Source organism: Myodes glareolus, chromosome 7 (assembly GCF_982192425.1).
Source record: "Myodes glareolus chromosome 7, mMyoGla1.1, whole genome shotgun sequence".
In the NCBI taxonomy this organism is placed as follows: domain Eukaryota; kingdom Metazoa; phylum Chordata; class Mammalia; order Rodentia; family Cricetidae; genus Myodes; species Myodes glareolus.
In genome coordinates this window covers 111925580-111997160 of record NC_142032.1, presented here as the reverse complement: position 1 = coordinate 111997160, position 71581 = coordinate 111925580, and positions in this window count along the sequence as shown.

Sequence of the window (71581 nt, the reverse complement as noted above, 5' to 3'; positions counted from 1 at the left end):
AGTGTTGCCTCACTTTCTAAATGCTGTCATCTCAGAGAAAATCACTTTCCTTTGAAAGTGCCTTAAGCTACTTACAAGCATTCAACAGAAACTCACATGCGTTTCTCTGAAAGTGAAGCAGTCTGTTCCAACATTTCAATTCACTGTGCGAAGTCAATGGAGTGTTGCTTCACTTTCTAAATGCTGTCCTTTCAGAGAAAATCACTTTCCTTTGAAAGTGCCTTAAGCTACTTACAAGCATTTAACAGAAACTCACATGCGTTTCTCTGAAAGAGAAGCAGTCTGTTCCAACACTTCAATTCACTGTGCGAAGTGAATGGAGTGTTGCTTCACTTTTTAAATGCTGTCCTTTCAGAGAAAATCACTTTCCTTTGAAAGTGCCTTAAGCTACTTGCAAGCATTAGGAAGAAACTCACATGCGTTTCTCTGAAAGAGAAGCAGTCTGTTCCAACACTTCAATTCACTGTGCGAAGTGAATGGAGTGTTGCCTCACTTTCTAAATGCTGTCCTTTCAGAGAAAATCACTTTCCTTTGAAAGTGCCTTAAGCTACTTGCAAGCATTAGGAAGAAACTCACATGCGTTTCTCTGAAAGAGAAGCAGTCTGTTCCAACACTTCAATTCACTTTGTGAAGTGAATGGAGTGTTGCCTCACTTTCTAAATGCAGTCCTTTCAGAGAAAATCACTTTCCTTAGAAAGTGCCTTAAGCTACTTACAAGCATTCAACAGAAACTCACATGCGTTTCTCTGAAAGAGAAGCAGTCTGTTCCAACACTTCAATTCAGTGTGCGAAGTGAATATAGTGTTGCTTCACTTTCTAAATGCTGTCCTTTCAGAGAAAATCACTTTCCTTTGAAAGTGCCTTAAGCTACATACAAGCATTCACCAGAAACTCACATGCGTTTCTCTGAAAGAGAAGCAGTCTGTTCCAACATTTCAATTCACTGTGCGAAGTGAATGGAGTGTTGCTTCACTTTCTAAATGCTGTCCTTTCAGAGAAAATCACTTTCCTTTGAAAGTGCCTTAAGCTACTTGCAAGCATTCACCAGAAACTCACATGCGTTTCTCTGAAAGAGAAGCAGTCTGTTCCAACACTTCAATTCACTGTGCGAAGTGAATGGAGTGTTGCCTCACTTTCTTAATGCTGTCCTTTCAGAGAAAATCACTTTCCTTTGAAAGTGCCTTAAGCTACTTACAAGCATTCACCAGAAACTCACATGCATTTCTCTGAAAGAGAAGCAGTCTGTTCCAACACTTCAATTCACTGTTCGAAGTGAATGGAGTGTTGCTTCACTTTCTAAATGCTGTCCTTTCAGAGAAAATCACTTTCCTTTGAAAGTGCCTTAAGCTACTTACAAGCATTCAACAGAAACTCACATGCATTTCTCTGAAAGAGAAGCAGTCTGTTCCAACACTTCAATTCACTGTGCGAAGTGAATGGAGTGTTGCTTCACTTTCTAAATTATGTCCTTTCAGAGAAAATCACTTTCCTTTGAAAGTGCCTTAAGCAACTTGCAAGCATTCACAAGAAACACTACTGCGTTTCTATGAAAGAGAAGCACTCTGTTCCAACACTTCAATTCACTGCACGTAGTGAATGGAGTGTTGCTTCACTTTCTAAATGCTGTCCTTTCAGAGAAAATCACTTTCCTTTGAAAGTGCCTTAAGCTTCTTACAAGCATTCACCAGAAACTCACATGCGTTTCTCTGAAAGAGAAGCAGTCGGTTCCAACACTTCAATTCACTGTGCGAAGTGAAAGGAGTGTTGCTTCACTTTCTAAATGCTGTCCTTTCAGAGAAAATCACTTTCCTTTGAAAGTGCCTTAAGCTACTTGCAAGCATTCAACAGAAACTCACATGCGTTTCTCTGAAAGAGAAGCAGTCTGTTCCAACACTTCAATTCAGTGTGCGAAGTGAATATAGTGTTGCTTCACTTTCTAAATGCTGTCCTTTCAGAGAAAATCACTTTCCTTTGAAAGTGCCTTAAGCTACTTACAAGCATTCACCAGAAACTCACATGCGTTTCTCTGAAAGAGAAGCAGTCTGTTCCAACATTTCAATTCACTGTGCGAAGTGAATGGAGTGTTGCTTCACTTTCTAAATGCTGTCCTTTCAGTGAAAATCACTTTCCTTTGAAAGTGCCTTAAGCTACTTGCAAGCATTAGGAAGAAACTCACATGCGTTTCTCTGAAAGAGAAGCAGTCTGTTCCAACACTTCAATTCACTGTGTGAAGTAAATGGAGTGTTGCCTCACTTTCTAAATGCTGTCCTTTCAGAGAAAATAACTTTCCTTTGAAAGTGCCTTAAGCTACTTACAAGCATTCAACAGAAACTCACATGCATTTCTCTGAAAGAGAAGCAGTCTGTTCCAACACTTCAATTCACTGTGCGAAGTGAATGGAGTGTTGCTTCACTTTCTAAATGCTGTCCTTTCAGAGAAAATCACTTTCCTTTGAAAGTGCCTTAAGCTACTTACAAGCATTCAACAGAAACTCACATGCGTTTCTCTGAAAGAGAAGCAGTCTGTTCCAACACTTCAGTTCACTGTGCGAAGTGAATGGAGTGTTGCTTCACTTTCTAAATGCTGTCCTTTCAGAGAAAATCACTTTCCTTTGAAAGAGCCTTAAGCTACTTGCAAGCATTAGAAAGAAACTCACATGCGTTTCTCTGAAAGAGAAGCAGTCAGTTCCAACACTTCAATTCACTGTGCGAAGTGAATGGAGTGTTGCTTCACTTTCTAAATGCTGTCCTTTCTGAGAAAATCACTTTCCTTTGAAAGTGCCTTAAGCTACTTGCAAGCATTAGGAAGAAACTCACATGCGTTTCTCTGAAAGAGAAGCAGTCTGTTCCAACACTTCAATTCACTGTGTGAAGTGAGTGGAGTGTTGCCTCACTTTCTAAATGCTGTCCTCTCAGAGAAAATCACTTTCCTTTGAAAGTGCCTTAAGCTACTTACAAGCATTCAACAGAAACTCACATGCGTTTCTCTGAAAGTGAAGCAGTCTGTTCCAACACTTCAATGCACTGTGCGAAGTGAATGGAGTGTTTCTTCACTTTCTAAATGCTGTCCTTTCAGAGAAAATCACTTTCCTTTGAAAGTGCCTTAAGCTACTTACAAGCATTCAACAGAAACTCACATGCATTTCTCTGAAAGGGAAGCAGTCTGTTCCAACACTTCAATTCACTGTGCGAAGTGAATGGAGTGTTGCTTCACTTTCTATATTATGTCCTTTCAGAGAAAATCACTTTCCTTTGAAAGTGCCTTAAGCAACTTGCAAGCATTCACAAGAAACACTAATGCATTTCTATGAAAGAGAAGCACTCTGTTCCAACACTTCAATTCACTGCACGAAATGAATGGAGTGTTGCTTCACTTTCTAAATGCTGTCCTTTCAGAGAAAATCACTTTCCTTTGAAAGTACCTTAAGCTTCTTACAAGCATTCACCAGAAACTCACATGCGTTTCTCTGAAAGAGAAGCAGTCGGTTCCAACACTTCAATTCACTGTGCGAAGTGAATGGAGTGTTGCTTCACTTTCTAAATGCTGTCCTTTCAGAGAAAATCACTTTCCTTTGAAAGTGCCTTAAGCTACTTGCAAGCATTCACCAGAAACTCACATGCGTTTCTCTGAAAGAGAAGCAGTCTGTTCCAACACTTCAATTCACTGTGCGAAGTGAATGGAGTGTTGCCTCACTTTCTAAATGCTGTCCTTTCAGAGAAAATCACTTTCCTTTGAAAGTGCCTTAAGCTACTTGCAAGCATTAGGAAGAAACTCACATGCGTTTCTCTGAAAGAGAAGCAGTCTGTTCCAACACTTCAATTCACTGTTCGAAGTGAATGGAGTGTTGCTTCACTTTCTAAATGCTGTCCTTTCAGAGAAAATCACTTTCCTTTGAAAGTGCCTTAAGCTACTTACAAGCATTCACCAGAAACTCACATGCGTTTCTCTGAAAGAGAAGCAGTCTGTTCCAACACTTCAATTCACTGTGCGAAGTGAATGGAGTGTTGCTTCACTTTGTAAATGCTGTCCTTTCAGAGAAAATCACTTTCCTTTGAAAGTGCCTTAAGCTACTTGCAAGCATTAGGAAGAAACTCACATGCGTTTCTATGAAAGAGAAGCAGTCTGTTCCAACACTTCAATTCACTGTGCGAAGTGAATGGAGTGTTGCTTCACTTTCTAAATGCTGTCCTTTCTGAGAAAATCACTTTCCTTTGAAAGTGCCTTAAGCTACTTGCAAGCATTAGGAAGAAACTCACATGCGTTTCTCTGAAAGAGAGGCAGTCTGTTCCAACACTTCAATTCACTGTGTGAAGTGAATGGAGTGTTGCCTCACTTTCTAAATGCTGTCATCTCAGAGAAAATCACTTTCCTTTGAAAGTGCCTTAAGCTACTTACAAGCATTCAACAGAAACTCACATGCGTTTCTCTGAAAGTGAAGCAGTCTGTTCCAACACTTCAATTCACTGTGCGAAGTGAATGGAGTGTTGCTTCACTTTCTAAATGCTGTCCTTTCAGAGAAAATCACTTTCCTTTGAAAGTGCCTTAAGCTACTTGCAAGCATTAGGAAGAAACTCACATGCGTTTCTCTGAAAGAGAAGCAGTCTGTTCCAACACTTCAATTCACTGTGTGAAGTAAATGGAGTGTTGCCTCACTTTCTAAGTGCTGTCCTTTCAGAGAAAATAACTTTCCTTTGAAAGTGCCTTAAGCTACTTACAAGCATTCAACAGAAACTCACATGCATTTCTCTGAAAGAGAAGCAGTCTGTTCCAACACTTCAATTCACTGTGCGAAGTGAATGGAGTGTTGCTTCACTTTCTAAATGCTGTCCTTTCAGAGAAAATCACTTTCCTTTGAAAGTGCCTTAAGCTACTTACAAGCATTCAACAGAAACTCACATGCGTTTCTCTGAAAGAGAAGCAGTCTGTTCCAACACTTCAGTTCACTGTGCGAAGTGAATGGAGTGTTGCTTCACTTTATAAATGCTGTCCTTTCAGAGAAAATCACTTTCCTTTGATAGAGCCTTAAGCTACTTGCAAGCATTAGAAAGAAACTCACATGCGTTTCTCTGAAAGAGAAGCAGTCAGTTCCAACACTTCAATTCACTGTGCGAAGTGAATGGAGTGTTGCTTCACTTTCTAAATGCTGTCCTTTCTGAGAAAATCACTTTCCTTTGAAAGTGCCTTAAGCTACTTGCAAGCATTAGGAAAAAACTCACATGCGTTTCTGTGAAAGAGAAGCAGTCTGTTACAACACTTCAATTCACTGTGTGAAGTGAGTGGAGTGTTGCCTCACTTTCTAAATGCTGTCCTCTCAGAGAAAATCACTTTCCTTTGAAAGTGCCTTAAGCTACTTACAAGCATTCAACAGAAACTCACATGCGTTTCTCTGAAAGTGAAGCAGTCTGTTCCAACACTTCAATTCACTGTGCGAAGTGAATGGAGTGTTGCTTCACGTTCTAAATGCTGTCCTTTCAGAGAAAATCACTTTCCTTTGAAAGTGCCTTAAGCTACTTACAAGCATTTAACAGAAACTCACATGCGTTTCTCTGAAAGAGAAGCAGTCTGTTCCAACACTTTAATTCACTGTCCGAAGTGAATGGAGTGTTGCTTCACTTTCTAAATGCTGTCCTTTCAGAGAAAATCACTTTCCTTTGAAAGTGCCTTAAGCTACTTGCAAGCATTCACCAGAAACTCACATGCGTTTCTCTGAAAGAGAAGCAGTCTGTTCCAACACTTCAATTCACTGTGCGAAGTGAATGGAGTGTTGCCTCACTTTCTAAATGCTGTCCTTTCAGAGAAAATCACTTTCCTTTGAAAGTGCCTTAAGCTACTTGCAAGCATTAGGAAGAAACTCACATGCGTTTCTCTGAAAGAGAAGCAGTCTGTTCCAACACTTCAATTCACTGTTCGAAGTGAATGGAGTGTTGCTTCACTTTCTAAATGCTGTCCTTTCAGAGAAAATCACTTTCCTTTGAAAGTGCCTTAAGCTACTTACAAGCATTCACCAGAAACTCACATGCGTTTCTCTGAAAGAGAAGCAGTCTGTTCCAACACTTCAATTCACTGTGCGAATTGAATGGAGTGTTGCTTCACTTTGTAAATGCTGTCCTTTCAGAGAAAATCACTTTCCTTTGAAAGTGCCTTAAGCTACTTGCAAGCATTAGGAAGAAACTCACATGCGTTTCTATGAAAGAGAAGCAGTCTGTTCCAACACTTCAATTCACTGTGCGAAGTGAATGGAGTGTTGCTTCACTTTCTAAATGCTGTCCTTTCTGAGAAAATCACTTTCCTTTGAAAGTGCCTTAAGCTACTTGCAAGCATTAGGAAGAAACTCACATGCGTTTCTCTGAAAGAGAGGCAGTCTGTTCCAACACTTCAATTCACTGTGTGAAGTGAATGGAGTGTTGCCTCACTTTCTAAATGCTGTCATCTCAGAGAAAATCACTTTCCTTTGAAAGTGCCTTAAGCTACTTACAAGCATTCAACAGAAACTCACATGCGTTTCTCTGAAAGTGAAGCAGTCTGTTCCAACACTTCAATTCACTGTGCGAAGTGAATGGAGTGTTGCTTCACTTTCTAAATGCTGTCCTTTCAGAGAAAATCACTTTCCTTTGAAAGTGCCTTAAGCTACTTGCAAGCATTAGGAAGAAACTCACATGCGTTTCTCTGAAAGAGAAGCAGTCTGTTCCAACACTTCAATTCACTGTGTGAAGTAAATGGAGTGTTGCCTCACTTTCTAAGTGCTGTCCTTTCAGAGAAAATAACTTTCCTTTGAAAGTGCCTTAAGCTACTTACAAGCATTCAACAGAAACTCACATGCATTTCTCTGAAAGAGAAGCAGTCTGTTCCAACACTTCAATTCACTGTGCGAAGTGAATGGAGTGTTGCTTCACTTTCTAAATGCTGTCCTTTCAGAGAAAATCACTTTCCTTTGAAAGTGCCTTAAGCTACTTACAAGCATTCAACAGAAACTCACATGCGTTTCTCTGAAAGAGAAGCAGTCTGTTCCAACACTTCAGTTCACTGTGCGAAGTGAATGGAGTGTTGCTTCACTTTCTAAATGCTGTCCTTTCAGAGAAAATCACTTTCCTTTGAAAGAGCCTTAAGCTACTTGCAAGCATTAGAAAGAAACTCACATGCGTTTCTCTGAAAGAGAAGCAGTCAGTTCCAACACTTCAATTCACTGTGCGAAGTGAATGGAGTGTTGCTTCACTTTGTAAATGCTGTCCTTTCAGAGAAAATCACTTTCCTTTGAAAGTGCCTTAAGCTACTTGCAAGCATTAGGAAGAAACTCACATGCGTTTCTGTGAAAGAGAAGCAGTCTGTTCCAACACTTCAATTCACTGTGTGAAGTGAGTGGAATGTTGCCTCACTTTCTAAATGCTGTCCTCTCAGAGAAAATCACTTTCCTTTGAAAGTGCCTTAAGCTACTTACAAGCATTCAACAGAAACTCACATGCGTTTCTCTGAAAGTGAAGCAGTCTGTTCCAACACTTCAATTCACTGTGCGAAGTGAATGGAGTGTTGCTTCACGTTCTAAATGCTGTCCTTTCAGAGAAAATCACTTTCCTTTGAAAGTGCCTTAAGCTACTTACAAGCATTTAACAGAAACTCACATGCGTTTCTCTGAAAGAGAAGCAGTCTGTTCCAACACTTTAATTCACTGTGCGAAGTGAATGGAGTGTTGCTTCACTTTCTAAATGCTGTCCTTTCAGAGAAAATCACTTTCCTTGGAAAGTGCCTTATGCTACTTGCAAGCATTAGGAAGAAACTCACATGCGTTTCTCTGAAAGAGAAGCAGTCTGTTCCAACACTTCAATTCACTGTGCGAAGTGAATGGAGTGTTGCCTCACTTTCTAAATGCTGTCCTTTCAGAGAAAATCACTTTCCTTTGAAAGTGCCTTAAGCTACTTGCAAGCATTAGGAAGAAACTCACATGCGTTTCTCTGAAAGAGAAGCAGTCTGTTCCAACACTTCAATTCACTGTGTGAAGTGAATGGAGTGTTGCCTCACTTTCTAAATGCAGTCCTTTCAGAGAAAATCACTTTCCTTAGAAAGTGCCTTAAGCTACTTACAAGCATTCAACAGAAACTCACATGCGTTTCTCTGAAAGAGAAGCAGTCTGTTCCAACACTTCAATTCAGTGTGCGAAGTGAATATAGTGTTGCTTCACTTTCTAAATGCTGTCCTTTCAGAGAAAATCACTTTCCTTTGAAAGTGCCTTAAGCTACTTACAAGCATTCACCAGAAACTCACATGCATTTCTCTGAAAGAGAAGCAGTCTGTTCCAACATTTCAATTCACTGTGCGAAGTGAATGGAGTGTTGCTTCACTTTCTAAATGCTGTCCTTTCAGAGAAAATCACTTTCCTTTGAAAGTGCCTTAAGCTACTTGCAAGCATTAGGAAGAAACTCACATGCGTTTCTCTGAAAGTGAAGCAGTCTGTTCCAACACTTCAATTCACTGTGTGAAGTAAATGGAGTGTTGCCTCACTTTCTAAATGCTGTCCTTTCAGAGAAAATCACTTTCCTTTGAAAGTGCCTTAAGCTACTTACAAGCATTCAACAGAAACTCACATGCATTTCTCTGAAAGAGAAGCAGTCTGTTCCAACACTTCAATTCACTGTGCGAAGTGAATGGAGGGTTGCTTCACTTTCTAAATGCTGTCCTTTCAGAGAAAATCACTTTCCTTTGAAAGTGCCTTAAGCTGCTTACAAGCATTCACCAGAAACTCACATGCGTTTCTCTGAAAGAGAAGCAGTCTGTTCCAACACTTCAGTTCACTGTGCGAAGTGAATGGAGTGTTGCTTCACTTTCTAAATGCTGTCCTTTCAGAGAAAATCACTTTCCTTTCAAAGTGCCTTAAGCTACTTGCAAGCATTAGGAAGAAACTCACATGCGTTTCTCTGAAAGAGAAGCAGTCTGTTCCAACACTTCAATTCACTGTGCGAAGTGAATGGAGTGTTGCTTCACTTTCTAAATGCTGTCCTTTCAGAGAAAATCACTTTCCTTTGAAAGTGCCTTAAGCTACTTACAAGCATTCAACAGAAACTCACATGCATTTCTCTGAAAGAGAAGCAGTCTGTTCCAACACTTCAATTCACTGTGCGAAGTGAATGGAGTGTTGCTTCACTTTCTAAATTATGTCCTTTCAGAGAAAATCACTTTCCTTTGAAAGTGCCTTAAGCAACTTGCAAGCATTCACAAGAAACACTAATGCGTTTCTATGAAAGAGAAGCACTCTGTTCCAACACTTCAATTCACTGCACGAAGTGAATGGAGTGTTGCTTCACTTTCTAAATGCTGTACTTTCAGAGAAAATCACTTTCCTTTGAAAGTGCCTTAAGCTTCTTACAAGCATTCACCAGAAACTCACATGCGTTTCTCTGAAAGAGAAGCAGTCGGTTCCAACACTTCAATTCACTGTGCGAAATGAATGGAGTGTTGCTTCACTTTCTAAATGCTGTCCTTTCAGAGAAAATCACTTTCCTTTGAAAGTGCCTTAAGCTACTTGCAAGCATTCACCAGAAACTCACATGCGTTTCTCTGAAAGAGAAGCAGTCTGTTCCAACACTTCAATTCACTGTGCGAAGTGAATGGAGTGTTGCCTCACTTTCTAAATGCTGTCCTTTCAGAGAAAATCACTTTCCTTTGAAAGTGCCTTAAGCTACTTGCAAGCATTAGGAAGAAACTCACATGCGTTTCTCTGAAAGAGAGGCAGTCTGTTCCAACACTTCAATTCACTGTGTGAAGTGAATGAAGTGTTGCCTCACTTTCTAAATGCTGTCATCTCAGAGAAAATCACTTTCCTTTGAAAGTGCCTTAAGCTACTTACAAGCATTCAACAGAAACTCACATGCGTTTCTCTGAAAGTGAAGCAGTCTGTTCCAACACTTCAATTCACTGTCCGAAGTCAATGGAGTGTTGCTTCACTTTCTAAATGCTGTCCTTTCAGAGAAAATCACTTTCCTTTGAAAGTGCCTTAAGCTACTTACAAGCATTTAACAGAAACTCACATGCGTTTCTCTGAAAGAGAAGCAGTCTGTTCCAACACTTCAATTCACTGTGCGAAGTGAATGGAGTGTTGCTTCACTTTCTAAATGCTGTCCTTTCAGAGAAAATCACTTTCCTTTGAAAGTGCCTTAAGCTACTTGCAAGCATTAGGAAGAAACTCACATGCGTTTCTCTGAAAGAGAAGCAGTCTGTTCCAACACTTCAATTCACTGTGCGAAGTGAATGGAGTGTTGCCTCACTTTCTAAATGCTGTCCTTTCAGAGAAAATCACTTTCCTTTGAAAGTGCCTTAAGCTACTTGCAAGCATTAGGAAGAAACTCACATGCGTTTCTCTGAAAGAGAAGCAGTCTGTTCCAACACTTCAATTCACTGTGTGAAGTGAATGGAGTGTTGCCTCACTTTCTAAATGCAGTCCTTTCAGAGAAAATCACTTTCCTTAGAAAGTGCCTTAAGCTACTTACAAGCATTCAACAGAAACTCACATGCGTTTCTCTGAAAGAGAAGCAGTCTGTTCCAACACTTCAATTCAGTGTGCGAAGTGAATATAGTGTTGCTTCACTTTCTAAATGCTGTCCTTTCAGAGAAAATCACTTTCCTTTGAAAGTGCCTTAAGCTACATACAAGCATTCACCAGAAACTCACATGCGTTTCTCTGAAAGAGAAGCAGTCTGTTCCAACATTTCAATTCACTGTGCGAAGTGAATGGAGTGTTGCTTCACTTTCTAAATGCTGTCCTTTCAGAGAAAATCACTTTCCTTTGAAAGTGCCTTAAGCTACTTGCAAGCATTAGGAAGAAACTCACATGCGTTTCTCTGAAAGTGAAGCAGTCTGTTCCAACACTTCAATTCACTGTGTGAAGTAAATGGAGTGTTGCCTCACTTTCTAAATGCTGTCCTTTCAGAGAAAATCACTTTCCTTTGAAAGTGCCTTAAGCTACTTACAAGCATTCAACAGAAACTCACATGCATTTCTCTGAAAGAAGAGCAGTCTGTTCCAACACTTCAATTCACTGTGCGAAGTGAATGGAGGGTTGCTTCACTTTCTAAATGCTGTCCTTTCAGAGAAAATCACTTTCCTTTGAAAGTGCCTTAAGCTGCTTACAAGCATTCACCAGAAACTCACATGCGTTTCTCTGAAAGAGAAGCAGTCTGTTCCAACACTTCAGTTCACTGTGCGAAGTGAATGGAGTGTTGCTTCACTTTCTAAATGCTGTCCTTTCAGAGAAAATCACTTTCCTTTCAAAGTGCCTTAAGCTACTTGCAAGCATTAGGAAGAAACTCACATGCGTTTCTCTGAAAGAGAAGCAGTCTGTTCCAACACTTCAATTCACTGTGCGAAGTGAATGGAGTGTTGCTTCACTTTCTAAATGCTGTCCTTTCAGAGAAAATCACTTTCCTTTGAAAGTGCCTTAAGCTACTTACAAGCATTCAACAGAAACTCACATGCATTTCTCTGAAAGAGAAGCAGTCTGTTCCAACACTTCAATTCACTGTGCGAAGTGAATGGAGTGTTGCTTCACTTTCTAAATTATGTCCTTTCAGAGAAAATCACTTTCCTTTGAAAGTGCCTTAAGCAACTTGCAAGCATTCACAAGAAACACTAATGCGTTTCTATGAAAGAGAAGCACTCTGTTCCAACACTTCAATTCACTGCACGAAGTGAATGGAGTGTTGCTTCACTTTCTAAATGCTGTACTTTCAGAGAAAATCACTTTCCTTTGAAAGTGCCTTAAGCTTCTTACAAGCATTCACCAGAAACTCACATGCGTTTCTCTGAAAGAGAAGCAGTCGGTTCCAACACTTCAATTCACTGTGCGAAGTGAATGGAGTGTTGCTTCACTTTCTAAATGCTGTCCTTTCAGAGAAAATCACTTTCCTTTGAAAGTGCCTTAAGCTACTTGCAAGCATTCACCAGAAACTCACATGCGTTTCTCTGAAAGAGAAGCAGTCTGTTCCAACACTTCAATTCACTGTGCGAAGTGAATGGAGTGTTGCCTCACTTTCTAAATGCTGTCCTTTCAGAGAAAATCACTTTCCTTTGAAAGTGCCTTAAGCTACTTGCAAGCATTAGGAAGAAACTCACATGCGTTTCTCTGAAAGAGAAGCAGTCTGTTCCAACACTTCAATTCACTGTTCGAAGTGAATGGAGTGTTGCTTCACTTTCTAAATGCTGTCCTTTCAGAGAAAATCACTTTCCTTTGAAAGTGCCTTAAGCTACTTACAAGCATTCACCAGAAACTCACATGCGTTTCTCTGAAAGAGAAGCAGTCTGTTCCAACACTTCAATTCACTGTGCGAATTGAATGGAGTGTTGCTTCACTTTGTAAATGCTGTCCTTTCAGAGAAAATCACTTTCCTTTGAAAGTGCCTTAAGCTACTTGCAAGCATTAGGAAGAAACTCACATGCGTTTCTCTGAAAGAGAGGCAGTCTGTTCCAACACTTCAATTCACTGTGTGAAGTGAATGGAGTGTTGCCTCACTTTCTAAATGCTGTCATCTCAGAGAAAATCACTTTCCTTTGAAAGTGCCTTAAGGTACTTACAAGCATTCAACAGAAACTCACATGCGTTTCTCTGAAAGTGAAGCAGTCTGTTCCAACACTTCAATTCACTGTGCAAAGTCAATGGAGTGTTGCTTCACGTTCTAAATGCTGTCCTTTCAGAGAAAATCACTTTCCTTTGAAAGTGCCTTAAGCTACTTACAAGCATTTAACAGAAACTCACATGCGTTTCTCTGAAAGAGAAGCAGTCTGTTCCAACACTTTAATTCACTGTGCGAAGTGAATGGAGTGTTGCTTCACTTTCTAAATGCTGTCCTTTCAGAGAAAATCACTTTCCTTGGAAAGTGCCTTATGCTACTTGCAAGCATTAGGAAGAAACTCACATGCGTTTCTCTGAAAGAGAAGCAGTCTGTTCCAACACTTCAATTCACTGTGCGAAGTGAATGGAGTGTTGCCTCACTTTCTAAATGCTGTCCTTTCAGAGAAAATCACTTTCCTTTGAAAGTGCCTTAAGCTACTTGCAAGCATTAGGAAGAAACTCACATGCGTTTCTCTGAAAGAGAAGCAGTCTGTTCCAACACTTCAATTCACTGTGTGAAGTGAATGGAGTGTTGCCTCACTTTCTAAATGCAGTCCTTTCAGAGAAAATCACTTTCCTTAGAAAGTGCCTTAAGCTACTTACAAGCATTCAACAGAAACTCACATGCGTTTCTCTGAAAGAGAAGCAGTCTGTTCCAACACTTCAATTCAGTGTGCGAAGTGAATATAGTGTTGCTTCACTTTCTAAATGCTGTCCTTTCAGAGAAAATCACTTTCCTTTGAAAGTGCCTTAAGCTACTTACAAGCATTCAACAGAAACTCACATGCGTTTCTCTGAAAGAGAAGCAGTCGGTTCCAACACTTCAATTCACTGTGCGAAGTGAATGGAGTGTTGCTTCACTTTCTAAATGCTGTCCTTTCAGAGAAAATCACTTTCCTTTGAAAGTGCCTTAAGCTACTTGCAAGCATTCACCAGAAACTCACATGCGTTTCTCTGAAAGAGAAGCAGTCTGTTCCAACACTTCAATTCACTGTGCGAAGTGAATGGAGTGTTGCCTCACTTTCTAAATGCTGTCCTTTCAGAGAAAATCACTTTCCTTTGAAAGTGCCTTAAGCTACTTGCAAGCATTAGGAAGAAACTCACATGCATTTCTCTGAAAGAGAGGCAGTCTGTTCCAACACTTCAATTCACTGTGTGAAGTGAATGAAGTGTTGCCTCACTTTCTAAATGCTGTCATCTCAGAGAAAATCACTTTCCTTTGAAAGTGCCTTAAGCTACTTACAAGCATTCAACAGAAACTCACATGCGTTTCTCTGAAAGTGAAGCAGTCTGTTCCAACACTTCAATTCACTGTCCGAAGTCAATGGAGTGTTGCTTCACTTTCTAAATGCTGTCCTTTCAGAGAAAATCACTTTCCTTTGAAAGTGCCTTAAGCTACTTACAAGCATTTAACAGAAACTCACATGCGTTTCTCTGAAAGAGAAGCAGTCTGTTCCAACACTTCAATTCACTGTGCGAAGTGAATGGAGTGTTGCTTCACTTTCTAAATGCTGTCCTTTCAGAGAAAATCACTTTCCTTTGAAAGTGCCTTAAGCTACTTGCAAGCATTAGGAAGAAACTCACATGCGTTTCTCTGAAAGAGAAGCAGTCTGTTCCAACACTTCAATTCACTGTGCGAAGTGAATGGAGTGTTGCCTCACTTTCTAAATGCTGTCCTTTCAGAGAAAATCACTTTCCTTTGAAAGTGCCTTAAGCTACTTGCAAGCATTAGGAAGAAACTCACATGCGTTTCTCTGAAAGAGAAGCAGTCGGTTCCAACACTTCAATTCACTGTGTGAAGTGAATGGAGTGTTGCCTCACTTTCTAAATGCAGTCCTTTCAGAGAAAATCACTTTCCTTAGAAAGTGCCTTAAGCTACTTACAAGCATTCAACAGAAACTCACATGCGTTTCTCTGAAAGAGAAGCAGTCTGTTCCAACACTTCAATTCAGTGTGCGAAGTGAATATAGTGTTGCTTCACTTTCTAAATGCTGTCCTTTCAGAGAAAATCACTTTCCTTTGAAAGTGCCTTAAGCTACATACAAGCATTCACCAGAAACTCACATGCGTTTCTCTGAAAGAGAAGCAGTCTGTTCCAACATTTCAATTCACTGTGCGAAGTGAATGGAGTGTTGCTTCACTTTCTAAATGCTGTCCTTTCAGAGAAAATCACTTTCCTTTGAAAGTGCCTTAAGCTACTTGCAAGCATTAGGAAGAAACTCACATGCGTTTCTCTGAAAGTGAAGCAGTCTGTTCCAACACTTCAATTCACTGTGTGAAGTAAATGGAGTGTTGCCTCACTTTCTAAATGCTGTCCTTTCAGAGAAAATCACTTTCCTTTGAAAGTGCCTTAAGCTACTTACAAGCATTCAACAGAAACTCACATGCATTTCTCTGAAAGAAGAGCAGTCTGTTCCAACACTTCAATTCACTGTGCGAAGTGAATGGAGGGTTGCTTCACTTTCTAAATGCTGTCCTTTCAGAGAAAATCACTTTCCTTTCAAAGTGCCTTAAGCTACTTGCAAGCATTAGGAAGAAACTCACATGCGTTTCTCTGAAAGAGAAGCAGTCTGTTCCAACACTTCAATTCACTGTGCGAAGTGAATGGAGTGTTGCTTCACTTTCTAAATGCTGTCCTTTCAGAGAAAATCACTTTCCTTTGAAAGTGCCTTAAGCTACTTACAAGCATTCAACAGAAACTCACATGCATTTCTCTGAAAGAGAAGCAGTCTGTTCCAACACTTCAATTCACTGTGCGAAGTGAATGGAGTGTTGCTTCACTTTCTAAATTATGTCCTTTCAGAGAAAATCACTTTCCTTTGAAAGTGCCTTAAGCAACTTGCAAGCATTCACAAGAAACACTAATGCGTTTCTATGAAAGAGAAGCACTCTGTTCCAACACTTCAATTCACTGCACGAAGTGAATGGAGTGTTGCTTCACTTTCTAAATGCTGTACTTTCAGAGAAAATCACTTTCCTTTGAAAGTGCCTTAAGCTTCTTACAAGCATTCACCAGAAACTCACATGCGTTTCTCTGAAAGAGAAGCAGTCGGTTCCAACAGTTCAATTCACTGTGCGAAGTGAATGGAGTGTTGCTTCACTTTCTAAATGCTGTCCTTTCAGAGAAAATCACTTTCCTTTGAAAGTGCCTTAAGCTACTAGCAAGCATTCACCAGAAACTCACATGCGTTTCTCTGAAAGAGAAGCAGTCTGTTCCAACACTTCAATTCACTGTGCGAAGTGAATGGAGTGTTGCCTCACTTTCTAAATGCTGTCCTTTCAGAGAAAATCACTTTCCTTTGAAAGTGCCTTAAGCTACTTGCAAGCATTAGGAAGAAACTCACATGCGTTTCTCTGAAAGAGAAGCAGTCTGTTCCAACACTTCAATTCACTGTTCGAAGTGAATGGAGTGTTGCTTCACTTTCTAAATGCTGTCCTTTCAGAGAAAATCACTTTCCTTTGAAAGTGCCTTAAGCTACTTACAAGCATTCACCAGAAACTCACATGCGTTTCTCTGAAAGAGAAGCAGTCTGTTCCAACACTTCAATTCACTGTGCGAATTGAATGGAGTGTTGCTTCACTTTGTAAATGCTGTCCTTTCAGAGAAAATCACTTTCCTTTGAAAGTGCCTTAAGCTACTTGCAAGCATTAGGAAGAAACTCACATGCGTTTCTCTGAAAGAGAGGCAGTCTGTTCCAACACTTCAATTCACTGTGTGAAGTGAATGGAGTGTTGCCTCACTTTCTAAATGCTGTCATCTCAGAGAAAATCACTTTCCTTTGAAAGTGCCTTAAGGTACTTACAAGCATTCAACAGAAACTCACATGCGTTTCTCTGAAAGTGAAGCAGTCTGTTCCAACACTTCAATTCACTGTGCGAAGTCAATGGAGTGTTGCTTCACGTTCTAAATGCTGTCCTTTCAGAGAAAATCACTTTCCTTTGAAAGTGCCTTAAGCTACTTACAAGCATTTAACAGAAACTCACATGCGTTTCTCTGAAAGAGAAGCAGTCTGTTCCAACACTTTAATTCACTGTGCGAAGTGAATGGAGTGTTGCTTCACTTTCTAAATGCTGTCCTTTCAGAGAAAATCACTTTCCTTGGAAAGTGCCTTATGCTACTTGCAAGCATTAGGAAGAAACTCACATGCGTTTCTCTGAAAGAGAAGCAGTCTGTTCCAACACTTCAATTCACTGTGCGAAGTGAATGGAGTGTTGCCTCACTTTCTAAATGCTGTCCTTTCAGAGAAAATCACTTTCCTTTGAAAGTGCCTTAAGCTACTTGCAAGCATTAGGAAGAAACTCACATGCGTTTCTCTGAAAGAGAAGCAGTCTGTTCCAACACTTCAATTCACTGTGTGAAGTGAATGGAGTGTTGCCTCACTTTCTAAATGCAGTCCTTTCAGAGAAAATCACTTTCCTTAGAAAGTGCCTTAAGCTACTTACAAGCATTCAACAGAAACTCACATGCGTTTCTCTGAAAGAGAAGCAGTCTGTTCCAACACTTCAATTCAGTGTGCGAAGTGAATATAGTGTTGCTTCACTTTCTAAATGCTGTCCTTTCAGAGAAAATCACTTTCCTTTGAAAGTGCCTTAAGCTACTTACAAGCATTCACCAGAAACTCACATGCATTTCTCTGAAAGAGAAGCAGTCTGTTCCAACATTTCAATTCACTGTGCGAAGTGAATGAAGTGTTGCTTCACTTTCTAAATGCTGTCCTTTCAGAGAAAATCACTTTCCTTTGAAAGTGCCTTAAGCTACTTGCAAGCATTAGGAAGAAACTCACATGCGTTTCTCTGAAAGAGAAGCAGTCTGTTCCAACACTTCAATTCACTGTGTGAAGTAAATGGAGTGTTGCCTCACTTTCTAAATGCTGTCCTTTCAGAGAAAATCACTTTCCTTTGAAAGTGCCTTAAGCTACTTACAAGCATTCAACAGAAACTCACATGCATTTCTCTGAAAGAGAAGCAGTCTGTTCCAACACTTCAATTCAGTGTGCGAAGTGAATGGAGTGTTGCTTCACTTTCTTAATGCTGTCCTTTCAGAGAAAATCACTTTCCTTTGAAAGTGCCTTAAGCTTCTTACAAGCATTCACCAGAAACTCACATGCGTTTCTCTGAAAGAGAAGCAGTCGGTTCCAACACTTCAATTCACTGTGCGAAGTGAATGGAGTGTTGCTTCACTTTCTAAATGCTGTCCTTTCAGAGAAAATCACTTTCCTTTGAAAGTGCCTTAAGCTACTTGCAAGCATTCACCAGAAACTCACATGCGTTTCTCTGAAAGAGAAGCAGTCTGTTCCAACACTTCAATTCACTGTGCGAATTGAATGGAGTGTTGCTTCACTTTGTAAATGCTGTCCTTTCAGAGAAAATCACTTTCCTTTGAAAGTGCCTTAAGCTACTTGCAAGCATTAGGAAGAAACTCACATGCGTTTCTCTGAAAGAGAGGCAGTCTGTTCCAACACTTCAATTCACTGTGTGAAGTGAATGGAGTGTTGCCTCACTTTCTAAATGCTGTCATCTCAGAGAAAATCACTTTCCTTTGAAAGTGCCTTAAGCTACTTGCAAGCATTAGGAAGAAACTCACATGCGTTTCTCTGAAAGAGAAGCAGTCTGTTCCAACACTTCAATTCACTGTTCGAAGTGAATGGAGTGTTGCTTCACTTTCTAAATGCTGTCCTTTCAGAGAAAATCACTTTCCTTTGAAAGTGCTTTAAGCTACTTACGAGCATTCACCAGAAACTCACATGCGTTTCTCTGAAAGAGAAGCAGTCTGTTCCAACACTTCAATTCACTGTGCGAATTGAATGGAGTGTTGCTTCACTTTGTAAATGCTGTCCTTTCAGAGAAAATCACTTTCCTTTGAAAGTGCCTTAAGCTACTTGCAAGCATTAGGAAGAAACTCACATGCGTTTCTATGAAAGAGAAGCAGTCTGTTCCAACACTTCAATTCACTGTGCGAAGTGAATGGAGTGTTGCTTCACTTTCTAAATGCTGTCCTTTCTGAGAAAATCACTTTCCTTTGAAAGTGCCTTAAGCTACTTGCAAGCATTAGGAAGAAACTCACATGCGTTTCTCTGAAAGAGAAGCAGTCTGTTCCAACACTTCAATTCACTGTGTGAAGTGAATGGAGTGTTGCCTCACTTTCTAAATGCTGTCATCTCAGAGAAAATCACTTTCCTTTGAAAGTGCCTTAAGCTACTTACAAGCATTCAACAGAAACTCACATGCGTTTCTCTGAACGTGAAGCAGTCTGTTCCAACACTTCAATTCACTGTGCGAAGTCAATGGAGTGTTGCTTCACTTTCTAAATGCTGTCCTTTCAGAGAAAATCACTTTCCTTTGAAAGTGCCTTAAGCTACTTACAAGCATTTAACAGAAACTCACATGCGTTTCTCTGAAAGAGAAGCAGTCTGTTCCAACACTTCAATTCACTGTGCGAAGTGAATGGAGTGTTGCTTCACTTTCTAAATGCTGTCCTTTCAGAGAAAATCACTTTCCTTTGAAAGTGCCTTAAGCTACTTGCAAGCATTAGGAAGAAACTCACATGCGTTTCTCTGAAAGAGAAGCAGTCTGTTCCAACACTTCAATTCACTGTGCGAAGTGAATGGAGTGTTGCCTCACTTTCTAAATGCTGTCCTTTCAGAGAAAATCACTTTCCTTTGAAAGTGCCTTAAGCTACTTGCAAGCATTAGGAAGAAACTCACATGCGTTTCTCTGAAAGAGAAGCAGTCTGTTCCAACACTTCAATTCACTGTGTGAAGTGAATGGAGTGTTGCCTCACTTTCTAAATGCAGTCCTTTCAGAGAAAATCACTTTCCTTAGAAAGTGCCTTAAGCTACTTACAAGCATTCAACAGAAACTCACATGCGTTTCTCTGAAAGAGAAGCAGTCTGTTCCAACACTTCAATTCAGTGTGCGAAGTGAATATAGTGTTGCTTCACTTTCTAAATGCTGTCCTTTCAGAGAAAATCACTTTCCTTTGAAAGTGCCTTAAGCTACATACAAGCATTCACCAGAAACTCACATGCGTTTCTCTGAAAGAGAAGCAGTCTGTTCCAACATTTCAATTCACTGTGCGAAGTGAATGGAGTGTTGCTTCACTTTCTAAATGCTGTCCTTTCAGAGAAAATCACTTTCCTTTGAAAGTGCCTTAAGCTACTTGCAAGCATTAGGAAGAAACTCACATGCGTTTCTCTGAAAGAGAAGCAGTCTGTTCCAACACTTCATTTCACTGTGTGAAGTAAATGGAGTGTTGCCTCACTTTCTAAATGCTGTCCTTTCAGAGAAAATCACTTTCCTTTGAAAGTGCCTTAAGCTGCTTACAAGCATTCACCAGAAACTCACATGCGTTTCTCTGAAAGAGAAGCAGTCTGTTCCAACACTTCAGTTCACTGTGCGAAGTGAATGGAGTGTTGCTTCACTTTCTAAATGCTGTCCTTTCAGAGAAAATCACTTTCCTTTCAAAGTGCCTAAGCTACTTGCAAGCATTAGGAAGAAACTCACATGCGTTTCTCTGAAAGAGAAGCAGTCTGTTCCAACACTTCAATTCACTGTGCGAAGTGAATGGAGTGTTGCTTCACTTTCTAAATGCTGTCCTTTCAGAGAAAATCACTTTCCTTTGAAAGTGCCTTAAGCTACTTGCAAGCATTAGGAAGAAACTCACATGCGTTTCTATGAAAGAGAAGCAGTCTGTTCCAACACTTCAATTCACTGTGCGAAGTGAATGGAGTGTTGCTTCACTTTCTAAATGCTGTCCTTTCTGAGAAAATCACTTTCCTTTGAAAGTGCCTTAAGCTACTTGCAAGCATTAGGAAGAAACTCACATGCGTTTCTCTGAAAGAGAGGCAGTCTGTTCCAACACTTCAATTCACTGTGTGAAGTGAATGGAGTGTTGCCTCACTTTCTAAATGCTGTCATCTCAGAGAAAATCACTTTCCTTTGAAAGTGCCTTAAGCTACTTACAAGCATTCAACAGAAACTCACATGCGTTTCTCTGAAAGTGAAGCAGTCTGTTCCAACACTTCAATTCACTGTGCGAAGTGAATGGAGTGTTGCTTCACTTACTAAATGCTGTCCTTTCAGAGAAAATCACTTTCCTTTGAAAGTGCCTTAAGCTACTTACAAGCATTTAACAGAAACTCACATGCGTTTCTCTGAAAGAGAAGCAGTCTGTTCCAACACTTCAATTCACTGTGCGAAGTGAATGGAGTGTTGCTTCACTTTCTAAATGCTGTCCTTTCAGAGAAAATCACTTTCCTTTGAAAGTGCCTTAAGCTACTTGCAAGCATTAGGAAGAAACTCACATGCGTTTCTCTGAAAGAGAAGCAGTCTGTTCCAACACTTCAATTCACTGTGCGAAGTGAATGGAGTGTTGCCTCACTTTCTAAATGCTGTCCTTTCAGAGAAAATCACTTTCCTTTGAAAGTGCCTTAAGCTACTTGCAAGCATTAGGAAGAAACTCACATGCGTTTCTCTGAAAGAGAAGCAGTCTGTTCCAACACTTCAATTCACTGTGTGAAGTGAATGGAGTGTTGCCTCACTTTCTAAATGCAGTCCTTTCAGAGAAAATCACTTTCCTTAGAAAGTGCCTTAAGCTACTTACAAGCATTCAACAGAAACTCACATGCGTTTCTCTGAAAGAGAAGCAGTCTGTTCCAACACTTCAATTCAGTGTGCGAAGTGAATATAGTGTTGCTTCACTTTCTAAATGCTGTCCTTTCAGAGAAAATCACTTTCCTTTGAAAGTGCCTGAAGCTACATACAAGCATTCACCAGAAACTCACATGCGTTTCTCTGAAAGAGAAGCAGTCTGTTCCAACATTTCAATTCACTGTGCGAAGTGAATGGAGTGTTGCTTCACTTTCTAAATGCTGTCCTTTCAGAGAAAATCACTTTCCTTTGAAAGTGCCTTAAGCTACTTGCAAGCATTAGGAAGAAACTCACATGCGTTTCTCTGAAAGAGAAGCAGTCTGTTCCAACACTTCATTTCACTGTGTGAAGTAAATAGAGTGTTGCCTCACTTTCTAAATGCTGTCCTTTCAGAGAAAATCACTTTCCTTTGAAAGTGCCTTAAGCTACTTACAAGCATTCAACAGAAACTCACATGCATTTCTCTGAAAGAGAAGCAGTCTGTTCCAACACTTCAATTCACTGTGCGAAGTGAATGGAGGGTTGCTTCACTTTCTAAATGCTGTCCTTTCAGAGAAAATCACTTTCCTTTGAAAGTGCCTTAAGCTGCTTACAAGCATTCACCAGAAACTCACATGCGTTTCTCTGAAAGAGAAGCAGTCTGTTCCAACACTTCAGTTCACTGTGCGAAGTGAATGGAGTGTTGCTTCACTTTCTAAATGCTGTCCTTTCAGAGAAAATCACTTTCCTTTCAAAGTGCCTAAGCTACTTGCAAGCATTAGGAAGAAACTCACATGCGTTTCTCTGAAAGAGAAGCAGTCTGTTCCAACACTTCAATTCACTGTGCGAAGTGAATGGAGTGTTGCTTCACTTTCTAAATGCTGTCCTTTCAGAGAAAATCACTTTCCTTTGAAAGTGCCTTAAGCTACTTACAAGCATTCAACAGAAACTCACATGCATTTCTCTGAAAGAGAAGCAGTCTGTTCCAACACTTCAATTCACTGTGCGAAGTGAATGGAGTGTTGCTTCACTTTCTAAATTATGTCCTTTCAGAGAAAATCACTTTCCTTTGAAAGTGCCTTAAGCAACTTGCAAGCATTCACAAGAAACACTAATGCGTTTCTCTGAAAGAGAAGTAGTCTGTTCCAACATTTCAATTCACTGCACGAAGTGAATGGAGTGTTGCTTCACTTTCTAAATGCTGTACTTTCAGAGAAAATCACTTTCCTTTGAAAGTGCCTTAAGCTTCTTACAAGCATTCACCAGAAACTCACATGCGTTTCTCTGAAAGAGAAGCAGTCGGTTCCAACACTTCAATTCACTGTGCGAAGTGAATGGAGTGTTGCTTCACTTTCTAAATGCTGTCCTTTCAGAGAAAATCACTTTCCTTTGAAAGTGCCTTAAGCTACTTGCAAGCATTCACCAGAAACTCACATGCGTTTCTCTGAAAGAGAAGCAGTCTGTTCCAACACTTCAATTCACTGTGCGAAGTGAATGGAGTGTTGCCTCACTTTCTAAATGCTGTCCTTTCAGAGAAAATCACTTTCCTTTGAAAGTGCCTTAAGCTACTTGCAAGCATTAGGAAGAAACTCACATGCGTTTCTCTGAAAGAGAAGCAGTCTGTTCCAACACTTCAATTCACTGTTCGAAGTGAATGGAGTGTTGCTTCACTTTCTAAATGCTGTCCTTTCAGAGAAAATCACTTTCCTTTGAAAGTGCCTTAAGCTACTTACAAGCATTCACCAGAAACTCACATGCGTTTCTCTGAAAGAGAAGCAGTCTGTTCCAACACTTCAATTCACTGTGCGAATTGAATGGAGTGTTGCTTCACTTTCTAAATGCTGTCCTTTCAGAGAAAATCACTTTCCTTTGAAAGTGCCTTAAGCTACTTGCAAGCATTAGGAAGAAACTCACATGCGTTTCTCTGAAAGAGAGGCAGTCTGTTCCAACACTCCAATTCACTGTGTGAAGTGAATGGAGTGTTGCCTCACTTTCTAAATGCTGTCATCTCAGAGAAAATCACTTTCCTTTGAAAGTGCCTTAAGCTACTTACAAGCATTCAACAGAAACTCACATGCGTTTCTCTGAAAGTAAAGCAGTCTGTTCCAACAATTCAATTCACTGTGCGAAGTCAATGGAGTGTTGCTTCACTTTCTAAATGCTGTCCTTTCAGAGAAAATCACTTTCCTTTGAAAGTGCCTTAAGCTACTTGCAAGCATTAGGAAGAAACTCATATGCGTTTCTCTGAAAGAGAAGCAGTCTGTTCCAACACTTCAATTCACTGTGCGAAGTGAATGGAGTGTTGCCTCACTTTCTAAATGCTGTCCTTTCAGAGAAAATCACTTTCCTTTGAAAGTGCCTTAAGCTACTTGCAAGCATTAGGAAGAAACTCACATGCGTTTCTCTGAAAGAGAAGCAATCTGTTCCAACACTTCAATTCACTGTGTGAAGTGAATGGAGTGTTGCCTCACTTTCTAAATGCAGTCCTTTCAGAGAAAATCACTTTCCTTAGTAAGTGCCTTAAGCTACTTACAAGCATTCAACAGAAACTCACATGCATTTCTCTGAAAGAGAAGCAGTCTGTTCCAACACTTCAATTCACTGTGCGAAGTGAATGGAGTGTTGCTTCACTTTCTAAATTATGTCCTTTCAGAGAAAATCACTTTCCTTTGAAAGTGCCTTAAGCAACTTGCAAGCATTCACAAGAAACACTAATGCGTTTCTATGAAAGAGAAGCACTCTGTTCCAACACTTCAATTCACTGCACGAAGTGAATGGAGTGTTGCTTCACTTTCTAAATGCTGTCATTTCAGAGAAAATCACTTTCCTTTGAAAGTGCCTTAAGCTTCTTACAAGCATTCACCAGAAACTCACATACGTTTCTCTGAAAGAGAAGCAGTCGGTTCCAACACTTCAATTCACTGTGCGAAGTGAATGGAGTGTTGCTTCACTTTCTAAATGCTGTCCTTTCAGAGAAAATCACTTTCCTTTGAAAGTGCCTTAAGCTACTTGCAAGCATTCACCAGAAACTCACATGCGTTTCTCTGAAAGAGAAGCAGTCTGTTCCAACACTTCAATTCACTGTGCGAAGTGAATGGAGTGTTGCCTCACTTTCTAAATGCTGTCCTTTCAGAGAAAATCACTTTCCTTTGAAAGTGCCTTAAGCTACTTGCAAGCATTAGGAAGAAACTCACATGCGTTTCTCTGAAAGAGAAGCAGTCTGTTCCAACACTTCAATTCACTGTTCGAAGTGAATGGAGTGTTGCTTCACTTTCTAAATGCTGTCCTTTCAGAGAAAATCACTTTCCTTTGAAGTGCTTTAAGCTACTTACGAGCATTCACCAGAAACTCACATGCGTTTCTCTGAAAGAGAAGCAGTCTGTTCCAACACTTCAATTCACTGTGCGAATTGAATGGAGTGTTGCTTCACTTTGTAAATGCTGTCCTTTCAGAGAAAATCACTTTCCTTTGAAAGTGCCTTAAGCTACTTGCAAGCATTAGGAAGAAACTCACATGCGTTTCTATGAAAGAGAAGCAGTCTGTTCCAACACTTCAATTCACTGTGCGAAGTGAATGGAGTGTTGCTTCACTTTCTAAATGCTGTCCTTTCTGAGAAAATCACTTTCCTTTGAAAGAGCTTTAAGCTACTTGCAAGCATTAGGAAGAAACTCACATGCGTTTCTCTGAAAGAGAGGCAGTCTGTTCCAACACTTCAATTCACTGTGTGAAGTGAATGGAGTGTTGCCTCACTTTCTAAATGCAGTCCTTTCAGAGAATATCACTTTCCTTAGAAAGTGCCTTAAGCTACTTACAAGCATTCAACAGAAACTCACATGCGTTTCTCTGAAAGAGAAGCAGTCTGTTCCAACACTTCAGTTCACTGTGTGAAGTGAATGGAGTGTTGCTTCACTTTCTAAATGCTGTCCTTTCAGAGAAAATCACTTTCCTTTCAAAGTGCCTTAAGCTACTTGCAAGCATTAGGAAGAAACTCACATGCGTTTCTCTGAAAGAGAAGCAGTCTGTTCCAACACTTCAATTCACTGTGCGAAGTGAATGGAGTGTTGCTTCACTTTCTAAATGCTGTCCTTTCAGAGAAAATCACTTTCTTTGAAAGTGCCTTAAGCTACTTACAAGCATTCAACAGAAACTCACATGCATTTCTCTGAAAGAGAAGCAGTCTGTTCCAACACTTCAATTCACTGTGCGAAGTGAATGGAGTGTTGCTTCACTTTCTAAATTATGTCCTTTCAGAGAAAATCACTTTCCTTTGAAAGTGCCTTAAGCAACTTGCAAGCATTCACAAGAAACACTAATGCGTTTCTATGAAAGAGAAGCACTCTGTTCCAACACTTCAATTCACTGCACGAAGTGAATGGAGTGTTGCTTCACTTTCTAAATGCTGTACTTTCAGAGAAAATCACTTTCCTTTGAAAGTGCCTTAAGCTTCTTACAAGCATTCACCAGAAACTCACATGCGTTTCTCTGAAAGAGAAACAGTCGGTTCTAACACTTCAATTCACTGTGCGAAGTGAATGGAGTGTTGCTTCACTTTCTAAATGCTGTCCTTTCAGAGAAAATCACTTTCCTTTGAAAGTGCCTTAAGCTACTTGCAAGCATTCACCAGAAACTCACATGCGTTTCTCTGAAAGAGAAGCAGTCTGTTCCAACACTTCAATTCACTGTGCGAAGTGAATGGAGTGTTGCCTCACTTTCTAAATGCTGTCCTTTCAGAGAAAATCACTTTCCTTTGAAAGTGCCTTAAGCTACTTGCAAGCATTAGGAAGAAACTCACATGCGTTTCTCTGAAAGAGAAGCAGTCTGTTCCAACACTTCAATTCACTGTTCGAAGTGAATGGAGTGTTGCTTCACTTTCTAAATGCTGTCCTTTCAGAGAAAATCACTTTCCTTTGAAAGTGCCTTAAGCTATTTACAAGCATTCACCAGAAACTCACATGCGTTTCTCTGAAAGAGAAGCAGTCTGTTCCAACACTTCAATTCACTGTGCGAATTGAATGGAGTGTTGCTTCACTTTGTAAATGCTGTCCTTTCAGAGAAAATCACTTTCCTTTGAAAGTGCCTTAAGCTACTTGCAAGCATTAGGAAGAAACTCACATGCGTTTCTCTGAAAGAGAGGCAGTCTGTTCCAACACTTCAATTCACTGTGTGAAGTGAATGGAGTGTTGCCTCACTTTCTAAATGCTGTCATCTCAGAGAAAATCACTTTCCTTTGAAAGTGCCTTAAGCTACTTACAAGCATTCAACAGAAACTCACATGCGTTTCTCTGAAAGAGAAGCAGTCTGTTCCAACACTTCAATTCAGTGTGCGAAGTGAATATAGTGTTGCTTCACTTTCTAAATGCTGTCCTTTCAGAGAAAATCACTTTCCTTTGAAAGTGCCTTAAGCTACTTACAAGCATTCACCAGAAACTCACATGCGTTTCTCTGAAAGAGAAGCAGTCTGTTCCAACATTTCAATTCACTGTGCGAAGTGAATGAAGTGTTGCTTCACTTTCTAAATGCTGTCCTTTCAGAGAAAATCACTTTCCTTTGAAAGTGCCTTAAGCTACTTGCAAGCATTAGGAAGAAACTCACATGCGTTTCTCTGAAAGAGAAGCAGTCTGTTCCAACACTTCAATTCACTGTGTGAAGTAAATGGAGTGTTGCCTCACTTTCTAAATGCTGTCCTTTCAGAGAAAATCACTTTCCTTTGAAAGTGCCTTAAGCTACTTACAAGCATTCAACAGAAACTCACATGCATTTCTCTGAAAGAGAAGCAGTCTGTTCCAACACTTCAATTCAGTGTGCGAAGTGAATGGAGGGTTGCCTCACTTTCTAAATGCTGTCCTTTCAGAGAAAATCACTTTCCTTTGAAAGTGCCTTAAGCTGCTTACAAGCATTCATCAGAAACTCACATGCGTTTCTCTGAAAGAGAAGCAGTCTGTTCCAACACTTCAGTTCACTGTGTGAAGTGAATGGAGTGTTGCCTCACTTTCTAAATGCTGTCATTTCAGAGAAAATCACTTTCCTTTGAAAGTGCCTTAAGCTACTTACAAGCATTCAACAGAAACTCACATGCGTTTCTCTGAAAGTGAAGCAGTCTGTTCCAACACTTCAATTCACTGTGCGAAGTCAATGGAGTGTTGCTTCACTTTCTAAATGCTGTCCATTCAGAGAAAATCACTTTCCTTTGAAAGTGCCTTAAGCTACTTACAAGCATTTAACAGAAACTCACATGCGTTTCTCTGAAAGAGAAGCAGTCTGTTCCAACACTTCAATTCACTGTGCAAAGTGAATGGAGTGTTGCTTCACTTTCTAAATGCTGTCCTTTCAGAGAAAATCACTTTCCTTTGAAAGTGCCTTAAGCTACTTGCAAGCATTAGGAAGAAACTCACATGCGTTTCTCTGAAAGAGAAGCAGTCTGTTCCAACACTTCAATTCACTGTGCGAAGTGAATGGAGTGTTGCCTCACTTTCTAAATGCTGTCCTTTCAGAGAAAATCACTTTCCTTTGAAAGTGCCTTAAGCTACTTGCAAGCATTAGGAAGAAACTCACATGCGTTTCTCTGAAAGAGAAGCAGTCTGTTCCAACACTTCAATTCACTGTGTGAAGTGAATGGAGTGTTGCCTCACTTTCTAAATGCAGTCCTTTCAGAGAAAATCACTTTCCTTAGAAAGTGCCTTAAGCTACTTACAAGCATTCAACAGAAACTCACATGCGTTTCTCTGAAAGAGAAGCAGTCTGTTCCAACACTTCAATTCAGTGTGCGAAGTGAATATAGTGTTGCTTCACTTTCTAAATGCTGTCCTTTCAGAGAAAATCACTTTCCTTTGAAAGTGCCTTAAGCTACATACAAGCATTCACCAGAAACTCACATGCGTTTCTCTGAAAGAGAAGCAGTCTGTTCCAACACTTCAATTCACTGTGCGAAGTGAATGGAGTGTTGCTTCACTTTCTAAATGCTGTCCTTTCAGAGAAAATCACTTTCCTTTGAAAGTGCCTTAAGCTACTTGCAAGCATTAGGAAGAAACTCACATGCGTTTCTCTGAAAGAGAAGCAGTCTGTTCCAACACTTCAATTCACTGTGTGAAGTAAATGGAGTGTTGCCTCACTTTCTAAATGCTGTCCTTTCAGAGAAAATCACTTTCCTTTGAAAGTGCCTTAAGCTACTTACAAGCATTCAACAGAAACTCACATGCATTTCTCTGAAAGAGAAGCAGTCTGTTCCAACACTTCAATTCACTGTGCGAAGTGAATGGAGGGTTGCTTCACTTTCTAAATGCTGTCCTTTCAGAGAAAATCACTTTCCTTTGAAAGTGCCTTAAGCTGCTTACAAGCATTCACCAGAAACTCACATGCGTTTCTCTGAAAGAGAAGCAGTCTGTTCCAACACTTCAGTTCACTGTGCGAAGTGAATGGAGTGTTGCTTCACTTTCTAAATGCTGTCCTTTCAGAGAAAATCACTTTCCTTTCAAAGTGCCTTAAGCTACTTGCAAGCATTAGGAAGAAACTCACATGCCTTTCTCTGAAAGAGAAGCAGTCTGTTCCAACACTTCAATTCACTGTGCGAAGTGAATGGAGTGTTGCTTCACTTTCTAAATGCTGTCCTTTCAGAGAAAATCACTTTCCTTTGAAAGTGCCTTAAGCTACTTACAAGCATTCAACAGAAACTCACATGCATTTCTCTGAAAGAGAAGCAGTCTGTTCCAACACTTCAATTCACTGTGCGAAGTGAATGGAGTGTTGCTTCACTTTCTAAATTATGTCCTTTCAGAGAAAATCACTTTCCTTTGAAAGTGCCTTAAGCAACTTGCAAGCATTCACAAGAAATACTAATGCGTTTCTATGAAAGAGAAGCACTCTGTTCCAACACTTCAATTCACTGCACGAAGTGAATGGAGTGTTGCTTCACTTTCTAAATGCTGTACTTTCAGAGAAAATCACTTTCCTTTGAAAGTGCCTTAAGCTTCTTACAAGCATTCACCAGAAACTCACATGCGTTTCTCTGAAAGAGAAGCAGTCGGTTCCAACACTTCAATTCACTGTGCGAAGTGAATGGAGTGTTGCTTCACTTTCTAAATGCTGTCCTTTCAGAGAAAATCACTTTCCTTTGAAAGTGCCTTAAGCTACTTGCAAGCATTCACCAGAAACTCACATGCGTTTCTCTGAAAGAGAAGCAGTCTGTTCCAACACTTCAATTCACTGTGCGAAGTGAATGGAGTGTTGCCTCACTTTCTAAATGCTGTCCTTTCAGAGAAAATCACTTTCCTTTGAAAGTGCCTTAAGCTACTTGCAAGCATTAGGAAGAAACTCACATGCGTTTCTCTGAAAGAGAAGCAGTCTGTTCCAACACTTCAATTCACTGTTCGAAGTGAATGGAGTGTTGCTTCACTTTCTAAATGCTGTCCTTTCAGAGAAAATCACTTTCCTTTGAAAGTGCCTTAAGCTACTTACAAGCATTCACCAGAAACTCACATGCGTTTCTCTGAAAGAGAAGCAGTCTGTTCCAACACTTCAATTCACTGTGCGAATTGAATGGAGTGTTGCTTCACTTTCTAAATGCTGTCCTTTCAGAGAAAATCACTTTCCTTTGAAAGTGCCTTAAGCTACTTGCAAGCATTAGGAAGAAACTCACATGCGTTTCTCTGAAAGAGAGGCAGTCTGTTCCAACACTCCAATTCACTGTGTGAAGTGAATGGAGTGTTGCCTCACTTTCTAAATGCTGTCATCTCAGAGAAAATCACTTTCCTTTGAAAGTGCCTTAAGCTACTTACAAGCATTCAACAGAAACTCACATGCGTTTCTCTGAAAGTAAAGCAGTCTGTTCCAACAATTCAATTCACTGTGCGAAGTCAATGGAGTGTTGCTTCACTTTCTAAATGCTGTCCTTTCAGAGAAAATCACTTTCCTTTGAAAGTGCCTTAAGCTACTTGCAAGCATTAGGAAGAAACTCACATGCGTTTCTCTGAAAGAGAAGCAGTCTGTTCCAACACTTCAATTCACTGTGCGAAGTGAATGGAGTGTTGCCTCACTTTCTAAATGCTGTCCTTTCAGAGAAAATCACTTTCCTTTGAAAGTGCCTTAAGCTACTTGCAAGCATTAGGAAGAAACTCACATGCGTTTCTCTGAAAGAGAAGCAATCTGTTCCAACACTTCAATTCACTGTGTGAAGTGAATGGAGTGTTGCCTCACTTTCTAAATGCAGTCCTTTCAGAGAAAATCACTTTCCTTAGTAAGTGCCTTAAGCTACTTACAAGCATTCAACAGAAACTCACATGCATTTCTCTGAAAGAGAAGCAGTCTGTTCCAACACTTCAATTCACTGTGCCAAGTGAATGGAGTGTTGCTTCACTTTCTAAATTATGTCCTTTCAGAGAAAATCACTTTCCTTTGAAAGTGCCTTAAGCAACTTGCAAGCATTCACAAGAAACACTAATGCGTTTCTATGAAAGAGAAGCACTCTGTTCCAACACTTCAATTCACTGCACGAAGTGAATGGAGTGTTGCTTCACTTTCTAAATGCTGTCATTTCAGAGAAAATCACTTTCCTTTGAAAGTGCCTTAAGCTTCTTACAAGCATTCACCAGAAACTCACATACGTTTCTCTGAAAGAGAAGCAGTCGGTTCCAACACTTCAATTCACTGTGCGAAGTGAATGGAGTGTTGCTTCACTTTCTAAATGCTGTCCTTTCAGAGAAAATCACTTTCCTTTGAAAGTGCCTTAAGCTACTTGCAAGCATTCACCAGAAACTCACATGCGTTTCTCTGAAAGAGAAGCAGTCTGTTCCAACACTTCAATTCACTGTGCGAAGTGAATGGAGTGTTGCCTCACTTTCTAAATGCTGTCCTTTCAGAGAAAATCACTTTCCTTTGAAAGTGCCTTAAGCTACTTGCAAGCATTAGGAAGAAACTCACATGCGTTTCTCTGAAAGAGAAGCAGTCTGTTCCAACACTTCAATTCACTGTTCGAAGTGAATGGAGTGTTGCTTCACTTTCTAAATGCTGTCCTTTCAGAGAAAATCACTTTCCTTTGAAAGTGCTTTAAGCTACTTACGAGCATTCACCAGAAACTCACATGCGTTTCTCTGAAAGAGAAGCACTCTGTTCCAACACTTCAATTCACTGCACGAAGTGAATGGAGTGTTGCTTCACTTTCTAAATGCTGTACTTTCAGAGAAAATCACTTTCCTTTGAAAGTGCCTTAAGCTTCTTACAAGCATTCACCAGAAACTCACATGCGTTTCTCTGAAAGAGAAACAGTCGGTTCTAACACTTCAATTCACTGTGCGAAGTGAATGGAGTGTTGCTTCACTTTCTAAATGCTGTCCTTTCAGAGAAAATCACTTTCCTTTGAAAGTGCCTTAAGCTACTTGCAAGCATTCACCAGAAACTCACATGCGTTTCTCTGAAAGAGAAGCAGTCTGTTCCAACACTTCAATTCACTGTGCGAAGTGAATGGAGTGTTGCCTCACTTTCTAAATGCTGTCCTTTCAGAGAAAATCACTTTCCTTTGAAAGTGCCTTAAGCTACTTGCAAGCATTAGGAAGAAACTCACATGCGTTTCTCTGAAAGAGAAGCAGTCTGTTCCAACACTTCAATTCACTGTTCGAAGTGAATGGAGTGTTGCTTCACTTTCTAAATGCTGTCCTTTCAGAGAAAATCACTTTCCTTTGAAAGTGCCTTAAGCTATTTACAAGCATTCACCAGAAACTCACATGCGTTTCTCTGAAAGAGAAGCAGTCTGTTCCAACACTTCAATTCACTGTGCGAATTGAATGGAGTGTTGCTTCACTTTGTAAATGCTGTCCTTTCAGAGAAAATCACTTTCCTTTGAAAGTGCCTTAAGCTACTTGCAAGCATTAGGAAGAAACTCACATGCGTTTCTCTGAAAGAGAGGCAGTCTGTTCCAACACTTCAATTCACTGTGTGAAGTGAATGGAGTGTTGCCTCACTTTCTAAATGCTGTCATCTCAGAGAAAATCACTTTCCTTTGAAAGTGCCTTAAGCTACTTACAAGCATTCAACAGAAACTCACATGCGTTTCTCTGAAAGAGAAGCAGTCTGTTCCAACACTTCAATTCAGTGTGCGAAGTGAATATAGTGTTGCTTCACTTTCTAAATGCTGTCCTTTCAGAGAAAATCACTTTCCTTTGAAAGTGCCTTAAGCTACTTACAAGCATTCACCAGAAACTCACATGCGTTTCTCTGAAAGAGAAGCAGTCTGTTCCAACATTTCAATTCACTGTGCGAAGTGAATGAAGTGTTGCTTCACTTTCTAAATGCTGTCCTTTCAGAGAAAATCACTTTCCTTTGAAAGTGCCTTAAGCTACTTGCAAGCATTAGGAAGAAACTCACATGCGTTTCTCTGAAAGAGAAGCAGTCTGTTCCAACACTTCAATTCACTGTGTGAAGTAAATGGAGTGTTGCCTCACTTTCTAAATGCTGTCCTTTCAGAGAAAATCACTTTCCTTTGAAAGTGCCTTAAGCTACTTACAAGCATTCAACAGAAACTCACATGCATTTCTCTGAAAGAGAAGCAGTCTGTTCCAACAATTCAATTCAGGGTGCGAAGTGAATGGAGGGTTGCCTCACTTTCTAAATGCTGTCCTTTCAGAGAAAATCACTTTCCTTTGAAAGTGCCTTAAGCTGCTTACAAGCATTCATCAGAAACTCACATGCGTTTCTCTGAAAGAGAAGCAGTCTGTTCCAACACTTCAGTTCACTGTGTGAAGTGAATGGAGTGTTGCCTCACTTTCTAAATGCTGTCATCTCAGAGAAAATCACTTTCCTTTGAAAGTGCCTTAAGCTACTTACAAGCATTCAACAGAAACTCACATGCGTTTCACTGAAAGTGAAGCAGTCTGTTCCAACACTTCAATTCACTGTGCGAAGTCAATGGAGTGTTGCTTCACTTTCTAAATGCTGTCCATTCAGAGAAAATCACTTTCCTTTGAAAGTGCCTTAAGCTACTTACAAGCATTTAACAGAAACTCACATGCGTTTCTCTGAAAGAGAAGCAGTCTGTTCCAACACTTCAATTCACTGTGCGAAGTGAATGGAGTGTTGCTTCACTTTCTAAATGCTGTCCTTTCAGAGAAAATCACTTTCCTTTGAAAGTGCCTTAAGCTACTTGCAAGCATTAGGAAGAAACTCACATGCATTTCTCTGAAAGAGAAGCAGTCTGTTCCAACACTTCAATTCACTGTGCGAAGTGAATGGAGTGTTGCCTCACTTTCTAAATGCTGTCCTTTCAGAGAAAATCACTTTCCTTTGAAAGTGCCTTAAGCTACTTGCAAGCATTAGGAAGAAACTCACATGCGTTTCTCTGAAAGAGAAGCAGTCTGTTCCAACACTTCAATTCACTGTGTGAAGTGAATGGAGTGTTGCCTCACTTTCTAAATGCAGTCCTTTCAGAGAAAATCACTTTCCTTAGAAAGTGCCTTAAGCTACTTACAAGCATTCAACAGAAACTCACATGCGTTTCTCTGAAAGAGAAGCAGTCTGTTCCAACACTTCAATTCAGTGTGCGAAGTGAATATAGTGTTGCTTCACTTTCTAAATGCTGTCCTTTCAGAGAAAATCACTTTCCTTTGAAAGTGCCTTAAGCTACATACAAGCATTCACAAGAAACTCACATGCGTTTCTCTGAAAGAGAAGCAGTCTGTTCCAACATTTCAATTCACTGTGCGAAGTGAATGGAGTGTTGCTTCACTTTCTAAATGCTGTCCTTTCAGAGAAAATCACTTTCCTTCGAAAGTGCCTTAAGCTACTTGCAAGCATTAGGAAGAAACTCACATGCGTTTCTCTGAAAGAGAAGCAGTCTGTTCCAACACTTCAATTCACTGTGTGAAGTAAATGGAGTGTTGCCTCACTTTCTAAATGCTGTCCTTTCAGAGAAAATCACTTTCCTTTGAAAGTGCCTTAAGCTACTTACAAGCATTCAACAGAAACTCACATGCATTTCTCTGAAAGAGAAGCAGTCTGTTCCAACACTTCAATTCACTGTGCGAAGTGAATGGAGGGTTGCTTCACTTTCTAAATGCTGTCCTTTCAGAGAAAATCACTTTCCTTTGAAAGTGCCTTAAGCTGCTTACAAGCATTCACCAGAAACTCACATGCGTTTCTCTGAAAGAGAAGCAGTCTGTTCCAACATTTCAGTTCACTGTGCGAAGTGAATGGAGTGTTGCTTCACTTTCTAAATGCTGTCCTTTCAGAGAAAATCACTTTCCTTTCAAAGTGCCTTAAGCTACTTGCAAGCATTAGGAAGAAACTCACATGCGTTTCTCTGAAAGAGAAGCAGTCTGTTCCAACACTTCAATTCACTGCGCGAAGGGAATGGAGTGTTGCTTCACTTTCTAAATGCTGTCCTTTCAGAGAAAATCACTTTCCTTTGAAAGTGCCTTAAGCTACTTACAAGCATTCAACAGAAACTCACATGCATTTCTCTGAAAGAGAAGCAGTCTGTTCCAACACTTCAATTCACTGTGCGAAGTGAATGGAGTGTTGCTTCACTTTCTAAATTATGTCCTTTCAGAGAAAATCACTTTCCTTTGAAAGTGCCTTAAGCAACTTGCAAGCATTCACAAGAAATACTAATGCGTTTCTATGAAAGAGAAGCACTCTGTTCCAACACTTCAATTCACTGCACGAAGTGAATGGAGTGTTGCTTCACTTTCTAAATGCTGTACTTTCAGAGAAAATCACTTTCCTTTGAAAGTGCCTTAAGCTTCTTACAAGCATTCACCAGAAACTCACATGCGTTTCTCTGAAAGAGAAGCAGTCGGTTCCAACACTTCAATTCACTGTGCGAAGTGAATGGAGTGTTGCTTCACTTTCTAAATGCTGTCCTTTCAGAGAAAATCACTTTCCTTTGAAAGTGCCTTAAGCTACTTGCAAGCATTCACCAGAAACTCACATGCGTTTCTCTGAAAGAGAAGCAGTCTGTTCCAACACTTCAATTCACTGTGCGAAGTGAATGGAGTGTTGCCTCACTTTCTAAATGCTGTCCTTTCAGAGAAAATCACTTTCCTTTGAAAGTGCCTTAAGCTACTTGCAAGCATTAGGAAGAAACTCACATGCGTTTCTCTGAAAGAGAAGCAGTCTGTTCCAACACTTCAATTCACTGTTCGAAGTGAATGGAGTGTTGCTTCACTTTCTAAATGCTGTCCTTTCAGAGAAAATCACTTTCCTTTGAAAGTGCCTTAAGCTACTTACAAGCATTCACCAGAAACTCACATGCGTTTCTCTGAAAGAGAAGCAGTCTGTTCCAACACTTCAATTCACTGTGCGAATTGAATGGAGTGTTGCTTCACTTTGTAAATGCTGTCCTTTCAGAGAAAATCACTTTCCTTTGAAAGTGCCTTAAGCTACTTGCAAGCATTAGGAAGAAACTCACATGCGTTTCTCTGAAAGAGAGGCAGTCTGTTCCAACACTTCAATTCACTGTGTGAAGTGAATGGAGTGTTGACTCACTTTCTAAATGCTGTCATCTCAGAGAAAATCACTTTCCTTTGAAAGTGCCTTAAGCTACTTACAAGCATTCAACAGAAACTCACATGCGTTTCTCTGAAAGTGAAGCAGTCTGTTCCAACACTTCAATTCACTGTGCGAAGTCAATGGAGTGTTGCTTCACTTTCTAAATGCTGTCCTTTCAGAGAAAATCACTTTCCTTTGAAAGTGCCTTAAGCTACTTACAAGCATTTAACAGAAACTCACATGCGTTTCTCTGAAAGAGAAGCAGTCTGTTCCAACACTTCAATTCACTGTGCGAAGTGAATGGAGTGTTGCTTCACTTTCTAAATGCTGTCCTTTCAGAGAAAATCACTTTCCTTTTAAAGTGCCTTAAGCTACTTGCAAGCATTAGGAAGAAACTCACATGCGTTTCTCTGAAAGAGAAGCAGTCTGTTCCAACACTTCAATTCACTGTGCGAAGTGAATGGAGTGTTGCCTCACTTTCTAAATGCTGTCCTTTCAGAGAAAATCACTTTCCTTTGAAAGTGCCTTAAGCTACTTGCAAGCATTAGGAAGAAACTCACATGCGTTTCTCTGAAAGAGAAGCAGTCTGTTCCAACACTTCAATTCACTGTGTGAAGTGAATGTAGTGTTACCTCACTTTCTAAATGCAGTCCTTTCAGAGAAAATCACTTTCCTTAGAAAGTGCCTTAAGCTACTTACAAGCATTCAACAGAAACTCACATGCATTTCTCTGAAAGAGAAGCAGTCTGTTCCAACACTTCAATTCACTGTGCGAAGTGAATGGAGTGTTGCTTCACTTTCTAAATTATGTCCTTTCAGAGAAAATCACTTTCCTTTGAAAGTGCCTTAAGCAACTTGCAAGCATTCACAAGAAACACTAATGCGTTTCTATGAAAGAGAAGCCCTCTGTTCCAACACTTCAATTCACTGTGTGAAGTAAATGGAGTGTTGCTTCACTTTCTAAATGCTGTCCTTTCAGAGAAAATCACTTTCCTTTGAAAGTGCCTTAAGCTACTTGCAAGCATTCACCAGAAACTCACATGCGTTTCTCTGAAAGAGAAGCAGTCTGTTCCAACACTTCAATTCACTGTGCGAAGTGAATGGAGTGTTGCCTCACTTTCTAAATGCTGTCCTTTCAGAGAAAATCACTTTCCTTTGAAAGTGCCTTAAGCTACTTGCAAGCATTAGGAAGAAACTCACATGCGTTTCTCTGAAAGAGAAGCAGTCTGTTCCAACACTTCAATTCACTGTTCGAAGTGAATGGAGTGTTGCTTCACTTTCTAAATGCTGTCCTTTCAGAGAAAATCACTTTCCTTTGAAAGTGCCTTAAGCTACTTACAAGCATTCACCAGAAACTAACATGCGTTTCTCTGAAAGAGAAGCAGTCTGTTCCAACACTTCAATTCACTGTGCGAATTGAATGGAGTGTTGCTTCACTTTGTAAATGCTGTCATCTCAGAGAAAATCACTTTCTTTTGAAAGTGCCTTAAGCTACTTACAAGCATTCAACAGAAACTCACATGCGTTTCTCTAAAAGTGAAGCAGTCTGTTCCAACACTTCAATTCACTGTGCGAAGTCAATGGAGTGTTGCTTCACTTTCTAAATGCTGTCCTTTCAGAGAAAATCACTTTCCTTTGAAAGTGCCTTAAGCTACTTACAAGCATTTAACAGAAACTCACATGCGTTTCTCTGAAAGAGAAGCAGTCTGTTCCAACACTTCAATTCACTGTGCGAAGTGAATGGAGTGTTGCTTCACTTTCTAAATGCTGTCCTTTCAGAGAAAATCACTTTCCTTTGAAAGTGCCTTAAGCTACTTGCAAGCATTAGGAAGAAACTCACATGCGTTTCTCTGAAAGAGAAGCAGTCTGTTCCAACACTTCAATTCACTGTGCGAAGTGAATGGAGTGTTGCCTCACTTTCTAAATGCTGTCCTTTCAGAGAAAATCACTTTCCTTTGAAAGTGCCTTAAGCTACTTGCAAGCATTAGGAAGAAACTCACATGCGTTTCTCTGAAAGAGAAGCAGTCTGTTCCAACACTTCAATTCACTGTGTGAAGTGAATGGAGTGTTGCCTCACTTTCTAAATGCAGTCCTTTCAGAGAAAATCACTTTCCTTAGAAAGTGCCTTAAGCTACTTACAAGCATTCAACAGAAACTCACATGCGTTTCTCTGAAAGAGAAGCAGTCTGTTCCAACACTTCAATTCAGTGTGCGAAGTGAATATAGTGTTGCTTCACTTTCTAAATGCTGTCCTTTCAGAGAAAATCACTTTCCTTTGAAAGTGCCTTAAGCTACATACAAGCATTCACCAGAAACTCACATGCGTTTCTCTGAAAGAGAAGCAGTCTGTTCCAACATTTCAATTCACTGTGCGAAGTGAATGGAGTGTTGCTTCACTTTCTAAATGCTGTCCTTTCAGAGAAAATCACTTTCCTTTGAAAGTGCCTTAAGCTACTTGCAAGCATTAGGAAGAAACTCACATGCGTTTCTCTGAAAGAGAAGCAGTCTGTTCCAACACTTCAATTCACTGTGTGAAGTAAATGGAGTGTTGCCTCAATTTCTAAATGCTGTCCTTTCAGAGAAAATCACTTTCCTTTGAAAGTGCCTTAAGCTACTTACAAGCATTCAACAGAAACTCACATGCATTTCTCTGAAAGAGAAGCAGTCTGTTCCAACACTTCAATTCACTGTGCGAAGTGAATGGAGGGTTGCTTCACTTTCTAAATGCTGTCCTTTCAGAGAAAATCACTTTCCTTTGAAAGTGCCTTAAGCTGCTTACAAGCATTCACCAGAAACTCACATGCGTTTCTCTGAAAGAGAAGCAGTCTGTTCCAACACTTCAGTTCACTGTGCGAAGTGAATGGAGTGTTGCTTCACTTTCTAAATGCTGTCCTTTCAGAGAAAATCACTTTCCTTTCAAAGTGCCTTAAGCTACTTGCAAGCATTAGGAAGAAACTCACATGCGTTTCTCTGAAAGAGAAGCAGTCTGTTCCAACACTTCAATTCACTGTGCGAAGTGAATGGAGTGTTGCTTCACTTTCTAAATGCTGTCCTTTCAGAGAAAATCACTTTCCTTTGAAAGTGCCTTAAGCTACTTACAAGCATTCAACAGAAACTCACATTCATTTCTCTGAAAGAGAAGCAGTCTGTTCCAACACTTCAATTCACTGTGCGAAGTGAATGGAGTGTTGCTTCACTTTCTAAATTATGTCCTTTCAGAGAAAATCACTTTCCTTTGAAAGTGCCTTAAGCATCTTGCAAGCATTCACAAGAAACACTAATGCGTTTCTATGAAAGAGAAGCACTCTGTTCCAACACTTCAATTCACTGCCCGAAGTGAATGGAGTGTTGCTTCACTTTTTAAATGCTGTACTTTCAGAGAAAATCACTTTCCTTTGAAAGTGCCTTAAGCTTCTTACAAGCATTCACCAGAAACTCACATGCGTTTCTCTGAAAGAGAAGCAGTCGGTTCCAACACTTCAATTCACTGTGCGAAGTGAATGGAGTGTTGCTTCACTTTCTAAATGCTGTCCTTTCAGAGAAAATCACTTTCCTTTGAAAGTGCCTTAAGCTACTTGCAAGCATTCACCAGAAACTCACATGCGTTTCTCTGAAAGAGAAGCAGTCTGTTCCAACACTTCAATTCACTGTGCGAAGTGAATGGAGTGTTGCTTCACTTTCTAAATGCTGTCCTTTCAGAGAAAAGCACTTTCCTTTGAAAGTGCCTTAAGCTACTTGCAAGCATTAGGAAGAAACTCACATGCGTTTCTCTGAAAGAGAAGCAGTCTGTTCCAACACTTCAATTCACTGTGTGAAGTAAATGGAGTGTTGCCTCACTTTCTAAATGCTGTCCTTTCAGAGAAAATCACTTTCCTTTGAAAGTGCCTTAAGCTACTTACAAGCATTCAACAGAAACTCACATGCATTTCTCTGAAAGAGAAGCAGTCTGTTCCAACACTTCAATTCACTGTGCGAAGTGAATGGAGGGTTGCTTCACTTTCTAAATGCTGTCCTTTCAGAGAAAAATACTTTCCTTTGAAAGTGCCTTAAGCTGCTTACAAGCATTCACCAGAAACTCACATGCGTTTCTCTGAAAGAGAAGCAGTCTGTTCCAACACTTCAGTTCACTGTGCGAAGTGAATGGAGTGTTGCTTCACTTTCTAAATGCTGTCCTTTCAGAGAAAATCACTTTCCTTTGAAAGTGCCTTAAGCTACTTGCAAGCATTAGGAAGAAACTCACATGCGTTTCTCTGAAAGAGAAGCAGTCTGTTCCAACACTTCAATTCACTGTGCGAAGTGAATGGAGTGTTGCTTCACTTTCTAAATGCTGTCCTTTCAGAGAAAATCACTTTCCTTTGAAAGTGCCTTAAGCTACTTACAAGCATTCAACAGAAACTCACATGCATTTCTCTGAAAGAGAAGCAGTCTGTTCCAACACTTCAATTCACTGTGCGAAGTGAATGGAGTGTTGCTTCACTTTCTAAATTATGTCCTTTCAGAGAAAATCACTTTCCTTTGAAAGTGCCTTAAGCAACTTGCAAGCATTCACAAGAAACACTAATGCGTTTCTATGAAAGAGAAGCACTCTGTTCCAACACTTCAATTCACTGCACGAAGTGAATGGAGTGTTGCTTCACTTTTTAAATGCTGTACTTTCAGAGAAAATCACTTTCCTTTGAAAGTGCCTTAAGCTTCTTACAAGCATTCACCAGAAACTCACATGCGTTTCTCTGAAAGAGAAGCAGTCGGTTCCAACACTTCAATTCACTGTGCGAAGTGAATGGAGTGTTGCTTCACTTTCTAAATGCTGTCCTTTCAGAGAAAATCACTTTCCTTTGAAAGTGCCTTAAGCTACTTGCAAGCATTCACCAGAAACTCACATGCGTTTCTCTGAAAGAGAAGCAGTCTGTTCCAACACTTCAATTCACTGTGCGAAGTGAATGGAGTGTTGCCTCACTTTCTAAATGCTGTCCTTTCAGAGAAAATCACTTTCCTTTGAAAGTGCCTTAAGCTACTTGCAAGCATTAGGAAGAAACTCACATGCGTTTCTCTGAAAGAGAAGCAGTCTGTTCCAACACTTCAATTCAGTGTGCGAAGTGAATATAGTGTTGCTTCACTTTCTAAATGCTGTCCTTTCAGAGAAAATCACTTTCCTTTGAAAGTGCCTTAAGCTACATACAAGCATTCACCAGAAACTCACATGCGTTTCTCTGAAAGAGAAGCAGTCTGTTCCAACATTTCAATTCACTGTGCGAAGTGAATGGAGTGTTGCTTCACTTTCTAAATGCTGTCCTTTCAGAGAAAAGCACTTTCCTTTGAAAGTGCCTTAAGCTACTTGCAAGCATTAGGAAGAAACTCACATGCGTTTCTCTGAAAGAGAAGCAGTCTGTTCCAACACTTCAATTCACTGTGTGAAGTAAATGGAGTGTTGCCTCACTTTCTAAATGCTGTCCTTTCAGAGAAAATCACTTTCCTTTGAAAGTGCCTTAAGCTACTTACAAGCATTCAACAGAAACTCACATGCATTTCTCTGAAAGAGAAGCAGTCTGTTCCAACACTTCAATTCACTGTGCGAAGTGAATGGAGGGTTGCTTCACTTTCTAAATGCTGTCCTTTCAGAGAAAAATACTTTCCTTTGAAAGTGCCTTAAGCTGCTTACAAGCATTCACCAGAAACTCACATGCGTTTCTCTGAAAGAGAAGCAGTCTGTTCCAACACTTCAGTTCACTGTGCGAAGTGAATGGAGTGTTGCTTCACTTTCTAAATGCTGTCCTTTCAGAGAAAATCACTTTCCTTTGAAAGTGCCTTAAGCTACTTGCAAGCATTAGGAAGAAACTCACATGCGTTTCTCTGAAAGAGAAGCAGTCTGTTCCAACACTTCAATTCACTGTGCGAAGTGAATGGAGTGTTGCTTCACTTTCTAAATGCTGTCCTTTCAGAGAAAATCACTTTCCTTTGAAAGTGCCTTAAGCTACTTACAAGCATTCAACAGAAACTCACATGCATTTCTCTGAAAGAGAAGCAGTCTGTTCCAACACTTCAATTCACTGTGCGAAGTGAATGGAGTGTTGCTTCACTTTCTAAATTATGTCCTTTCAGAGAAAATCACTTTCCTTTGAAAGTGCCTTAAGCAACTTGCAAGCATTCACAAGAAACACTAATGCGTTTCTATGAAAGAGAAGCACTCTGTTCCAACACTTCAATTCACTGCACGAAGTGAATGGAGTGTTGCTTCACTTTCTAAATGCTGTACTTTCAGAGAAAATCACTTTCCTTTGAAAGTGCCTTAAGCTTCTTACAAGCATTCATCAGAAACTCACATGCGTTTCTCTGAAAGAGAAGCAGTCGGTTCCAACACTTCAATTCACTGTGCGAAGTGAATGGAGTGTTGCTTCACTTTCTAAATGCTGTCCTTTCAGAGAAAATCACTTTCCTTTGAAAGTGCCTTAAGCTACTTGCAAGCATTCACCAGAAACTCACATGCGTTTCTCTGAAAGAGAAGCAGTCTGTTCCAACACTTCAATTCACTGTGCGAAGTGAATGGAGTGTTGCCTCACTTTCTAAATGCTGTCCTTTCAGAGAAAATCACTTTCCTTTGAAAGTGCCTTAAGCTACTTGCAAGCATTAGGAAGAAACTCACATGCGTTTCTCTGAAAGAGAAGCAGTCTGTTCCAACACTTCAATTCAGTGTGCGAAGTGAATATAGTGTTGCTTCACTTTCTAAATGCTGTCCTTTCAGAGAAAATCACTTTCCTTTGAAAGTGCCTTAAGCTACATACAAGCATTCACCAGAAACTCACATGCGTTTCTCTGAAAGAGAAGCAGTCTGTTCCAACATTTCAATTCACTGTGCGAAGTGAATGGAGTGTTGCTTCACTTTCTAAATGCTGTCATCTCAGAGAAAAGCACTTTCCTTTGAAAGTGCCTTAAGCTACTTGCAAGCATTAGGAAGAAACTCACATGCGTTTATCTGAAAGAGAAGCAGTCTGTTCCAACACTTCAATTCACTGTGTGAAGTAAATGGAGTGTTGCCTCACTTTCTAAATGCTGTCCTTTCAGAGAAAATCACTTTCCTTTGAAAGTGCCTTAAGCTACTTACAAGCATTCAACAGAAACTCACATGCATTTCTCTGAAAGAGAAGCAGTCTGTTCCAACACTTCAATTCACTGTGCGAAGTGAATGGAGGGTTGCTTCACTTTCTAAATGCTGTCCTTTCAGAGAAAATCACTTTCCTTTGAAAGTGCCTTAAGCTGCTTACAAGCATTCACCAGAAACTCACATGCGTTTCTCTGAAAGAGAAGCAGTCTGTTCCAACACTTCAGTTCACTGTGCGAAGTGAATGGAGTGTTGCTTCACTTTCTAAATGCTGTCCTTTCAGAGAAAATCACTTTCCTTTCAAAGTGCCTTAAGCTACTTGCAAGCATTAGGAAGAAACTCACATGCGTTTCTCTGAAAGAGAAGCAGTCTGTTCCAACACTTCAATTCACTGTGCGAAGTGAATGGAGTGTTGCTTCACTTTCTAAATGCTGTCCTTTCAGAGAAAATCACTTTCCTTTGAAAGTGCCTTAAGCTACTTACAAGCATTCAACAGAAACTCACATGCATTTCTCTGAAAGAGAAGCAGTCTGTTCCAACACTTCAATTCACTGTGCAAAGTGAATGGAGTGTTGCTTCACTTTCTAAATTATGTCCTTTCAGAGAAAATCACTTTCCTTTGAAAGTGCCTTAAGCAACTTGCAAGCATTCACAAGAAACACTAATGCGTTTCTATGAAAGAGAAGCACTCTGTTCCAACACTTCAATTCACTGCACGAAGTGAATGGAGTGTTGCTTCACTTTCTAAATGCTGTACTTTCAGAGAAAATCACTTTCCTTTGAAAGTGCCTTAAGCTTCTTACAAGCATTCACCAGAAACTCACATGCGTTTCTCTGAAAGAGAAGCAGTCGGTTCCAACACTTCAATTCACTGTGCGAAGTGAATGGAGTGTTGCTTCACTTTCTAAATGCTGTCCTTTCAGAGAAAATCACTTTCCTTTGAAAGTGCCTTAAGCTACTTGCAAGCATTCACCAGAAACTCACATGCGTTTCTCTGAAAGAGAAGCAGTCTGTTCCAACACTTCAATTCACTGTGCGAAGTGAATGGAGTGTTGCCTCACTTTCTAAATGCTGTCCTTTCAGAGAAAATCACTTTCCTTTGAAAGTGCCTTAAGCTACTTGCAAGCATTAGGAAGAAACTCACATGCGTTTCTCTGAAAGAGAAGCAGTCTGTTCCAACACTTCAATTCACTGTTCGAAGTGAATGGAGTGTTGCTTCACTTTCTAAATGCTGTCCTTTCAGAGAAAATCACTTTCCTTTGAAAGTGCCTTAAGCTACTTACAAGCATTCACCAGAAACTCACATGCGTTTCTCTGAAAGAGAAGCAGTCTGTTCCAACACTTCAATTCACTGTGCGAATTGAATGGAGTGTTGCTTCACTTTGTAAATGCTGTCCTTTCAGAGAAAATCACTTTCCTTTGAAAGTGCCTTAAGCTACGTGCAAGCATTAGGAAGAAACTCACATGCGTTTCTCTGAAAGAGAGGCAGTCTGTTCCAACACTTCAATTCACTGTGTGAAGTGAATGGAGTGTTGCCTCACTTTCTAAATGCTGTCATCTCAGAGAAAATCACTTTCCTTTTAAAGTGCCTTAAGCTACTTACAAGCATTCAACAGAAACTCACATGCGTTTCTCTGAAAGTGAAGCAGTCTGTTCCAACACTTCAATTCACTGTGCGAAGTCAATGGAGTGTTGCTTCACTTTCTAAATGCTGTCCTTTCAGAGAAAATCACTTTCCTTTGACAGTGCCTTAAGCTACTTACAAGCATTTAACAGAAACTCACATGCGTTTCTCTGAAAGAGAAGCAGTCTGTTCCAACACTTCAATTCACTGTGCGAAGTGAATGGAGTGTTGCTTCACTTTCTAAATGCTGTCCTTTCAGAGAAAATCACTTTCCTTTGAAAGTGCCTTAAGCTACTTGCAAGCATTAGGAAGAAACTCACATGCGTTTCTCTGAAAGAGAAGCAGTCTGTTCCAACACTTCAATTCACTGTGCGAAGTGAATGGAGTGTTGCCTCACTTTCTAAATGCTGTCCTTTCAGAGAAAATCACTTTCCTTTGAAAGTGCCTTAAGCTACTTGCAAGCATTAGGAAGAAACTCACATGCGTTTCTCTGAAAGAGAAGCAGTCTGTTCCAACACTTCAATTCACTGTGTGAAGTGAATGGAGTGTTGCCTCACTTTCTAAATGCAGTCCTTTCAGAGAAAATCACTTTCCTTAGAAAGTGCCTTAAGCTACTTACAAGCATTCAACAGAAACTCACATGCGTTTCTCTGAAAGAGAAGCAGTCTGTTCCAACACTTCAATTCAGTGTGCGAAGTGAATATAGTGTTGCTTCACTTTCTAAATGCTGTCCTTTCAGAGAAAATCACTTTCCTTTGAAAGTGCCTTAAGCTACTTGCAAGCATTAGGAAGAAACTCACATGCGTTTCTCTGAAAGAGAAGCAGTCTGTTCCAACACTTCAATTCACTGTGTGAAGTAAATGGAGTGTTGCCTCACTTTCTAAATGCTGTCCTTTCAGAGAAAATCACTTTCCTTTGAAAGAGCCTTAAGCTACTTACAAGCATTCAACAGAAACTCACATGCATTTCTCTGAAAGAGAAGCAGTCTGTTCCAACACTTCAATTCACTGTGCGAAGTGAATGGAGTGTTGCTTCACTTTCTAAATGCTGTCCTTTCAGAGAAAATCACTTTCCTTTGAAAGTGCCTTAAGCTGCTTACAAGCATTCACCAGAAACTCACATGCGTTTCTCTGAAAGAGAAGCAGTCTGTTCCAACACTTCAGTTCACTGTGCGAAGTGAATGGAGTGTTGCTTCACTTTCTAAATGCTGTCCTTTCAGAGAAAATCACTTTCCTTTCAAAGTGCCTTAAGCTACTTGCAAGCATTAGGAAGAAACTCACATGCGTTTCTCTGAAAGAGAAGCAGTCTGTTCCAACACTTCAATTCACTGTGCGAAGTGAATGGAGTGTTGCTTCACTTTCTAAATGCTGTCCTTTCAGAGAAAATCACTTTCCTTTGAAAGTGCCTTAAGCTACTTGCAAGCATTAGGAAGAAACTCACATGCGTTTCTCTGAAAGAGAAGCAGTCTGTTCCAACCCTTCAATTCACTGTGTGAAGTGAATGGAGTGTTGCCTCACTTTCTAAATGCTGTCCTCTCAGAGAAAATCACTTTCCTTTGAAAGTGCCTTAAGCTACTTACAAGCATTCAACAGAAACTCACATGCGTTTCTCTAAAAGTGAAGCAGTCTGTTCCAACACTTCAATTCACTGTGCGAAGTGAATGGAGTGTTTCTTCACTTTCTAAATGCTGTCCTTTCAGAGAAAATCACTTTCCTTTGAAAGTGCCTTAAGCTACTTACAAGCATTCAACAGAAACTCACATGCATTTCTCTGAATGAGAAGCAGTCTGTTCCAACACTTCAATTCACTGTGCGAAGTGAATGGAGTGTTGCTTCACTTTCTAAATCATGTCCTTTCAGAGAAAATCACTTTCCTTTGAAAGTGCCTTAAGCAACATGCAAGCATTCACAAGAAACACTAATGCGTTTCTAGGAAAGAGAAGCACTCTGTTCCAACACTTCAATTCACTGCACGAAGTGAATGGAGTGTTGCTTCACTTTCTAAATGCTGTACTTTCAGAGAAAATCACTTTCCTTTGAAAGTGCCTTAAGCTTCTTACAAGCATTAGGAAGAAACTCACATGCGTTTCTCTGAAAGAGAAGCAGTCGGTTCCAACACTTCAATTCACTGTGCGAAGTGAATGGAGTATTGCTTCACTTTCTAAATGCTGTCCTTTCAGAGAAAATCACTTTCCTTTGAAAGTGCCTTAAGCTACTTGCAAGCATTCACCAGAAACATGCGTTTCTCTGAAAGAGAAGCAGTCTGTTCCAACACTTCAATTCACTGTTCGAAGTGAATGGAGTGTTGCTTCACTTTCTAAATGCTGTCCTTTCAGAGAAAATCACTTTCCTTTGAAAGTGCCTTAAGCTACTTACAAGCATTCACCAGAAACTCACATGCGTTTCTCTGAAAGAGAAGCAGTCTGTTCCAACACTTCAATTCACTGTGCGAATTGAATGGAGTGTTGCTTCACTTTCTAAATGCTGTCCTTTCAGAGAAAATCACTTTCCTTTGAAAGTGCCTTAAGCTACTTGCAAGCATTAGGAAGAAACTCACATGCGTTTCTATCAAAGAGAAGCAGTCTGTTCCAACACTTCAATTCACTGTGCGAAGTGAATGGAGTGTTGCTTCACTTTCTAAATGCTGTCCTTTCTGAGAAAATCACTTTCCTTTGAAAGTGCCTTAAGCTATTTGCAAGCATTAGGAAGAAACTCACATGCGTTTCTCTGAAAGAGAGGCAGTCTGTTCCAACACTTCAATTCACTGTGTGAAGTGAATGGAGTGTTGCCTCACTTTCTAAATGCTGTCATCTCAGAGAAAATCACTTTCCTTTGAAAGTGCCTTAAGCTACTTACAAGCATTCAACAGAAACTCACATGCGTTTCTCTGAAAGTGAAGCAGTCTGTTCCAACACTTCAATTCACTGTGCGAAGTCAATGGAGTGTTGCTTCACTTTCTAAATGCTGTCCTTTCAGAGAAAATCACTTTCCTTTGAAAGTGCCTTAAGCTACTTACAAGCATTTAACAGAAACTCACATGCGTTTCTCTGAAAGAGAAGCAGTCTGTTCCAACACTTCAATTCACTGTGCGAAGTGAATGGAGTGTTGCTTCACTTTCTAAATGCTGTTCTTTCAGAGAAAATCACTTTCCTTTGAAAGTGCCTTAAGCTACTTGCAAGCATTAGAAAGAAACTTACATGCATTTCTCTGAAAGAGAAGCAGTCCGTTCCAACACTTCAATTCACTGTGCGAAGTGAATGGAGTGTTGCTTCATTTTCTAAATGCTGTCCTTTCAGAGAAAATCACTTTCCTTTGAAAGTGCCTTAAGCTACTTGCAAGCATTATTAAGAAACTCACATGCGTTTCTCTGAAAGAGAAGCAGTCTGTTCCAACACTTCAATTCACTGTGCGAAGTGAATGGAGTGTTGCCTCACTTTCTAAATGCTGTCCTTTCAGAGAAAATCACTTTCCTTTGAAAGTGCCTTAAGCTACTTACAAGCATTCAACAGAAACTCACATGCGTTTCTCTGAAAGAGAAGCAGTCTGTTCCAACACTTCAATTCACTGTGTGAAGTGAATGGAGTGCTGCCTCACTTTCTAAATGCTGTCCTTTCAGAGAAAATCACTTTCCTTTGAAAGTGCCTTAAGCTACTTACAAGCATTCAACAGAAACTCACATGCATTTCTCTGAAAGAGAAGCAGTCTGTTCCAACACTTCAATTCACTGTTCGAAGTGAATGGAGTGTTGCTTCACTTTCTAAATGCTGTCCTTTCAGAGAAAATCACTTTCTTTGAAAGTGCCTTAAGCTACTTACAAGCATTCACCAGAAACTCACATGCGTTTCTCTGAAAGAGAAGCAGTCTGTTCCAACACTTCAATTCACTGTGCGAATTGAATGGAGTGTTGCTTCACTTTCTAAATGCTGTCCTTTCAGAGAAAATCACTTTCCTTTGAAAGTGCCTTAAGCTACTTGCAAGCATTAGGAAGAAACTCACATGCGTTTCTATCAAAGAGAAGCAGTCTGTTCCAACACTTCAATTCACTGTGCGAAGTGAATGGAGTGTTGCTTCACTTTCTAAATGCTGTCCTTTCTGAGAAAATCACTTTCCTTTGAAAGTGCCTTAAGCTATTTGCAAGCATTAGGAAGAAACTCACATGCGTTTCTCTGAAAGAGAGGCAGTCTGTTCCAACACTTCAATTCACTGTGTGAAGTGAATGGAGTGTTGCCTCACTTTCTAAATGCTGTCATCTCAGAGAAAATCACTTTCCTTTGAAAGTGCCTTAAGCTACTTACAAGCATTCAACAGAAACTCACATGCGTTTCTCTGAAAGTGAAGCAGTCTGTTCCAACACTTCAATTCACTGTGCGAAGTCAATGGAGTGTTGCTTCACTTTCTAAATGCTGTCCTTTCAGAGAAAATCACTTTCCTTTGAAAGTGCCTTAAGCTACTTACAAGCATTTAACAGAAACTCACATGCGTTTCTCTGAAAGAGAAGCAGTCTGTTCCAACACTTCAATTCACTGTGCGAAGTGAATGGAGTGTTGCTTCACTTTCTAAATGCTGTTCTTTCAGAGAAAATCACTTTCCTTTGAAAGTGCCTTAAGCTACTTGCAAGCATTAGAAAGAAACTTACATGCATTTCTCTGAAAGAGAAGCAGTCCGTTCCAACACTTCAATTCACTGTGCGAAGTGAATGGAGTGTTGCTTCATTTTCTAAATGCTGTCCTTTCAGAGAAAATCACTTTCCTTTGAAAGTGCCTTAAGCTACTTGCAAGCATTATTAAGAAACTCACATGCGTTTCTCTGAAAGAGAAGCAGTCTGTTCCAACACTTCAATTCACTGTGCGAAGTGAATGGAGTGTTGCCTCACTTTCTAAATGCTGTCCTTTCAGAGAAAATCACTTTCCTTTGAAAGTGCCTTAAGCTACTTACAAGCATTCAACAGAAACTCACATGCGTTTCTCTGAAAGAGAAGCAGTCTGTTCCAACACTTCAATTCACTGTGTGAAGTGAATGGAGTGCTGCCTCACTTTCTAAATGCTGTCCTTTCAGAGAAAATCACTTTCCTTTGAAAGTGCCTTAAGCTACTTACAAGCATTCAACAGAAACTCACATGCATTTCTCTGAAAGAGAAGCAGTCTGTTCCAACACTTCAATTCACTGTTCGAAGTGAATGGAGTGTTGCTTCACTTTCTAAATGCTGTCCTTTCAGAGAAAATCACTTTCCTTTGAAAGTGCCTTAAGCTACTTACAAGCATTCACCAGAAACTCACATGCGTTTCTCTGAAAGAGAAGCAGTCTGTTCCAACACTTCAATTCACTGTGCGAATTGAATGGAGTGTTGCTTCACTTTCTAAATGCTGTCCTTTCAGAGAAAATCACTTTCCTTTGAAAGTGCCTTAAGCTACTTGCAAGCATTAGGAAGAAACTCACATGCGTTTCTATCAAAGAGAAGCAGTCTGTTCCAACACTTCAATTCACTGTGCGAAGTGAATGGAGTGTTGCTTCACTTTCTAAATGCTGTCCTTTCTGAGAAAATCACTTTCCTTTGAAAGTGCCTTAAGCTATTTGCAAGCATTAGGAAGAAACTCACATGCGTTTCTCTGAAAGAGAGGCAGTCTGTTCCAACACTTCAATTCACTGTGTGAAGTGAATGGAGTGTTGCCTCACTTTCTAAATGCTGTCATCTCAGAGAAAATCACTTTCCTTTGAAAGTGCCTTAAGCTACTTACAAGCATTCAACAGAAACTCACATGCGTTTCTCTGAAAGTGAAGCAGTCTGTTCCAACACTTCAATTCACTGTGCGAAGTCAATGGAGTGTTGCTTCACTTTCTAAATGCTGTCCTTTCAGAGAAAATCACTTTCCTTTGAAAGTGCCTTAAGCTACTTACAAGCATTTAACAGAAACTCACATGCGTTTCTCTGAAAGAGAAGCAGTCTGTTCCAACACTTCAATTCACTGTGCGAAGTGAATGGAGTGTTGCTTCACTTTCTAAATGCTGTTCTTTCAGAGAAAATCACTTTCCTTTGAAAGTGCCTTAAGCTACTTGCAAGCATTAGGAAGAAACTTACATGCATTTCTCTGAAAGAGAAGCAGTCCGTTCCAACACTTCAATTCACTGTGCGAAGTGAATGGAGTGTTGCTTCATTTTCTAAATGCTGTCCTTTCAGAGAAAATCACTTTCCTTTGAAAGTGCCTTAAGCTACTTGCAAGCATTATTAAGAAACTCACATGCGTTTCTCTGAAAGAGAAGCAGTCTGTTCCAACACTTCAATTCACTGTGCGAAGTGAATGGAGTGTTGCCTCACTTTCTAAATGCTGTCCTTTCAGAGAAAATCACTTTCCATTGAAAGTGCCTTAAGCTACTTGCAAGCATTAGGAAGAAACTCACATGCGTTTCTCTGAAAGAGAAGCAGTCTGTTCCAACACTTCAATTCACTGTGTGAAGAGAATGAAGTGTTGCCTCACTTTCTAAATGCTGTCCTCTCAGAGAAAATCACTTTCCTTTGAAAGTGCCTTAAACTACTTACAAGCATTCAACAGAAACTCAAATGCGTTTCTCTGAAAGTGAAGCAGTCCGTTCCAACACTTCAATTCACTGTGCGAAATGAATGCAGTGTTGCTTCACTTTCTAAATGCTGTCCTTTCAGAGAAAATCACTTTCCTTTGAAAGTGCCTTAAGCTACTTACAAGCATGCAACAGAAACTCACATGCATTTCTCTGAAAGAGAAGCAGTCTGTTCCAACACTTCAATTCAATGTGCGAAGTGAATGGAGTGTTGCTTCACTTTCTAAATTATGTCCTTTCAGAGAAAATCACTTTCCTTTGAAAGTGCCTTGAGCAACTTGCAAGCATTCACAAGAAACACTAATGCGTTTCTATGAAAGAGAAGCACTTTGTTCCAACACTTCAATTCAGTGCACGAAGTGAATGGAGTGTTGCTTCACTTTCTAAATGCTGTCCTTTCAGAGAAAATCACTTTCCTTTGAAAGTGCCTTAAGCTTCTTACAAGCATTCACCAGAAACTCACATGCGTTTCTCTGAAAGAGAAGCAGTCGGTTCCAACACTTCAATTCACTGTGCGAAGTCAATGGAGTGTTGCTTCACTTTCTAAATGCTGTCCTTTCAGAGAAAATCACTTTCCTTTGAAAGTGCCTTAAGCTACTTGCAAGCATTAGGAAGAAACTCACATGCGTTTCTCTGAAAGAGAAGCAGTCTGTTCCAACACTTCAATTCACTGTGTGAAGTGAATGGAGTGCTGCCTCACTTTCTAAATGCTGTCCTTTCAGAGAAAATCACTTTCCTTTGAAAGTGCCTTAAGCTACTTACAAGCATTCACCAGAAACTCACATGCATTTCTCTGAAAGAGAAGCAGTCTGTTCCAACACTTCAATTCACTGTTCGAAGTGAATGGAGTGTTGCTTCACTTTCTCAATGCTGTCCTTTCAGAGAAAATCACTTTCCTTTGAAAGTGCCTTAAGCTACTTACAAGCATTCAACAGAAACTCACATGCGTTTCTCTGAAAGAGAAGCAGTCTTTTCCAATACTTCAATTCACTGTGCGAAGTGAATGGAGTGTTGCTTCACTTTCTAAATGCTGTCCTTTCAGAGAAAATCACTTTCCTTTGAAAGTGCCTTAAGCTACTTACAAGCATTCAACAGAAACTCACATGCATTTCTCTGAAAGAGAAGCAGTCTGTTCCAACACTTCAATTCACTGTGCGAAGTGAATGGAGTGTTGCTTCACTTTCTAAATTATGTCCTTTCAGAGAAAATCACTTTCCTTTGAAAGTGCCTTAAGCAACTTGCAAGCATTCACAAGAAACACTAATGCGTTTCTATGCAAGAGAAGCACTCTGTTCCAACACTTCAATTCACTGCGCGAAGTGAATGGAGTGTTGCTTCACTTTCTAAATGCTGTCCTTTCAGAGAAAATCACTTTTCTTTGAAAGTGCCTTAAGCTTCTTACAAGCATTCACCAGAAACTCACATGCGTTTCTCTGAAAGAGAAGCAGTCTGTTCCAACACTTCAATTCACTGTGCGAAGTGAATGGAGTGTTGCCTCACTTTCTAAATGCTGTCCTTTCAGAGAAAATCACTTTCCTTTGAAAGTGCCTTAAGCTACTTGCAAGCATTAGGAAGAAACTCACATGCGTTTCTCTGAAAGAGAAGCAGTCTGTTCCAACACTTCAATTCACTGTTTGAAGTGAATGGAGTGCTGCCTCACATTCTAAATGCTGTCCTTTCAGAGAAAATCACTTTACTTTGAAAGTGCCTTAAGCTACTTACAAGCATTCACCAGCAACTCACATGCATTTCTCTGAAAGTGAAGCAGTCTGTTCCAACACTTCAATTCACTGTGCGAAGTGAATGGAGTGTTGCTTCACTTTCTAAATGCTGTCCTTTCAGAGAAAATCACTTTCCTTTGAAAGTGCCTTAAGCTACTTACAAGCATTTAACAGAAACTCACATGCATTTCTCTGAAAGAGAAGCAGTCTTTTCCAACACTTCAATTCACTGTGCGAAGTGAATGGAGTGTTGCTTCACTTTCTAAATTATGTCCTTTCAGAGAAAATCACTTTCCTTTGAAAGTGCCTTAAGCAACTTGCAAGCATTCACAAGAAACACTAATGAGTTTCTATGAAAGAGAAGCACTCTGTTCCAACACTTCAATTCACTGCACGAAGTGAATGGAGTGTTGCTTCACTTTCTAAATGCTGTCCTTTCAGAGAAAATCACTTTCCTTTGAAAGTGCCTTAAGCTTCTTACAAGCATTCACCAGAAACTCACATGCGTTTCTCTGAAAGAGAAGCAGTCTGTTCCAACACTTCAATTCACTGTGCGAAGTGAATGGAGTGTTGCCTCACTTTCTAAATGCTGTCCTTTCAGAGAAAATCACTTTCCTTTGAAAGTGCCTTAAGCTACTTGCAAGCATTAGGAAGAAACTCACATGCGTTTCTCTGAAAGAGAAGCAGTCTGTTCCAACACTTCAATTCACTGTGTGAAGTGAATGGAGTGCTGCCTCACTTTCTAAATGCTGTCCTTTCAGAGAAAATCACTTTACTTTGAAAGTGCCTTAAGCTACTTACAAGCATTCACCAGCAACTCACATGCATTTCTCTGAAAGAGAAGCAGTCTGTTCCAACACTTCAATTCACTGTGTGAAGAGAATGGAGTGTTGCCTCACTTTCTAAATGCTGTCCTTTCAGAGAAAATCACTTTCCTTTGAAAGTGCCTTAAGCTACTTACAAGCATTCAACAGAAACTCACATGCATTTCTCTGAAAGAGAAGCAGTCTGTTCCAACACTTCAATTCACTGTGCGAAGTGAATGGAGTGTTGCTTCACTTTCTAAATGCTGTCCTTTCAGAGAAAATCACTTATCTTTGAAAGTGCCTTAAGCTACTTACAAGCATTCACCAGAAACTCACATGCATTTCTCTGAAAGGGAAGCAGTCTGTTCCAACACTTCAATTCACTGTGCGAAGTGAATGGAGTGTTGCTTCACTTTCTAAATGCTGTCCTTTCAGAGAAAAGCACTTTCCTTTGAAAGTGCCTTAAGCTACTTGCAAGCATTAGGAAGAAACTCACATGCGTTTATCTGAAAGAGAAGCAGTCTGTTCCAACACTTCAATTCACTGTGTGAAGTAAATGGAGTGTTGCCTCACTTTCTAAATGCTGTCCTTTCAGAGAAAATCACTTTCCTTTGAAAGTGCCTTAAGCTACTTACAAGCATTCAACAGAAACTCACATGCATTTCTCTGAAAGAGAAGCAGTCTGTTCCAACACTTCAATTCACTGTGCGAAGTGAATGGAGGGTTGCTTCACTTTCTAAATGCTGTCCTTTCAGAGAAAATCACTTTCCTTTGAAAGTGCCTTAAGCTGCTTACAAGCATTCACCAGAAACTCACATGCGTTTCTCTGAAAGAGAAGCAGTCTGTTCCAACACTTCAGTTCACTGTGCGAAGTGAATGGAGTGTTGCTTCACTTTCTAAATGCTGTCCTTTCAGAGAAAATCAATTTCCTTTCAAAGTGCCTTAAGCTACTTGCAAGCATTAGGAAGAAACTCACATGCGTTTCTCTGAAAGAGAAGCAGTCTGTTCCAACACTTCAATTCACTGTGCGAAGTGAATGGAGTGTTGCTTCACTTTCTAAATGCTGTCCTTTCAGAGAAAATCACTTTCCTTTGAAAGTGCCTTAAGCTACTTACAAGCATTCAACAGAAACTCACATGCATTTCTCTGAAAGAGAAGCAGTCTGTTCCAACACTTCAATTCACTGTGCGAAGTGAATGGAGTGTTGCTTCACTTTCTAAATTATGTCCTTTCAGAGAAAATCACTTTCCTTTGAAAGTGCCTTAAGCAACTTGCAAGCATTCACAAGAAACACTAATGCGTTTCTATGAAAGAGAAGCACTCTGTTCCAACACTTCGATTCACTGCACGAAGTGAATGGAGTGTTGCTTCACTTTCTAAATGCTGTACTTTCAGAGAAAATCACTTTCCTTTGAAAGTGCCTTAAGCTTCTTACAAGCATTCACCAGAAACTCACATGCGTTTCTCTGAAAGAGAAGCAGTCGGTTCCAACACTTCAATTCACTGTGCGAAGTGAATGGAGTGTTGCTTCACTTTCTAAATGCTGTCCTTTCAGAGAAAATCACTTTCCTTTGAAAGTGCCTTAAGCTACTTGCAAGCATTAGGAAGAAACTCACATGCGTTTCTCTGAAAGAGAAGCAGTCTGTTCCAACACTTCAATTCACTGTGCGAAGTGAATGGAGTGTTGCCTCACTTTCTAAATGCTGTCCTTTCAGAGAAAATCACTTTCCTTTGAAAGTGCCTTAAGCTACTTGCAAGCATTAGGAAGAAACTCACATGCGTTTCTCTGAAAGAGAAGCAGTCTGTTCCAACACTTCAGTTCACTGTTCGAAGTGAATGAAGTGTTGCTTCACTTTCTAAATGCTGTCCTTTCAGAGAAAATCACTTTCCTTTGAAAGTGCCTTAAGCTACTTACAAGCATTCACCAGAAACTCACATGCGTTTCTCTGAAAGAGAAGCAGTCTGTTCCAACACTTCAATTCACTGTGCGAATTGAATGGAGTGTTGCTTCACTTTGTAAATGCTGTCCTTTCAGAGAAAATCACTTTCCTTTGAAAGTGCCTTAAGCTACTTGCAAGCATTAGGAAGAAACTCACATGCGTTTCTCTGAAAGAGAGGCAGTCTGTTCCAACACTTCAATTCACTGTGTGAAGTGAATGGAGTGTTGCCTCACTTTCTAAATGCTGTCATCTCAGAGAAAATCACTTTCCTTTGAAAGTGCCTTAAGCTACTTACAAGCATTCAACAGAAACTCACATGCGTTTCTCTGAAAGTGAAGCAGTCTGTTCCAACACTTCAATTCACTGTGCGAAGTCAATGGAGTGTTGCTTCACTTTCTAAATGCTGTCCTTTCAGAGAAAATCACTTTCCTTTGACAGTGCCTTAAGCTACTTACAAGCATTTAACAGAAACTCACATGCGTTTCTCTGATAGAGAAGCAGTCTGTTCCAACACTTCAATTCACTGTGCGAAGTGAATGGAGTGTTGCTTCACTTTCTAAATGCTGTCCTTTCAGAGAAAATCACTTTCCTTTGAAAGTGCCTTAAGCTACTTGCAAGCATTAGGAAGAAACTCACATGCGTTTCTCTGAAAGAGAAGCAGTCTGTTCCAACACTTCAATTCACTGTGCGAAGTGAATGGAGTGTTGCCTCACTTTCTAAATGCTGTCCTTTCAGAGAAAATCACTTTCCTTTGAAAGTGCCTTAAGCTACTTGCAAGCATTAGGAAGAAACTCACATGCGTTTCTCTGAAAGAGAAGCAGTCTGTTCCAACACTTCAATTCACTGTGTGAAGTGAATGGAGTGTTGCCTCACTTTCTAAATGCAGTCCTTTCAGAGAAAATCACTTTCCTTAGAAAGTGCCTTAAGCTACTTACAAGCATTCAACAGAAACTCACATGCGTTTCTCTGAAAGAGAAGCAGTCTGTTCCAACACTTCAATTCAGTGTGCGAAGTGAATATAGTGTTGCTTCACTTTCTAAATGCTGTCCTTTCAGAGAAAATCACTTTCCTTTGAAAGTGCCTTAAGCTACTTGCAAGCATTAGGAAGAAACTCACATGCGTTTCTCTGAAAGAGAAGCAGTCTGTTCCAACACTTCAATTCACTGTGTGAAGTAAATGGAGTGTTGCCTCACTTTCTAAATGCTGTCCTTTCAGAGAAAATCACTTTCCTTTGAAAGTGCCTTAAGCTACTTACAAGCATTCAACAGAAACTCACATGCATTTCTCTGAAAGAGAAGCAGTCTGTTCCAACACTTCAATTCACTGTGCGAAGTGAATGGAGTGTTGCTTCACTTTCTAAATGCTGTCCTTTCAGAGAAAATCACTTTCCTTTGAAAGTGCCTTAAGCTGCTTACAAGCATTCACCAGAAACTCACATGCATTTCTCTGAAAGAGAAGCAGTCTGTTCCAACACTTCAGTTCACTGTGCGAAGTGAATGGAGTGTTGCTTCACTTTCTAAATGCTGTCCTTTCAGAGAAAATCACTTTCCTTTGAAAGTGCCTTAAGCTACTTGCAAGCATTAGGAAGAAACTCACATGCGTTTCTCTGAAAGAGAAGCAGTCTGTTCCAACACTTCAATTCACTGTGCGAAGTGAATGGAGTGTTGCTTCACTTTCTAAATGCTGTCCTTTCTGAGAAAATCACTTTCCTTTGAAAGTGCCTTAAGCTACTTGCAAGCATTAGGAAGAAACTCACATGCGTTTCTCTGAAAGAGAAGCAGTCTGTTCCAACACTTCAATTCACTGAGTGAAGTGAATGGAGTGTTGCCTCACTTTCTAAATGCTGTCCTCTCAGAGAAAATCACTTTCCTTTGAAAGTGCCTTAAGCTACTTACAAGCATTCAACAGAAACTCACATGCGTTTCTCTGAAAGTGAAGCAGTCTGTTCCAACACTTCAATTCACTGTGCGAAGTGAATGGAGTGTTTCTTCACTTTCTAAATGCTGTCCTTTCAGAGAAAATCACTTTCCTTTGAAATTGCCTTAAGCTACTTACAAGCATTCAACAGAAACTCACATGCATTCCTCTGAAAGAGAAGCAGTCTGTTCCAACACTTCAATTCACTGTGCGAAGTGAATGGAGTGTTGCTTCACTTTCTAAATCATGTCCTTTCAGAGAAAATCACTTTCCTTTGAAAGTGCCTTAAGCAACATGCAAGCATTCACAAGAAACACTAATGCGTTTCTAGGAAAGAGAAGCACTCTGTTCCAACACTTCAATTCACTGCACGAAGTGAATGGAGTGTTGCTTCACTTTCTAAATGCTGTACTTTCAGAGAAAATCACTTTCCTTTGAAAGTGCCTTAAGCTTCTTACAAGCATTCACCAGAAACTCACATGCGTTTCTCTGAAAGAGAAGCAGTCTGTTCCAACACTTCAATTCACTGTGCGAAGTGAATGGAGTGTTGCTTCACTTTCTAAATGCTGTCCTTTCAGAGAAAATCACTTTCCTTTGAAAGTGCCTTAAGCTACTTGCAAGCATTCACCAGAAACATGCGTTTCTCTGAAAGAGAAGCAGTCTGTTCCAACACTTCAATTCACTGTGCGAAGTGAATGGAGTGTTGCCTCACTTTCTAAATGCTGTCCTTTCAGAGAAAATCACTTTCCTTTGAAAGTGCCTTAAGCTACTTGCAAGCATTAGGAAGAAACTCACATGCGTTTCTCTGAAAGAGAAGCAGTCTGTTCCAACACTTCTATTCACTGTGTGAAGTGAATGGAGTGCTGCCTCACTTTCTAAATGCTGTCCTTTCAGAGAAAATCACTTTCCTTTGAAAGTGCCTTAAGCTACTTACAAGCATTCAACAGAAACTCACATGCATTTCTCTGAAAGAGAAGCAGTCTGTTCCAACACTTCAATTCACTGTTCGAAGTGAATGGAGTGTTGCTTCACTTTCTAAATGCTGTCCTTTCAGAGAAAATCACTTTCCTTTGAAAGTGCCTTAAGCTACTTACAAGCATTCACCAGAAACTCACATGCGTTTCTCTGAAAGAGAAGCAGTCTGTTCCAACACTTCAATTCACTGTGCGAATTGAATGGAGTGTTGCTTCACTTTCTAAATGCTGTCCTTTCAGAGAAAATCACTTTCCTTTGAAAGTGCCTTAAGCTACTTGCAAGCATTAGGAAGAAACTCACATGCGTTTCTATCAAAGAGAAGCAGTCTGTTCCAACACTTCAATTCACTGTGCGAAGTGAATGGAGTGTTGCTTCACTTTCTAAATGCTGTCCTTTCTGAGAAAATCACTTTCCTTTGAAAGTGCCTTAAGCTATTTGCAAGCATTAGGAAGAAACTCACATGCGTTTCTCTGAAAGAGAGGCAGTCTGTTCCAACACTTCAATTCACTGTGTGAAGTGAATGGAGTGTTGCCTCACTTTCTAAATGCTGTCATCTCAGAGAAAATCACTTTCCTTTGAAAGTGCCTTAAGCTACTTACAAGCATTCAACAGAAACTCACATGCGTTTCTCTGAAAGTGAAGCAGTCTGTTCCAACACTTCAATTCACTGTGCGAAGTCAATGGAGTGTTGCTTCACTTTCTAAATGCTGTCCTTTCAGAGAAAATCACTTTCCTTTGAAAGTGCCTTAAGCTACTTACAAGCATTTAACAGAAACTCACATGTGTTTCTCTGAAAGAGAAGCAGTCTGTTCCAACACTTCAATTCACTGTGCGAAGTGAATGGAGTGTTGCTTCACTTTCTAAATGCTGTTCTTTCAGAGAAAATCACTTTCCTTTGAAAGTGCCTTAAGCTACTTGCAAGCATTAGGAAGAAACTTACATGCGTTTCTCTGAAAGAGAAGCAGTCCGTTCCAACACTTCAATTCACTGTGCGAAGTGAATGGAGTGTTGCTTCATTTTCTAAATGCTGTCCTTTCAGAGAAAATCACTTTCCTTTGAAAGTGCCTTAAGCTACTTGCAAGCATTATTAAGAAACTCACATGCGTTTCTCTGAAAGAGAAGCAGTCTGTTCCAACACTTCAATTCACTGTGCGAAGTGAATGGAGTGTTGCCTCACTTTCTAAATGCTGTCCTTTCAGAGAAAATCACTTTCCATTGAAAGTGCCTTAAGCTACTTGCAAGCATTAGGAAGAAACTCACATGCGTTTCTCTGAAAGAGAAGCAGTCTGTTCCAACACTTCAATTCACTGTGTGAAGAGAATGAAGTGTTGCCTCACTTTCTAAATGCTGTCCTCTCAGAGAAAATCACTTTCCTTTGAAAGTGCCTTAAACTACTTACAAGCATTCAACAGAAACTCAAATGCGTTTCTCTGAAAGTGAAGCAGTCTGTTCCAACACTTCAATTCACTGTGCGAAATGAATGGAGTGTTGCTTCACTTTCTAAATGCTGTCCTTTCAGAGAAAATCACTTTCCTTTGAAAGTGCCTTAAGCTACTTACAAGCATGCAACAGAAACTCACATGCATTTCTCTGAAAGAGAAGCAGTCTGTTCCAACACTTCAATTCAATGTGCGAAGTGAATGGAGTGTTGCTTCACTTTCTAAATTATGTCCTTTCAGAGAAAATCACTTTCCTTTGAAAGTGCCTTGAGCAACTTGCAAGCATTCACAAGAAACACTAATGCGTTTCTATGAAAGAGAAGCACTTTGTTCCAACACTTCAATTCACTGCACGAAGTGAATGGAGTGTTGCTTCACTTTCTAAATGCTGTCCTTTCAGAGAAAATCACTTTCCGTTGAAAGTGCCTTAAGCTTCTTACAAGCATTCACCAGAAACTCACATGCGTTTCTCTGAAAGAGAAGCAGTCGGTTCCAACACTTCAATTCACTGTGCGAAGTGAATGGAGTGTTGCTTCACTTTCTAAATGCTGTCCTTTCAGAGAAAATCACTTTCCTTTGAAAGTGCCTTAAGCTACTTGCAAGCATTCACCAGAAACTCACATGCGTTTCTCTGAAAGAGAAGCAGTCTGTTCCAACACTTCAATTCACTGTGCGAAGTGAATGGAGTGTTGCCTCACTTTCTAAATGCTGTCCTTTCAGAGAAAATCACTTTCCTTTGAAAGTGCCTTAAGCTACTTGCAAGCATTAGGAAGAAACTCACATGCGTTTCTCTGAAAGAGAAGCAGTCTGTTCCAACACTTCAATTCACTGTGTGAAGTGAATGGAGTGCTGCCTCACTTTCTAAATGCTGTCCTTTCAGAGAAAATCACTTTCCTTTGAAAGTGCCTTAAGATACTTACAAGCATTCACCAGAAACTCACATGCATTTCTCTGAAAGAGAAGCAGTCTGTTCCAACACTTCAATTCACTGTTCAAAGTGAATGGAGTGTTGCTTCACTTTCTCAATGCTGTCCTTTCAGAGAAAATCACTTTCCTTTGAAAGTGCCTTAAGCTACTTACAAGCATTCAACAGAAACTCACATGCGTTTCTCTGAAAGAGAAGCAGTCAGTTCCAATACTTCAATTCACTGTGCGAAGTGAATGGAGTGTTGCTTCACTTTCTAAATGCTGTCCTTTCAGATAAAATCACTTTCCTTTGAAAGTGCCTTAAGCTACTTACAAGCATTCAACAGAAACTCACATGCATTTCTCTGAAAGAGAAGCAGTCTGTTCCAACACTTCAATTCACTGTGCGAAGTGAATGGAGTGTTGCTTCACTTTCTAAATTATGTCCTTTCAGAGAAAATCACTTTCCTTTGAAAGTGCCTTAAGCAACTTGCAAGCATTCACAAGAAACACTAATGCGTTTCTATGCAAGAGAAGCACTCTGTTCCAACACTTCAATTCACTGCGCGAAGTGAATGGAGTGTTGCTTCACTTTCTAAATGCTGTCGTTTCAGAGAAAATCACTTTCCTTTGAAAGTGCCTTAAGCTTCTTACAAGCATTCACCAGAAACTCACATGCGTTTCTCTGAAAGAGAAGCAGTCTGTTCCAACACTTCAATTCACTGTGCGAAGTGAATGGAGTGTTGCCTCACTTTCTAAATGCTGTCCTTTCAGAGAAAATCACTTTCCTTTGAAAGTGCCTTAAGCTACTTGCAAGCATTAGGAAGAAACTCACATGCGTTTCTCTGAAAGAGAAGCAGTCTGTTCCAACACTTCAATTCACTGTTTGAAGTGAATGGAGTGTTGCTTCACTTACTAAATGCTGTTCTTTCAGAGAAAATCACTTTCCTTTGAAAGTGCCTTAAGCTACTTGCAAGCATTAGGAAGAAACTTACATGCGTTTCTCTGAAAGAGAAGCAGTCCGTTCCAACACTTCAATTCACTGTGCGAAGTGAATGGAGTGTTGCTTCATTTTCTAAATGCTGTCCTTTCAGAGAAAATCACTTTCCTTTGAAAGTGCCTTAAGCTACTTGCAAGCATTATTAAGAAACTCACATGCGTTTCTCTTAAAGAGAAGCAGTCTGATCCAACACTTCAATTCACTGTGCGAAGTGAATGGAGTGTTGCCTCACTTTCTAAATGCTGTCCTTTCAGAGAAAATCACTTTCCATTGAAAGTGCCTTAAGCTACTTGCAAGCATTAGGAAGAAACTCACATGCGTTTCTCTGAAAGAGAAGCTGTCTGTTCCAACACTTCAATTCACTGTGTGAAGAGAATGAAGTGTTGCCTCATTTTCTAAATGCTGTCCTCTCAGAGAAAATCACTTTCCTTTGAAAGTGCCTTAAGCTACTTACAAGCATTCAACAGAAACTCAAATGCGTTTCTCTGAAAGTGAAGCAGTCTGTTCCAACACTTCAATTCACTGTGCGAAGTGAATGGAGTGTTGCTTCACTTTCTAAATGCTGTCCTTTCAGAGAAAATCACTTTCCTTTGAAAGTGCCTTAAGCTACTTACAAGCATTCAACAGAAACTCACATGCATTTCTCTGAAAGAGAAGCAGTCTGTTCCAACACTTCAATTCACTGTGCGAAGTGAATGGAGTGTTGCTTCACTTTCTAAATTATGTCCTGTCAGAGAAAATCACTTTCCTTTGAAAGTGCCTTAAGCAACTTGCAAGCATTCACAAGAAACACTAATGCGTTTCTATGAAACAGAAGCACTCTGTTCCAACACTTCAATTCACTGCAAGAAGTGAATGGAGTGTTGCTTCACTTTCTAAATGCTGTCCTTTCAGAGAAAATCACTTTCCTTTGAAAGTGCCTTAAGCTACTTGCAAGCATTAGGAAGAAACTCACATGCGTTTCTCTGAAAGAGAAGCAGTCAGTTCCAATACTTCAATTCACTGTGCGAAGTGAATGGAGTGTTGCTTCACTTTCTAAATGCTGTCCTTTCAGAGAAAATCACTTTCCTTTGAAAGTGCCTTAAGCTACTTACAAGCATTCAACAGAAACTCACTTGCGTTTCTCTGAAAGAGAAGCAGTCAGTTCCAATACTTCAATTCACTGTGCGAAGTGAATGGAGTGTTGCTTCACTTTCTAAATGCTGTCCTTTCAGAGAAAATCACTTTCCTTTGAAAGTGCCTTAAGCTACTTACAAGCATTCAACAGAAACTCACATGCATTTCTCTGAAAGAGAAGCAGTCTGTTCCAACACTTCAATTCACTGTGCGAAGTGAATGGAGTGTTGCTTCACTTTCTAAATTATGTCCTTTCAGAGAAAATCACTTTCCTTTGAAAGTGCCTTAAGCAACTTGCAAGCATTCACAAGAAACACTAATGCGTTTCTATGCAAGAGAAGCACTCTGTTCCAACACTTCAATTCACTGCGCGAAGTGAATGGAGTGTTGCTTCACTTTCTAAATGCTGTCCTTTCAGAGAAAATCACTTTCCTTTGAAAGTGCCTTAAGCTTCTTACAAGCATTCACCAGAAACTCACATGCGTTTCTCTGAAAGAGAAGCAGTCTGTTCCAACACTTCAATTCACTGTGCGAAGTGAATGGAGTGTTGCCTCACTTTCTAAATGCTGTCCTTTCAGAGAAAATCACTTTCCTTTGAAAGTGCCTTAAGCTACTTGCAAGCATTAGGAAGAAACTCACATGCGTTTCTCTGAAAGAGAAGCAGTCTGTTCCAACACTTCAATTCACTGTTTGAAGTGAATGGAGTGCTGCCTCACATTCTAAATGCTGTCCTTTCAGAGAAAATCACTTTACTTTGAAAGTGCCTTAAGCTACTTACAAGCATTCACCAGCAACTCACATGCATTTCTCTGAAAGTGAAGCAGTCTGTTCCAACACTTCAATTCACTGTGCGAAGTGAATGGAGTGTTTCTTCACTTTCTAAATGCTGTCCTTTCAGAGAAAATCACTTTCCTTTGAAAGTGCCTTAAGCTACTTACAAGCATTTAACAGAAACTCACATGCATTTCTCTGAAAGAGAAGCAGTCTTTTCCAACACTTCAATTCACTGTGCGAAGTGAATGGAGTGTTGCTTCACTTTCTAAATTATGTCCTTTCAGAGAAAATCACTTTCCTTTGAAAGTGCCTTAAGCAACTTGCAAGCATTCACAAGAAACACTAATGCGTTTCTATGAAAGAAAAGCACTCTGTTCCAACACTTCAATTCACTGCACGAAGTGAATGGAGTGTTGCTTCACTTTCTAAATGCTGTCCTTTCAGAGAAAATCACTTTCCTTTGAAAGTGCCTTAAGCTTCTTACAAGCATTCACCAGAAACTCACATGCGTTTCTCTGAAAGAGAAGCAGTCTGTTCCAACATTTCAATTCACTGTGCGAAGTGAATGGAGTGTTGCCTCACTTTCTAAATGCTGTCATTTCAGAGAAAATCACTTTCCTTTGAAAGTGCCTTAAGCTACTTGCAAGCATTAGGAAGAAACTCACATGCGTTTCTCTGAAAGAGAAGCAGTCTGTTCCAACACTTCAATTCACTGTGTGAAGTGAATGGAGTGCTGCCTCACTTTCTAAATGCTGTCCTTTCAGAGAAAATCACTTTACTTTGAAAGTGCCTTAAGCTACTTACAAGCATTCACCAGCAACTCACATGCATTTCTCTGAAAGAGAGCAGTCTGTTCCAACACTTCAATTCACTGTGTGAAGAGAATGGAGTGTTGCCTCACTTTCTAAATGCTGTCCTTTCAGAGAAAATCACTTTCCTTTGAAAGTGCCTTAAGCTACTTACAAGCATTCAACAGAAACTCACATGCATTTCTCTGAAAGAGAAGCAGTCTGTTCCAACACTTCAATTCACTGTGCGAAGTGAATGGAGTGTTGCTTCACTTTCTAAATGCTGTCCTTTCAGAGAAAATCACTTTCCTTTGAAAGTGCCTTAAGCTACTTACAAGCATTCACCAGAAACTCACATGCGTTTCTCTGAAAGGGAAGCAGTCTGTTCCAACACTTCAATTCACTGTGCGAAGTGAATGGAGTGTTGCTTCACTTTGTAAATGCTGTCCTTTCAGAGAAAATCACTTTCCTTTGAAAGTGCCTTAAGCTACTTGCAAGCATTAGGAAGAAACACACATGTGTTTCTCTGAAAGAGAAGCAGTCTGTTCCAACACTTCAATTCACTGTGTGAAGTGAATGGAGTGTTGCCACACATTCTAAATGCTGTCCTTTCAGAGAAAATCACTTTCCTTTGAAAGTGCCTTAAGCTACTTACAAGCATTTAACAGAAACTCACATGCGTTTCTCTGAAAGAGAAGCAGTCTGTTCCAACACTTCAATTCACTGTGCGAAGTGAATGGAGTGTTGCTTCACTTACTAAATGCTGTTCTTTCAGAGAAAATCACTTTCCTTTGAAAGTGCCTTAAGCTACTTGCAAGCATGAGGAAGAAACTTACATGCGTTTCTCTGAAAGAGAAGCAGTCCGTTCCAACACTTCAATTCACTGTGCGAAGTGAATGGAGTGTTGCTTCATTTTCTAAATGCTGTCCTTTCAGAGAAAATCACTTTCCTTTGAAAGTGCCTTAAGCTACTTGCAAGCATTATTAAGAAACTCACATGCGTTTCTCTGAAAGAGAAGCAGTCTGATCCAACACTTCAATTCACTGTGCGAAGTGAATGGAGTGTTGCCTCACTTTCTAAATGCTGTCCTTTCAGAGAAAATCACTTTCCTTTGAAAGTGCCTTAAGCTACTTGCAAGCATTAGGAAGAAACTCACATGCGTTTCTCTGAAAGAGAAGCTGTCTGTTCCAACACTTCAATTCACTGTGTGAAGAGAATGAAGTGTTGCCTCACTTTCTCAATGCTGTCCTCTCAGAGAAAATCACTTTCCTTTGAAAGTGCCTTAAGCTACTTACAAGCATTCAACAGAAACTCAAATGCGTTTCTCTGAAAGTGAAGCAGTCTGTTCCAACACTTCAATTCACTGTGCGAAGTGAATGGAGTGTTGCTTCACTTTCTAAATGCTGTCCTTTCAGAGAAAATCACTTTCCTTTGAAAGTGCCTTAAGCTACTTACAAGCATTCAACAGAAACTCACATGCATTTCTCTGAAAGAGAAGCAGTCTGTTCCAACACTTCAATTCACTGTGCGAAGTGAATGGAGTGTTGCTTCACTTTCTAAATTATGTCCTGTCAGAGAAAATCACTTTCCTTTGAAAGTGCCTTAAGCAACTTGCAAGCATTCACAAGAAACACTAATGCGTTTCTATGAAACAGAAGCACTCTGTTCCAACACTTCAATTCACTGCAAGAAGTGAATGGAGTGTTGCTTCACTTTCTAAATGCTGTCCTTTCAGAGAAAATCACTTTCCTTTGAAAGTGCCTTAAGCTACTTGCAAGCATTAGGAAGAAACTCACATGCGTTTCTCTGAAAGAGAAGCAGTCTGTTCCAACACTTCAATTTACTGTGTGAAGTGAATGGAGTGCTGCCTCACTTTCTAAATGTTGTCCCTTCAGAGAAAATCACTTTCCTTTGAAAGATCCTTAAGCTACTTACAAGCATTTAACAGAAACTCACATGGGTTTCTCTGAAAGTGAAGCAGTCTGTTCCAACACTTCAATTCACTGTGCGAAGTGAATGGAGTGTTGCTTCACTTTCTAAATGCTGTCCTTTCAGAGAAAATCACTTTCCTTTGAAAGTGCCTTTAGCTACTTACAAGCATTCAACAGAAACTCACATGCATTTCTCTGAAAGAGAAGCAGTCTGTTCCAACACTTCAATTCACTGTGCGAAGTGAATGGAGTGTTGCTTCACTTTCTAAATTATGTCCTTTCAGAGAAAATCACTTTCCTTTGAAAGTGCCTTAAGCAACTTGCAAGCATTCACAAGAAACACTAATGCGTTTCTATGAAAGAGAAGCACTCTGTTCCAACACTTCAATTCACTGCAAGAAGTGAATGGAGTGTTGCTTCACTACTAAATGCTGTCCTTTCAGAGAAAATCACTTTCCTTTGAAAGTGCCTTAAGCTACTTGCAAGCATTAGGAAGAAACTCACATGCGTTTCTCTGAAAGAGAAGCAGTCTGTTCCAACATTTCAATTCACTGTGTGAAGTGAATGGAGTGCTGCCTCACTTTCTAAATGTTGTCCTTTCAGAGAAAATCACTTTCCTTTGAAAGATCCTTAAGCTACTTACAAGCATTTAACAGAAACTCACATGGGTTTCTCTGAAAGTGAAGCAGTCTGTTCCAACACTTCAATTCACTGTGCGAAGTGAATGGAGTGTTGCCTCACTTTCTAAATGCTGTCCTTTCAGAGAAAATCACTTTCCTTTGAAAGTGCCTTAAGCTACTTGCAAGCATTAGGAAGAAACTCACATGCGTTTCTCTGAAAGAGAAGCAGTCTGTTCCAACACTTCAATTCACTGTGTGAAGTGAATGGAGTGCTGCCTCACTTTCTAAATGCTGTCCTTTCAGAGAAAATCACTTTACTTTGAAAGTGCCTTAAGCTACTTACAAGCATTCAACAGAAACTCACATGCATTTCTCTGAAAGTGAAGCTGTCTGTTCCAACACTTCAATTCACTGTGCGAAGTGAATGGAGTGTTGCTTCACTTTCTAAATGCTGTCCTTTCAGAGAAAATCACTTTCCTTTGAAAGTGCCTTAAGCTACTTACAAGCATTCAACAGAAACTCACATGCATTTCTCTGAAAGAGAAGCAGTCTGTTCCAACACTTCAATTCACTGTGCGAAGTGAATGGAGTGTTGCTTCTCTTTCTAAATTATGTCCTTTCAGAGAAAATCACTTTCCTTTGAAAGTGCCTTAAGCAACTTGCAAGCATTCACAAGAAACACTAATGCGTTTCTATGAAAGAGAAGCACTCTGTTCCAACACTTCAATTCACTGCACGAAGTGAATGGAGTGTTGCTTCACTTTCTAAATGCTGTCCTTTCTGAGAAAATCACTTTCCTTTGAAAGTGCCTTAAGCTTCTTACAAGCATTCACCAGAAACTCACATGCGTTTCTCTGAAAGAGAAGCAGTCTGTTCCAACACTTCAATTCACTGTGCGAAGTGAATGGAGTGTTGCCTCACTTTATAAATGCTGTCCTTTCAGAGAAAATCACTTTCCTTTGAAAGTGCCTTAAGCTACTTGCAAGCATTAGGAAGAAACTCACATGCATTTCTCTGAAAGAGAAGCAGTCTGTTCCAACACTTCAATTCACTGTGTGAAGTGAATGGAGTGCTGCCTCACTTTCTAAATGCTGTCCTTTCAGAGAAAATCACTTGATTTTGAAAGTGCCTTAAGCTACTTACAAGCATTCACCAGCAACTCACATGCATTTCTCTGAAAGAGAAGCAGTCTGTTCCAACACTTCAATTCACTGTGTGAAGTGAATGGAGTGTTGCCTCACTTTCTAAATGCTGTCCTTTCAGAGAAAATCACTTTCCTTTGAAAGTGCCTTAAGCTACTTACAAGCATTGAACAGAAACTCACATGCATTTCTCTGAAAGAGAACCAGTCTGTTCCAACACTTCAATTCACTGTTCGAAGTGACGGGAGTGTTGCTTCACTTTCTAAATGCTGTCCTTTCAGAGAAAATCACTTTCTTTTGAAAGTGCCTTAAGCAACTTGCAAGCATTCACAAGAAACACTAATGCGTTTCTATGAAAGAGAAGCACTCTGTTCCAACACTTCAATTCTCTGCACCAAATGAATGGAGTGTTGCTTCACTTTCTAAATGCTGTCCTTTCAGAGAAAATCACTTTCCTTTGAAAGTGCCTTAAGCTTCTTACAAGCATTCACCAGAAACTCACATGCGTTTCTCTGAAAGAGATGCAGTCGGTTCCAACACTTCAATTCACTGTGCGAAGTGAATGGAGTGTTGCTTCACTTTCTAAATGCTGTCCTTTCAGAGAAAATCACTTTCCTTTGAAAGTGCCTTAAGCTACTTGCAAGCATTATTAAGAAACTCACATGCGTTTCTCTGAAAGAGAAGCAGTCTGTTCCAACACTTCAATTCACTGTGCGAAGTGAATGGAGTGTTACCTCACTTTCTAAATGCTGTCCTTTCAGAGAAAATCACTTTCCTTTGAAAGTGCATTAAGCTACTTGCAAGCATTAGGAAGAAACTCACATGCGTTTCTCTGAAAGAGAAGCAGTCTGTTCCAACACTTCAATTCACTGTACAAAGTGAATGGAGTGTTGCGTCACTTTCTAAATGCTGTCCTTTCAGAGAAAATCACTTTCCTTTGAAAGTGCCTTAAGCAACTTGCAAGCATTCACAAGAAACACTAATGCGTTTCTATGAAAGAGAAGCACTCTGTTCCAACACTTCAATTCACTGCACGAAGGGAATTGTGTGTTGCTTCACTTTCTAAATGCTGTCCTTTCAGAGAAAATCACTTTCCTTTGAAAGTGCCTTTAGCAACTTACAAGCATTCAACAGAAACTCACATGCATTTCTCTGAAAGAGAAGCAGTCTGTTCCAACACTTCAATTCACTGTGCGAAGTGAATGGAGTGTTGCTTCACTTTCTAAATGCTGTCCTTTCAGAGAAAATCACTTTCCTTTGAAAGTGCCTTAAGCTACTTACAAGCATTCACCAGAAACTCACATGCGTTTCTCTGAAAGGGAAGCAGTCTGTTCCAACACTTCAATTCACTGTGCGAAGTGAATGGAGTGTTGCTTCACTTTGTAAATGCTGTCCTTTCAGAGAAAATCACTTTCCTTTGAAAGTGCCTTAAGCTACTTGCAAGCATTAGGAAGAAACACACATGTGTTTCTCTGAAAGAGAAGCAGTCTGTTCCAACACTTCAATTCACGGTTCAAAGAGAATGAAGTGTTGCCTCACTTTCTAAATGCTGTCCTCTCAGAGAAAATCACTTTCCTTTGAAAGTGCCTTAAGCTACTTACAAGCATTCAACAGAAACTCACATGCATTTCTCTGAAAGAGAAGCAGTCTGTTCCAACACTTCAATTCACTGTGCGAAGTGAATGGAGTGTTGCTTCACTTTCTACATTATGTGCTTTCAGAGAAAATCACTTTCCTTTGAAAGTGCCTTAAGCAACTTGCAAGCATTCACAAGAAACACTAATGCGTTTCTATGAAAGAGAAGCACTCTGTTCCAACACTTCAATTCACTTCACGAAGTGAATGGAGTGTTGCTTCACTTTCTAAATGCTGTCCTTTCAGAGAAAATCACTTTCCTTTGAAAGTGCCTTAAGCTTCTTACAAGCATTCACCAGAAACTCACATGCGTTTCTCTGAAAGAGAAGCAGTCGGTTCCAACACTTCAATTCATTGTGCGAAGTCAATGGAGTGTTACTTCACTTTCTAAATGCTGTCCTTTCAGAGAAAATCACTTTCCTTTGAAAGTGCCTTAAGCTACATGCAAGCATTCACCAGAAACTCACATGCGTTTCTCTGAAAGAGAAGCAGTCTGTTCCAACACTTCAATTCACTGTGTGAAGTGAATGGAGTGCTGCCTCACTTTCTAAATGCTGTCCTTTCAGAGAAAATCACTTTCCTTTGATAGTGCCTTAAGCTACTTACAAGCATTCACCAGAAACTCACATGCATTTCTCTGAAAGAGAAGCAGTCTGTTCCAACACTTCAATTCACTGTTCGAAGTGAATGGAGTGTTGCTTCACTTTCTAAATGCTGTCCTTTCAGAGAAAATCACTTTCCTTTGAAAGTGCCTTCAGCTACTTACAAGCATTCACCAGAAACTCACATGCGTTTCTCTGAAAGAGAAGCAGTCTGTTCCAACACTTCAATTCACTGTGCGAAGTGAATGGAGTGTTGCTTCACTTTGTAAATGCTGTCCTTTCAGAGAAAATCACTTTCCTTTGAAAGTGCCTTAAGCTACTTGCAAGCATTAGGAAGAAACTCACATGCGTTTCTCTGAAAGAGAAGCAGTCTGTTCCAACACTTCAATTCACTGTGTGAAGTGAATGGAGTGTTGCCTCACATTCTAAATGCTGTCCTCTCAGAGAAAATCACTTTCCTTTGAAAGTGCCTTAAGCTACTTACAAGCATTAAACAGAAACTCACATGGGTTTCTCTGAAAGTGAAGCAGTCTGTTCCAACACTTCAATTCACTGTGCGAAGTGAATGGAGTGTTGCTTCACTTTCTAAATGCTGTCCTTTCAGAGAAAATCACTTTCCTTTGAAAGTGCCTTAAGCTTCTTACAAGCATTCACCAGAAACTCACATGCGTTTCTCTGAAAGAGAAGCAGTCGGTTCCAACACTTCAATTCACTGTGCGAAGTCAATGGAGTGTTGCTTCACTTTCTAAATGCTGTCCTTTCAGAGAAAATCACTTTCCTTTGAAAGTGCCTTAAGCTACATGCAAGCATTCACCAGAAACTCACATGCGTTTCTCTGAAAGAGAAGCAGTCTGTTCCAACACTTCAATTCACTGTGCGAAGTGAATGGAGTGTTGCCTCACATTCTAAATGCTGTCCTTTCAGAGAAAATCACTTTCCTTTGAAAGTGCCTTAAGCTACTTGCAAGCATTAGGAAGAAACACACATGCGTTTCTCTGAAAGAGAAGCAGTCTGTTCCAACACTTCAATTCACTGTGTGAAGTGAATGGAGTGCTGCCTCACTTTCTAAATGCTGTCCTTTCAGAGAAAATCACTTTCCTTTGAAAGTGCCTTAAGCCACTTACAAGCATTCACCAGAAACTCACATGCATTTCTCTGAAAGAGAAGCAGTCTGTTCCAACACTTCAATTCACTGTTCGAAGTGAATGGAGTGTTGCTTCACTTTCTAAATGCTGTCCTTTCAGAGAAAATCACTTTCCTTTGAAAGTGCCTTAAGCTACTTACA